Below are 72089 nucleotides of genomic sequence, written 5' to 3'. Positions count from 1 at the left end.
GTGGATGACAGATGTACAATTTATGACCTCACTTTCGATGAAATTTTTACATCGGGCATTTTATGCGTGGGATGTATAAGCTCTCTTTGTATGACAAGTATGGGTAGAATTTTTCAAATGAAGTTGTGGATTCAAAGGCTATTTAAGATGCAAAACATCGGCATGCATGCTTTGGGAATCTCAATTTTTTCCAGTTTGTCGTGTTTGCAAAAATCTAATATGGTTGCTTCTTTGCTACCTCTTGAAGCACCTTCACAGAATGTTTGTGAAGGTTGTATTTTGGGTAAGATGTAGCGTTTGAAGTTTAAAAGGATGGTTTAGTAAGGGCTACATGCATATTGCAACTTGTGCATAATGATGTTGTGTGGGCCTATGCAAACTCCATCCTTTGGCAATTACCTATATTTCATGACTTTCATTGATGATTACTCCAAGCATGCATGGATATTGTTGGAAATAGGGTTTTAGGGAAACACTTGGAGAAGATGAGAAGCTCAAGGCACACAACATACAATATATTGCTTAGTGCACAAATGAAAGATAAGTTAGTCTTAGAGCGATGAGCATATATAAAATGCACCTCCTAGTAAGGGAAAAAGTACATGGGCAGTCCTAAGTGTCTTCACACACATCACTACCACATATGTATGGTAAAAAATTCCGCCTAGGAGTGATGGGGTGAATGAGGACTGGCACCTAGTGTAAAGGAAAGTGTGATGCGCAAAGGACATTGTCATAAAACCTAATAGCTAACCAACCCAAATGATTTTCTCATATTACACTAAATCATTTAATGTGGGAGAATAAATGGGAACACGGGTTAGAATATAGACATGTTCTTGTGGGTCTATCTCAACATGGGGCCAAGGTTAAAGGGGTCCAAATGAGAGAGGGTCTGTCAAAGAGCAAGGCTACCTAATGGAGATTAAAGACCTTAGGGTTAGCTTCATTAAAGGCCTCCAAAGGTTAGTGTTAAAAGTCCTTTGACCTTAGGAAATCTAGGGTTGTTCTTGAGGTGGGAACCCGGCCCAAGCTTGAGGTGCTTGTTGTGCTTGCTGACTAAGGTGCTTTTCGTGATTGAGGTGCTAGGGCTTACCTTGAGGTGAGAACCTTCCCCAAGATTGAGGGGCTCAAGGTGTTCCAAAAAAGTCAACAAGATCCCTACTCAAGGGAGGCGGGCCCTCATTGTAGGAGCTAGAGAGAGAACACACGCACCCTCACACAAGTCAAGCCTCGCCTAATGAAGCTAGACGGACACATGTCAAGTTCCTCTCCATGTTGCCCTCATGAGGTGCCTAAAGCACCTAATGTGAAAACTACCCGGAAAGAGGTAAAAAAAAGTAGGGACAACACGTGCTATATAGCACAACCCAAAGAAGACTTCAAAGGACTAGTCTGTAAAAAAAATTGAAATGACAAAATTCATACAAAAGGACGAGATTGCCTATGTAGTACTACCTATAGGTACGGAGGCCGAAATGAGCTCGATTGGAATTTTAAGTAGACTAAGATCTACAAGCTGTCCTGAAGAATTTTTTGACGTGTTGACGCTTACCACAGCTCGCCCAAATTGGAGAAAATGAGCGGGCAGGTGCTGGCGATGTTGGCGATGCTGACCGAGAGGATGCAACCTGCTCTAATATCAATTTTTGGAAATAGGGTTGCAAGGAAACACACACAACTTGGAGAATATAGAGAAGCTCAAGGTACACAATAGAGAGTATATTGCTTAGGGCACAAATGAGAGATAAGTTAGCCCTAGAATGGTGAGTGTGTATATGTATGGGGAAAAACCTCGTAGTGAGAGAAAAAATTCATGGTGGTCCTAAGTGTGTTCACACACATCACTACCACAAATGTATAGAAGCATTATGTCCGGTTAAAGCTAAGTCCAAAGTGTTCATGTGCTTCAAACAATTTTTTACTATGGCTGAAAATGTCTCTAAATGTACTATGAGCACCCTCCAATGAGATCAAGGGGGGGAGTATATGTGTCATGAGTTTAATGCATTTCTGTCTAGTCGTGGGGTAAAACACCAATGTACAATGCCGTATACACCTCAAAAAAATGGTGTTGCTGAAAGGAAAAACAAGTCACTTATGGAGATGGCACTATGTATGGTAAAGAGTCAAGCTTTGCTAGATTCTTTTTGGCTTGAGGCCATCCTGTGTGCTACTTATGTACTTAACAAGTGTTCTACTAAAGCTTTGCAGTCTATGACTCCTTATAAAGCATGGCATGATAAGAAGCCATTTATTGATCATATGCACATTTTTGGTTGTTTAACTTATTCTTTGACTCCACAAACACAGTGTATAAAATTAGACTATAAGACTCTAAAATGCACATTCTTGGTTGTTTAGCTTATTCTTTTACTCCACAAATGCAGTGTAGAAAATTGGATGATAAAAATGTTAATTACAATACTGAAAGCAAAGGTTACAGGTTATACCATCCGCAAACAAAATGTATCTTCGTTTCATGAGATATTGTGTTTGTGGAAGATTTTGTTCAGCCTTGTTGTCATGCAGTACTAGAGACAATAATGTAAGCTCACATACCATCTATGACGGCTTTTTGCATTTTGTTGGTTATAGTACTGAAAGCAAAGGTTACAAGTTATACCATCCACATATCTTGGTTTCACAAGATCTTGTGTTTCTCGAAGATTATGTTCAGCCTTTGTTGTCATGTACTAGGGACCATAGTGTAAGCTCAAAGGACATTTATGACAATTTGTTACCTCTTTTTAATGGTGGAAACTTGAATGTAAATTCCAATGAGGCAAATGCATAGCCTTTTGGGGTTTTGAAAATTCTATTAGGTTTGGTGTAATGCCGCCAGAATACGACCTACAAATTTTGATATTGACCTTAAAGTTTTAAATTTGAAAGTGAGAAAACTTACAAAATTTAGAAAATTTTGATATAATTTAGTGTAAAAACCTTCAAATTTAATCAATTTACCTCTAAAATTTCTCATACGTAGGTTTGTCAAGTTTTTGAAAAAAAAAAATCGAGCAGTGTTGCATACTTTCTGTGTGGTCACGACATTCCTCTTACTACTGTAATGGATACCTCATTGGAGTGTTCGAGAAAGGTGTGCCTTAGGTTAGCCTTGAGCCGGTTGGAAAACCGAATTAGCCGGTGGAAGGGAGGGGGAGACGGGAAAATTTCGCTTGAAAACTTAAAGAAAATAGAACTAAATTGGAAAAAACACCGGCTATTTTGCATTACCACAAAGGGAATTTTGTATGTTTGTGAAATTGATCTTTCCATAAGACTGCTAAAGCAATCGAAGACGTATGAGAAGGTCGAAAATCAATCCACGTTGTGCTATGATAAGAGAGAGGAGAGATATGCATGGAGGGAAGTTGGCATCCGTAGCATGCACATTGCTTGCACCTGCTCTTTGTCGTCCACATCGTGCACCTGCTCTTTGTTCCTGGCCTTCTAGATATTTATGAAAAAACCATATCTGACAATTTGAGTATAGATTAGAAGTGCAAAACTTCGAAACTGTTTCCCATCAAGGCACAAACCCTTCTTGAAAAACCCTAACTTCCATGTTCTTTGTATCCATTTGCACACCTTTCCTACCAGGCCATTCCATGAAAAGCACGATTTTTAATTAGAGAGACACAAAATCATGCAACGACTGAAGAGGCTCGGGCATATTGTTTTTTCATAGATACAAAAATGGAGGATATGGTAGGGATAAATTTCAAGTGGCCAATATGCCTATCATAGGTACAATTACAAAAACCCTATAGATCCACACGAAGATTTAGAAATTTTCTCATCTAGGAAAACAGAGTCTTTTTCAGTGTTTTCCATACAATGCATAACATCATGAGCTTCTGCTCGAAAGGCACTGCATACCTAGCTAGGTACGATTGGGGGCAGGGGACCATCGGCTAACATCATGAGCTTTTGCGAGGGAGGCACCGCATACCTAGCTAGGTATGATTGGCGGCAGGGGATCATCGGCCCCCCATGGGGCCGGTGGTCCTCGCAAAAGCTCATGATGTTGAGGTAAGTCACAATGTGGAAATTATGTGAGAATTTGTTCAAAACTTCTTGTGAGAGGCGAGACAGTATGTCACACCATAGCCAGAAGCTCATCAAGCCTGAGGAAGATACTAGGGTAAAACCCCCAACTTAAGGCCACCTAAGGAGGGGCGCAATTTTCTGGAAATAACGTTCACCTATTTTAGCTTGGAAGAATGCGATCGGAAGCTTATTGCAAGGCGCACATGCAATAAAAAGATGAGGGTTGATGGGGATCCGAAGGCGACACAACAACGACAGAGATTTCTTGTGTAACAAAATCGGGGTTGAAAGGCAAGCCATAGGAGAGGGGTATAATGTGCCAATGCTGCCAGCAAAGATCGAGCGCAAATCGTGTGGCCCAGATTCCTTGAGAAGCTCACGTAACCAGTACAACATGCGTCATTTGACGTCCCAAGACTGGGTAAAATTAAGTTTAAGTTTGGGGGCTTTTAATTGGCCCCTTTACCCTACTACAGATGCCTTCACGGCGGATAGGCTTGTTCATTTTACCTCTTCTTTTTCCATCATCTCACATGGGCAAAAGGTACCTTAAAACTACTTGAAAAGAAAAGCCATGAATGAAGGACAAGTCTTTTTGCCGGCTGAAATTCCTTCCGTCCCCCTTTTGCTAGGCTCAATGTCTTGAATAAACACTTTTGTCTTTGTCACTTTTAAGTGCCACCCCTTTCGGAAAAGACTTAGTTTTAACATCCACACATGAATCTCCACGCTGCTAAAGTAAAAAAATGTACGAAAATTACTAAAGCAAGGGCCCTACAAAGTCTTCTTTAAAATCGAATCCTTGGCCAGAGCAAGAGTAGATTCACATGGGCGAGCGTAGAACCCTTGCCACTCATCAATTGATTTGTCGTTTGCTAAGAACTGTAGCGTGCATGAAATAGGTCATTCCTCAAAAAGGCAGGGTTAGAGAATTGATAATTGAGAATTGGAAGATTTTGCTTATGCATGTCGGATGGGGTTAAACCCTACTCGTGTGAATTTGCTCTTATTAAACGAAGAGCGAGGTCTAATTTGCAAGTTATGCTCAATAGATAAGGTGCCCCCCACAGGGAGGGGGGTATTTGTAAAAGAGCTCGATGTGATTGATTTGATTGTTCATGTCTCACACACATGTGCCATTCGGGTGGGGGTGGTATGCCCAAATTGCCAAGTGGGCCTCTTTGAGGTGCAGTTAGTGGAGGGGGGAGGAGGTGACAATTACCCCCCCTCCGTGTGTAGGTACCCTAAGAATGAATTCTTCAATCTAAACTTGCACCTCTCAAAGAGTTATGAAAACGTGAAGATAGGAGGGGGGAGGAGGTGACAATTAACCCCCCCCCCCCCCCCCCCCCCCTCTCCCCCGTGGAGGTACCCTAAGAATGAATTCTTCATTCTAAACTTGCACCTCTCAAAGAGTTATATCATTGAGAGATGATAAAATTATAAAATTTCACCAAGCAAGATTGCATTGTCCTTAAACTTGACCTAGACAATAACAAGTAATCCCTTAGGGAGTTGCGAAGCAGAGGACTGCGGGGTGCATAGGGAGGCGGTTGCCGGACAACTCTGTGTGCTTGCTCATGGGCTGGGGGGGGGGGGGGGGGGCTGGCTTTGGAGGAGGTTGCAAGGGTTTGGTTGCCTCCTTCCCTCTCTCCTCGTCACTTATCTACTCCCTCTATCTTTTTGGAGCTAGGGATGTGGTGCAATCTCCCACTGATTTGGTGGAAAAGTGGAGGCTCTGGGATGGTGTCTCAAGTGGGAGGAGGCTAGTGCATGATGCGGATCGGCCTGTTTCGAGTGCGACTTGATCTGTCTTTTGACGAGCTTTGGCGGAGTTGGAGGGTTTCCAGTCTACTGATCCTTGGTAGGGAGGTGCGATGGTTGTTGGAAGAGAGGTTGAGGACGGGCTCTCTTGTGTTCGTTACTACTGAGGATAGATTGGATGGGGATAGTTATGCAGTGTGGGATTACATAATGGCACATGTTCTTGTGTCAAAGGGCATATGGAATGTTGTGCAGGGCATTGATGTACATCTACCTTCTATGGATACAGGCTTTGTTGAGGATGTTGCAAGTTCTGGCACATCTTTTGCTACTAGAGTTGTTTTGCCTATGGGTGAGCAATCCCATTGGGATGTTAGAGATGTACATGCTCATGCATTGATTGCATTATCTATGAAGCACACTATTATTCCTTACATTCACTCAACAAAAACAGCAAATAGGCTTGGGATACTTTGGCTGATCTTTGTGCAAGTCACAATGAAGCTGAAATTGCATTGTTGCGTAAAGAGTTGGAGTCAAAGATTATGCAAGAGGAAGATGACATGGACACTTTTCTTCCTAGTATCAAGGATATTAATGAGAAAATCATTTTTTCAGGCGAATTCATTTCTGATAGTTCACTTGAGTAGACTGTCCTCAATGCATTGCTAGATTCTTACCAGACTTTGCTAGTACGAAATCATTTCTCACAGTTCACTTGTGTAGACTGTTCTTGATGCATTGACAGATTCTTACTAGACTTTTGCTAGCACTTGGAGACTTATGACCCAAGGAAACCCTCAAGCTATCAAGTTTGATGCGTTATGCACATTGCTATTGCAACAATTACTTTCAAGAAAGAATAGGGCTAAGCAGTGTGCAATTGAATACGCTTTTATTGCCACTGAAAGAAAGGGTGGTAATAGAAATTTAGCCACTTCTCATGGTTCTTCAATGAGTGGTAAATCACATGTTCCTAATGCTTTTATTGGTAGTACCTTGTGTGGGAATTCTGATGTAAAGGGGAAGAAGAAGATACATTGCCATTATTGCAAGGCTAATGATCACTTGATAAAGTAGTGTCCTAAGTTGAAGGCAAAGAGGGTAAGAAACAAGAGGCTAGATCCACTATACAAGTGCACTTATTGTAGAATTTTTTAGGAAAGGAGATTGTGATGGTGATGTAGATGCAAAGTGGGTATTTAGTTGCAGAGTGTACTTATGATCCTTTTGTGTAGATGCAAAGTGATGGTGATGTAGATGCAGGGTGGTTATTTAGTGCAGAGTTTACTTATGATCCTTTTGTCCATGATGCATGTATGTCAGCTGCTGTTGTATATTCACATGTGTGGTACTTTAAAAGTGGTGCTACAAAGCACATTACTTCACATCATGACTGGTTTACTTCTGTGAGTCTGTTCCTTATGGGAATACAATCACTTATTCCAACAATGTCTCTTATTTGGTCAAGGGAATTGGAAAAGATTTTTCTAACTACTGTGAATGGTAGTTCTTTCACACTTGTTCATGCACTCTATGTACTAGGGATAAAAAAGAACCTTTTGTCTATATGTGTACTTGCTAGACTTGGTCTTGTTGTTGTCAAATTTGTGGATGACAGATGTACAATTTATGATATCAATTTTGGTGAGATTAAATAGTTGCATTTGGAATTTTGTGATGTGGGTTGTATAAGGTCACTTTGTATGACAAGTGTGGAGAGGATTTTGCAAAATGCAGTTGTGGATTTAAAGGCTATTTATTTTAGATGCAAAACTTTGTTAATTTGCTACATTTTCAAAAATCTTATATGGTTGCTTCTTTGCCACATCTTGAAGCACCTTATAAGCATGTTTGTGAAGGTTGTATTTTGGATAAGATGCATTGTTTTAAGTTTATATAAAATATTCCAGTAAGGGCTACATGTATGATGTAGGTTGCAACTTTTGCATAGTGATGTTTGTGGACCTATGCAAACTCCATCCTTAGGCAATTACCTATACTTTGTGACTTTCATTGACTATCACTCCACCCATGCATGGGTGTATCCACTTAAAGCGAAGTCCAAAGTGTTCATGTCCTTCAAGCAATTATTGACTATGGCTGAAAATGTCTCTAAATGTACTATGGGCACCCTCCGTTCAAATTGAGGGGGGGAGTATATATCTCATGAATTTAATGAATTTTTAACATAATCATGGGATAAAACACCAATGTACAGTGCCATATACACCTCAAAAAAACGGTGTTGCTAAAAGAAAACATAGGTCTCTTATCAAGAGGGCACGATGTACGGTCAAGAGTCAAGCTTTGCCACATTTGTTTTGGCTTGAGGCTATCATCTGTGCTACTTATGAACCTAACAGGTGTTCTACCAAAGTCTTGCAGTCTATGAAACATGGCATGATAAAAAGCCATCTATTGATTACATGAGCGTTTTTGGTTGTTTAACTTATGCTTTGGTTCCACAAACACAACACAAAAGATATGAATGATAGGGCTGTAAAATGCATTTTTGTTGGTTACAATATTGAAGCAAAGGTTACATGTTTTACCATCCACAAAAGAAATGTATCTTGGTTTCATGAGATGTAGTGTTTGTGGAAGATTCTATTAAGCCTTTGTTATCATGTAAAAGAGACAATAATGTAAGTTCACAGGACATTTATGATTTTTTTTTGGCCTTTTTTTTAATGGTAAAAACTTGAACGTATATTCCAATGAGGCACATGTATAGCCTATAAAAATGTTACGGACTAGCCTATTATTGATGCATATGTATCTGATATACATGTTGTACTTGATGTGGAAAGGGTTGAGAATGAGGAGGCTAAAGGTATACCAAATGGATGGTGCATACTTTGCATGATAGTAAATTGGATGCACCTATGTCTAATCATACTCGTTCAAGTTCTTGCCATGCATCTTATGCATAACATTGTTATGCTTTGGTTGTTTCTAGTTTATGTGATGAGGAGGAACCTCTTTCTTTTGATGAAGCACAAAATTCAAAAAATTGGATGCTATCATGCAATTAAAATATGATGCACTTATGCAAAATGACACATGGACTTTATGTGATTTGCCTCTTGGGTAAAAGGCCATGGGTACTAAGTGGGTTACAAGTTGAAAAACGTAAGTCGGATGATGAGATTGATCGCTACAAATCTAGAATTGTTGCAAAAGGTTATGCACAAGCGAAAGGCATGGATTACGAAGAGACTTTTGCTCCCACTTTTTGTATTACTACTATTCATTTCTATGTACACTGGCAGCTCATTTTAAATGGAATGTACATCAATCAAACATTGTTATTTCTTTCTTGAATGGTGATATATTTTAGGAAGTTTTTGTAATGTAGCCTCATTGTTTTGTAAAGAAAGGGCAAGAAATTAAGTGTTTAAATGTAACAAAGCTTTGTATGGGTTGAAGTAGTCTCCTTGTGCTTGGTATGAGAGTTTTCGCACTCATTTGGCTAAACGAGGCTTCTATAACATCTCAACAGAAAGCACCTTTTTTTGTCAAGTGTGAGGGTGATGTACTTCTCATTATCGTTCTATATGTAGATGATTTTTTGATTACTCACCGGAATGAGACACACATTATTGAATTCAAGGCTAATACAAATGCTATTTTCAAGATGAAATACTTGGGGATTTTGCATCTTTACTTGGGGACATAGTTCAAGCAGTGTTATGGAGGTATTGCCTTGTGTCAAACAAGCTACATAGAGACATTATTATGTAAGTTTGGCCTTGAGGACTACAAACCTATCGCTACTTGAATGGAAACATGTTTGAAAGTAAGTGTTCATGACGCTAGTGATCCTGCCAATGTCACTCTTTATTAGAATGCTATTGGATGTCTTATTTATGTATGCAATACAAGGCCAAATATTCAGTTTGTGGTCTCATAGGTTAGCAAAATTATGATAGCCCATGTTCTAAGCATTGATAGGTTGTCAAGAGGATCTTTCACTATTTGAGTGGCACTTTACATCTTAGGTTGTTTTATCCCAAGGGGGGATCATTGCCGCCAGATTACCATATACATGTGGTAGTGATGTGTGTGAACACACTAGGTCCGCCGGGGCATTTTTTCCTCTTTAGGAGGTTTTCCCCCCGTGCATTCTATATACGCCCATCACTCTAGGGCTATCTATCTTTCTATTGCACACTAAGTAAAACACTCTCAATTGTGTGCCTTGATCTTCCTTCGTCTTCTCCAAGCTGTGTGTGTTTTTCTGCAACCCTAATTCCACCAATTGGTATCAAAGCAGGTTGCATCCTCCCCGGCTTAGTCGCCAACAGCTCCAGCACATGCTTGCTTTCTTTCTCCAATTTTAGTGAGCTTTGGTGAGTGTTCGTAGGCCGACAAATTTTTTGGGTAAGCTCGCAGAGCTTAGTCTGCTCAGATTTCTTATTTGGGGTCATTTCGGCCTTCGTTTCCACTATAGGCAGGACTGCACAGGCAATTTTGTCATTTAGTGCAAATTTTTTGTCAGTGCCGTTTTTTGCATAACAGGTCCTATACAGTCTATTGCGGGTTGTGCTATATAGCACGTGCTAGTCTCACTTAGTTTCTCCTCATATCGGGCAGTTTTCACATAAGGTACATATGCATGAGGAAGATGATATGGACACTTTCCTTGCTGGTCTCAAGGATATCAATGAGAAACTTATTTCTACAGATGAGGTCATTTTAAACAGTTCCCTTGTGCAGAGAGTTCTTGATACCTTGCCAGATTCTTACCAGACTTTTGCTAGTACTTGGAGACTTATGACCCAAGGAAATCCTGAAGTTGTCAAGTTTGATACATTGTGCACATTGCTGTTGCAAGAGTCACTTTCCAAAAAGAACAGGACTAGATAGCGTGCAATTGAACAGGATTTTATTGCTTCTCAAAGAAAGGGTGGTAAAAACAATGCAGTCACTTCTTATGATTCTACTTCGAGTGACAAAACGTTTGTTTCCAATGCTTCTACTGGTAGCACTTCGTCTGATAATTCTGGTGATAAGGGCAAAAAGAAGATGCGTTGCCATTATTGTAAAGCTAATGATCACTTGATCAAGCTGTGTCCTAAGTTGAAGGCCAAAGAGGCTAAGAAGAAAGAGGGTGGTTCCACTGCAAATGTTGGTTCCACTACAAATGTAGCCATTGTTGAGTCTTCTGTGAAATGAGAGTGTGATGCTGATGTTGATGCAGAATGGGCTTTTAGTGCAGAGTGCACTTACAATCCTGTAGTCCATGATGCATGTATGTCAGTTTCTGCAGATTCACATGTGTGGTATTTCGACAGTGGTGTTACAAAGCACATTACCTCACATCGTGAATTATTCATCTCTCTTGAGTCTACCCCTCATGGGAATTCAGTCACTTGTGCCAACAATGCCTCTTATCTTGTTTAGGGAGTTGGAAATATTGTGCTTACTACTGAAAATGGCAGTTCCTTCACACTTTTTGATGCACTTTATGTACCCAGGATCAAGAAGAATCTTTTGTCTATACCTGCACTTCCTAGACCTAGACTTGTAGTCAAATTTGTGGATGACAGATGTACAGTTCATGATCTCAGTTTTGGTGATGAAATTGTTGCATCTGGCCTTTTGTGCCATAGGCTGTATAAACTATTTTTGTATCACAAAATTTTGCAAATGTAGTTGCAGATTCAAGGGTTGTTTCAGATGCAAAACTGTGGCATGCATGTTTTGGGCATCTGCATTTCTCCAGTTTGCTGTGTTTGCAGAAATTTGATATGGTTGCTTCTTTGCCACCTCTTGAAGCACCTCTCAAACATGTTTGTGAAGGCTGTATTTTGGGTAAGATGCAGCGTTTGAAGTTTCCAAAGGATGGTTCAGTTAGGACCACATGCAGGTTGCAGCTTGTGCATAGTGATGTTTGTGGGCCCATGCAAACTCCGTCCTTGGGCAATTACCTTTACTTCATGACTTTCATTGATGATTACTCCAAGCATGCATGGGTATTTCCGCTTAAAGTGAAGTCCGAAGTTTTTATGTGCGTCAAACAATTTTTGGCTATGGCTGAAAATGTATCGAAATGTACTATGGGCACCCTCCGTTCCAATCGAGAGGGGACGTATATGTCTCATGAATTTAATGCATTTTTGGCTAGTCGTGCGATAAAACACCAATGTATAGTGTCTTATACACCTCAACAAAATGGTGTTGCTGAGAGAGAAAAAGGTCACTTATAGAAATGGCACGTTGTATGGTCAAAAGTCAAGATTTGTAAAGCATTTCTTTTTGTTTGAGGCCATCATGTGTGCCACTTATGTACTTAACAGGTGTCCTACAAAAGCTTTGTAATCTATTACTCCATATGAAGCATGGCATGATAGAAAGCCTTCTATTGAGCACATGCATGTTTTTGGCTATTTGGCATATGATTTGGTGCCACAAACACATCGCAAAAAATTGGACAATAAGGCTATCAAATGTATTTTTGTTGGTTATAGTGCCAAAAGCAAAGGTTACAAGTTGTATCATCCGCAAACAAAGTGTATTTTGGTTTCACGGGATGTAGTGTTTGTGGAAGATTCTGTTCGGCCCTTGCTATCATGTATTGAGACAATAATGTAAGCTCACATGACATTTATGACACTTTGTTGCCTCTTTTCAGTGGTGGAAGTTCGAATGTAAATTCCAATGAGGCAAATGTACAGCCTATGGGGGTTTTCAAAAATGATATAGATTAGCCTATCACTGATGCAGATGTACTTGACGAGGAAAGGACTGAAAATGAGCAAGCTAGAGGTATGCCAAAATGACTGGTGCATACATTGCGGGACAGTAAATTGGATGCACCTTTGTCTAATCGTACTCATTCAGGCTCTTGCCATGCATCTTATGCATCAGATTGTTTTGCTTTGGCTGTGTCTAGCTTACATGATGTTGAGGAGCCTCTCCCTTTTAATAAAGCACATAATTCAGAAAACTGGATGGCTGCCATGCAACCAGAATATGATGCACTTATGGAAAATGACACATGGACTTTATGTGATTTGCTCTTGGCAAAAATGCCATTGGTACAAAGTGGGTTTACAAGTTGAAACGCAAGCCGGGTAGTGAGGTTGATTGCCATAAGGCTCGACTTGTTGCAAAAGGCTATGCGCAACAAAAAGACATAGATTATGAAGAAACTTTTGCTCCCACTTATCATAGGACTATTATGCGTTTTCTATGTGCGTTGGCAGCTCATTTTGGCTGGGATGTACATCAATCAGACATTGTTAGTGCTTTCTTGAATGGTGACATATTTGAGGAAGTTTATGTAACACAGCCTCGCGGTTTTGTCAAGAAAGGACAAGAGGACAAAGTGCGCAGATGTAAGAAGGCTTTGTATGGGTTGAAGCAATCTCCTCATGCTTGGTATGAGAAATTTTACACTCATTTGGTCAAATGAGGCTTTCGTAATAGTCCATCAGAAAGCACAATGTATGTAAAGCTTGAGGGTAATGTACTTCTCATTGTGGTTCTTTATGTAGATGATATGATGATCACTGGACCACATGAGAGACATATTTCTGAATTTAAAGCTGATTTGAATGCTACTTTCAAGATGAAAGATTTGGGGTTGTTGCATCATTACTTGGGCATATAGTTTAAGTAGTGTGATAGTGCTATTCCCTTGTGTCAGAAAAGTTACATAGAGACATTGCTATGTAAGTTTGGACTTGAGGATTGCAAACCTATTGCCACTCCCATGGAAACAGGTTTAAAATTGAGTCTTCATGATGTTGGCGATCCTATATATGTCACTCTTTACAAAACTGCTGTTGGATGCCTTATTTATGTATGCAACTCGAGCCTAGATATTTAGTTTGCAATCTCATAGGTTAGCAGATTTATGCATAGCCCAGGGTCTAAGCATTGGCAGGCTGTCAAGAGGATTTTCTGCTACCTTAGTGGCACTTTACATCTTAGCTTGTTTTATCCCAAGCGGGGATCATTGCCGCTAGACTTACATTCTTTTTCGGACTAGGATTGGGCTGGTTGTTTTGACACGTGAGTGTCCAGAAGTGGTTTTTGTTTCATGCTTGGTAGTTATGTATATCATGGTTGAGCAAGAAGAAACCTACATTGGCCACTTCTAGTTGTGAGGCTGAGTACAGGCAGTCTTCACAACTACGGTTGAGTGTGTATGGCTCAAACGCCTTATGGCTGATTTGGATGTTGGACAGGACAGTGCCAACACTATCTACACTGACTGTCAGAGTGTATTGGCAGTTGCGAGGAACCTAGTTTATCATGCTCGCACAAAGCACATTAAGATGCATTACCACTATGTCAAGGAGAGGCTCTCAGGAGGAGAGATCAGCTTGGCTTATGTGCCAACACAGGACAACCTTGCAGATCTTTTCACAAAGGCATTGTCTCGTGAGAAGCTCGAAGCTTTCCTCAAAGATTTGGGCTTACTCCCCTTTGTGGATTGCTCATGTCCTCAAGGCATGACACTTCCCTTTACTCATGTGCCAACTCTCATTCACTGCATCACCCCAGGGGGGATTTGTTACCATATACATGTGGTAGTGATGCGTGTGAACACAAAAGGACTGCCAGAGCATTTTTTCTCTCTTTAGGAGGTTTTTTCCTCCGTGCATTGTATATACGCCCATCACTCTAGGGCTATCTATCTTTCCATTGCACACTAAGTAAAACACTCTCGATTGTGTGCCTTGAGCTTCCTTCATCTTCTCCAAGCTGTGTGTGTTTTCCTGCAATGCTAATTCCAACAAGATTTACATGCTTTTTTGGACTTAAATTGGGCTTGCTGTTATGACAAGTGAGTGTCCAGAATTGGTTGTGGTTTCATGCTTTCCAGTTCATGCATATCATGGTTGAACAAAAAGAAACATACTGTAGCCACTTTGAATTATGACGTCGAGTACATGGTAGTTTTCACTACTAAGGTTGAGTGTGTATGGGTCAAACGTCTTATGGCTAATTTGGGTGCTAGATAGGACATTGCCAACATCATCTACACTAACAATTAGAGCACAATGGCAATTGCAAGGAACCTAGTTTCTCATGCTTGCACAAAAGGTGCACTATCAGTATGTCAAAGAGAGACTCTCAGCAAGAGAGTCTCTCACCAACAGAGACAAGCTTGGCTTATGTGCTGACATAGGACAACCTTGCAAATCTGTCCACAAAGGCATTGCCTTCTTGTGAGAATTTCAAAGCTTTTCACAAAGCTTTGGGCATGCTTCCCTTTGTGGATTGATCATGGCATGGCACTTCCCTATACACTAATTGATATCTCTCATTCACCACATCACTCACAGGGGGGCATTTGTTACCATATATGTAGTAGTGATGTGCATGAACACACCTAGGACCGTCGAGGCATTTTTCCCCCTCACAAGGAGTTTTTTCCCCTCGTGCATTGTATATATGCCCATATTCTAGGAATTACTTATCTTTCTATTGTGCAATAAAAAAGACACTCTCTATTGTGTGCCTTGAGCTTCTTCATCTTCTCCAAGTTGTGTGTGCATCCTTAGAAACATAATTCCAACAATAATGAGATTTTGCTATCTGAAGCAGGTTTGGAAAGCCCAACCTTTGGTTCTTTGATAGAAGCTGTGAGGTAGCTCAATTCCAAGAGTAGGATCAACTAAGCAAGGCAAAAAATGAAAAGATGCACAAAGGTGTTACTCAAGTGACGTCTGCTAAGGGAAAAACAAAACACAAGTCACTGGCTCAATCTGTTGGACATAAAAGAAATAGGTCTCTTACTTATGAATTGTACAACTCTTTTTTCAAAAACTTGTCTCCTCAAGGTACATGTAGTGCTTGAGGTTCATTGTACATTCTTTGCTCAGTTAATATAACATCCTCACTCACAATTGTGAGTATGGCAAAAAAAAAAAATCACAACAAAAACTCATCCTTGACTTCTAAAACCCAAACTATGTGCATTATCCTTTGGTATGACTTTTACAAGGAGCCACAAACTTATACACATCTCGAAACATAAACAAGATTCACTAGCAACCTAATAAAGTTGTACAGAATTGAGGATAGGAAGAGTCAAGATTCCATCATCATCGTAGGTCTATCACCCCCGTCACCAATGTCCACATCACCTCCCAAATAGCGTCCAAGATGAATTAGTGAGCCAAGAAGCTATGACCTCCATTATGAGATGTTAGGAACTGATAGATGCTAATCTCCACACATATATACCATATATAGGCCTTTGGATTGCTAAATATAGCCCCAGACATTGCATGTGTGTCTTAGCCCTTGGCCTACTACCCAATCCTACCTTAGGTCTGACATTACTTCCTCCTTGGAGAAGCATTTTTGTGCTTGAAAATAAAAGTGATGATATCTTCATAAGAACACTAATATTTTCCACAGTGGCATCCTTCATGGATCCAATTGTCCATTTGATCAGAATACGGTTCAATATCCCTCTCAAAGCGTTTTGTGTAACCGGCCTATATCCAACATAGTGTGTGAACTCTAGTTATAACTCACTAGAGTACTTTAAATGAATTACCACAACTAAGAGGTGTCTAAAAGAATACCTCTTCTCACTTCCCATGAAAATAACATGCTAACATCCTTGACTTGTTATCATTTCCCATCAGTAAACACCATAACTAGTGACCGAGCTTGAAAATTTGACCTAAACATGAAGGGACTAAACCTAGTTGCGAAATGCTTTGCCTCATGGTAAGCAAACTTCAACTAGAGAGATAACCTTTCCAATTGGATTTTTTGGGATAACGTACATGCTTAGTGTATCCTTTTGCACAAGATTGACACTTGTAATCTTGCTATCCATCTCTGGATGACTGGTAGTATTGAGGTGTGTTTCCCAACCTTTTACATATAGTCCTTCAAAATGACTAGTAAAATGGGATCACCATTCCTTACAACATTGCTAAGTAATCAACAATGTTATGAACAACCAACTTACTTAACTTTAGAGATTGTAATGTAAGGGAGATTGAATAAACTTTACAAAGTTTAGTCAACTTATCTACAAGCACCCACACCAAGCCATGACTTCTGATGGTGATTGGTGGACCCACGATTAATTTCATAGAAATACTGCATATATAGTGTGAAATTATATAGAAGCTATCACTTTTATGAATTTTCATGCCACTCCAAATCAGCCTTTGCTAAACACAAGGGCCCATAATACCTAGTGCGCATGCATTTAGCAAAAAACAAATCCAAACTTGCATTTTCACGACTATAATTGCCAATGCGTATGGCGGATGTGATGCTCATAGCACACATAAAAGAGGAATGTAAATAGTTCAAAAAAGATACTAAATACTTTTGATTGCAATCACTTGTTGCAAGCCTTGCTAAAATGTTTGAACCATTAGGAAAGAAATGGACTCATTTTCGGGCCTTTCAACTTTAGTGAGAGAATGCTCCTTAGCCAATAAGAAGAAGCCTAACGTTACGTTGAAAAAACATTTTTCCTCATTTTGAAAATGTCCATGAACACCATTTTGGTGAAATTTCACTATCATCAGAAAAGTAAGGCGCTTGATAATGACATCTGGCACAAGCGCCGAACGCCTTTTTTTGACCCGTTGTTGCTATCCTATAAAGTGAAGTACTTGTACTTGTGCATCTCGCACAAGTATCAATCACCTTTTTATGAAGTACTCGCAATTTAAATGCGAACATATTGTACTTGATAGTGATTGATAGGTACTATTTAAGACTATGAAGGAGTCAAAACCAAGCAAATAGGGACGCTTGAGGGGTCTTTGGAACCTCTATTCGCTTGGTTCTGGCCTTATGAGACCCTATGATTAAGATATAGCACTTTTTAAGCCCACGGATGCGTCAGGAACGTCCAAAAACCATAGGATAGCTCTTTAAAACACTGAAATCTGACGTCTTTAGCTCAAGATATAGCATCTTTAAGCCTAGGGCCTCATGAGGTCAGTAAATAGAGGCCTCTATTCGCTTGGGATTCAAGGGCCTCTATTCGCTTCTGAGAGGCCCTTGAATCCCAAGCGAATAGAGGCCTCTCAGAAGCGAATAGAGGCCCTTGAATCCCAAGCGAATAGAGGCCTCTATTTACTGACCTCATGAGGCCCTAGGCTTAAAGATGCTATATCTTGAGCTAGAGACGTCAGATTTCAGTGTTTTAAAGAGCTATCCTATGGTTTTTGGACGTTTCGGACGCATCCATGGACTTAAAAAGTGCTATATCTTAATCCTAGGGCCTCATAAGGTCAGAACCAAGCAAATAGAGGTCCCAAAGACCCCTCAAGCGCCCCTATTCGCTTGGTTCTGACTCCTTCATAGTCTTAAATAGTACCTATCAATCACTATCAAGTACAATCTGTTCACATTTAAATTGCAAGTACTTCATAAAAAGGTGATTGATACTTGTGCCTCTATTCCGTGGCATTATTTTTGTATTTTGAAAACAACTCTTATGTGTTTTCTCTCATCGCACATCACATCACTCATTAAGATTCACAGACATGGAATTTTGTGTACACTTAATTTGGGCTCTCGAAAAGCATTTTATATGAGCATGCATTTAAGTGATTGAGCAAACTTTTACGTATGTATTATGAGAAATAGAATTCCAAAAAAAAACTTTTGCATTTTTCATAATTACCTCTCTCTATGCTGAGTTGGCGTTTCTTACAGGGCCCAAAATTGAGTCCAAGTTTCTCCTAATGCATAATAGAATTTGAAAAATAAAAAACATCTATGCATAAACAATGAAACATTTTCATTGACAATACATAGCCTTGCTATATGCATAAACAACCATCCGTTGATGTTGTTTAGCAACACTTGTAACCTTAACAAGTATTTTTAAGTACCCAATTTTTTTTTCCATTGAAATTGTTTTGTTAATTGTTTTGTTATTTAAGTGATTGAGCAAACTTTTACGTATGTATTATGAGAAATAGATTTCCAAAAAAAAACTTTTGCATTTTATAAATATCTCTCTATGCTGAGTTGGCGTTTCTTACAGGGCCAAAATTGAGTCCAAGTTTCTCCTAATGCATAATAGAATTTGAAAAATAAAAAACATCTATGCATAAACAATGAAACATTTTCATTGACAATACATAGCCTTGCTATATGCATAAACAACCATCCGTTGATGTTGTTTAGCAACACTTGTAACCTTAACAAGTATTTTTAAGTACCCAATTTTTTTTTCCATTGAAATTGTTTTGTTATTACGTGCTCAAAATGGTCTAATACATGGATGTGACCAGCACCTAAGGCCTTTGTCGCGACACATCATTAGAATAATAAGTGCTAGTGTCATTCTGAGAGACTCATATTCTCCACCTGTGGAATATGTCTCATATAAGGATGTCCGAAAAATGGCATCCTTCACAAGTACGAGATGTACTTGTCTAGAGAGGTAAGCGTAAACACTCAGCAATGAGAGGGACCCTAATAAACCTTGCTTCATAGGCTAAATCAAACTCATGAGTTCCTAGACTATGTTGCATCCTTGGGACTAACAACATGTACAAACAAAACCCTACCATGTAGGTCTATAAGTGCATGGTGAAAAAATGTATATGGTACATTACTGTCTAAATATATTGTGCTCCTACATGACCTTGTAATGTGAGAAAATTAGATGAAAGCATTCTAGCTTATACATCCTACTTGAATACTCAATCAAATATTAAAAATGAAGTGAAACCAAATCATATGCTTACCTAGAGGTTGAAAATAGCATCCACTTATCGGAAGTCAATTATACTATCCTAACTTGAAAGGTACATTACCAAAAATCTAGCCTCAAAAGACCTAGTACGTTCTTAATTTGTTAAATAGTAGATGAAAGATTAGTGAGAATCAAACAATATGAATTGGTAGCCCTAGATGTTTCCTTGGCAATCCAACCCCCTTGGTTAGATTTTGTATGGAAACTGCATAAAGTAGTAGTTTTCATTGTTAATTGCTTAAAGTAGAAACTGCATAAAGTAGTAGTTTTTATGTAGCAATTTTCATCGTTAACTGCTTAAAGTAGCAGTTGATGGTGACCAACACAATCTACCATGTCCACAAGTGATTGTTATCAACTTGTGAAGTTGAACCTATCTACTACCCCTTGGTAGATTGAGGACGTCTTTTCTTGAAAGTGCAACCACGTGATGAGGCCAATCAATGACCATCAACACTCATAGAGTGATTTGGCACTAGGTGGGTCATACCCCTAGACATACCACTCCTATAGGCACAATCAGTGTGATAAATTAAACAACAGATCCTCTCAAGTTGGAATTTCATTCACAACTAGATCTTGAAACAATCATATCTCCCCATGAGAAGAAGAGAAAAAATCCCAGCACTCAAAAGAATGTAGTCATACTAGTCTTTTTTGGGTGTTTTGAACAAGATATTACTTGTTGGGAGACTCTCTTAGTCTCTTCATGCCATCCCATGAATTAATTCCTTGATAGTGAGGCCGTGATTACTTGCTACCCACAGAAAGCATCATCAATAATTGGTTACACCTTGTGCATAGATTTGAAGAGTGCATGGTACATACAAAGTGTAGGGAAAAAGAAGATTGGGCACAGAGTATTGTTGGATCTCTCAATGAGGATTCCAATACCTCACTTTTCCTTATTGTTCTACAAGATCAAAAGAATAGATAAATAAGGTTAGTACAATAAATATGGTGGGTGTCCAACCAGTTGGCTTGAACCCTAACAATCTCCCACTTGAAGGCCAACATGGCCCAAGTGGCATGTGTATGTACATACGTACAATCACAAAGCAATCCTATGGCTTCACCCTACACCCATCATCTCCATGCAATGTGAAAATTGCTTGGAGGGTAAGATCTTCATGAGAGCATTTTTAGGGTTTCCATCTATATGAACTTTGACTAGCTCAATGCACTCGCTAGCCAATATGTCTCGTATCACATGATAACTAACATCTAAACCCACAATGGATCCATCACTGAGTCCCAAATCATAAGCACTTGTCTGCCATACCTTTCATATATCTAATAATGTGCTTCAATGCTTCCAGTGCTCTTTGCTAGGATTTTCCATAAATTTGGTAGCCATTTCCATTGCAAAAGCAATTCCTGGTCTCATGGCTACCATGGTGTAATGGAATATGGCTAAACATTGATTGTAGTAGAAATGAAATAACAATAGTGAGCATTTCCTTTAAGAGAATTTTGAAAGAGCATAAGAAGAGTAGTTGATTAAAGGTAGCAAAATAAACATTGCACCTAATTAGCTTGGCATGAACAATACTTGTAAAAGAGAGAGAGAAAGGATTAGAGAAATTGACAGCAGTTGAGGACCGAATTTATGTGGAGCCAGTCCCCCCTCCAAAAGGCTTTTGTATTATAGATTTCCCCATGAAGAGAGACTTGGTACAATACAAGCTTGTGCTCCTTGAGACCTCGTTGGTGCAAGGAAGATGGTAGACTTCATACACCAAAATTATGCCCTTCATTAACTTGCAAAAGCATTAACATATCCCCGGCCTCAGTCCCAAGACCTCAAACACCTTCAAAGGTGGAGAGAGCTAGCAGGGAGTGAGGGAAGGGAAGAGAAAGAAGAAGTAACATACGAGAAAGAAATAGTCTCGTCACTTGTTATTACTCTAGCTTAGCATAGCATAGTAGCATAGTAATGGAGACGAAGAAGATGGCAAGCTTGCACTTTGGAGCATGGCTCTTGGTTGGATTTGCAGTCCATAGCCAAGAGTTGTTGGTGTAAGCTCTCAAATTCTCTAGCTTGGAGAAGAGATGGTGTTCTTAACGCACAATGAGAATGAAAGTGTGTGTGAGTGTGTGAGAGGGAGTATATGCACAAGCTACCCCTCTCCTTGCTTGGGTAGACCCCTCCTTTGAGCTCTTGATGCAAGCTCATTGGATCCTCTCAAGCCTAGCCAATCACAAGCTTAGGTCATTTCAAGCAATAGAGGTAGCATTAGGACAAGTGTCCTCCTTTCCCCTGTGAGAGAGAGAGGGTTTGAATAATGCTTGAAAAATTAATTAATTGAACTAAATTCTCATTGAACCTCTTTAGAGGCCAACCAATAGGCTGTATGCACTACATGAGGGCAGCATGTGTAGGTGTGTGAGTATTCTCTCTCTTGATCCTACTTCTAGGGCTCGCCTCCCCTTGTGTAGGTGATGAGGTTGGAGTGCGCATGTGCGGAGTGTGCAAGAGAGGAAAAAAGAAGGGGGAAGGGGATGAAGGAGAAGCTACACAAGGAGTTAGGTTACCTTAGTATGCAGGGGGGGAAAAGTCACTGAGTACCCCAATGCAAGCATACTCCAAACGTAGCAAGGAATATTCTCCCAAAACAGCTGTTAAGAAAGAGGAAATGGTGAAAGTGTCATATTCTTTAGCAGTTGGCAGTTTGATGTACGCTATGGTAGCCACAAGACCAGACATTGCACATGCAGTGGGAGTGGTTAGTAGGTACATAGAAGACCGTGGAAAGAATCATTGGGAACTAGTGAAGAAAATCCTCATATATTTGAAAGGTACAGCTAACAATCGTTTATTCTTTGAAAACAGCGATGCATCTATTGTAGGTTACACATATGTGGATTATGAGGGTTGTGTGGATCGTAGAAGATCCACAACATGCTATGTGTTCATGTTTGCTGGAGCAGCTATCTCTTGGCTATCATGTCTCCAATATTGTACGTCTTCATCTACCACTGAGGCAAAATATGTTGTTGCGTCTGACGCAAGCCAGGAAGCCATATGGTTAGCTCGTCTAGTGGAAGATCTGGGCATTCATGAGGTTCCAGTACTACATTGTGATAGTCAAAGTGCCATTGCTTTGGCAAAGAATTCGGTGTTTCACTCAAAGTTAAAACACAAAGAGGTCAGATACCATGTCATACAAGATGCATTGGCTGGCAAGCACATCGAGCTTGTCAAGGTTCACACTGACAACAACCCCGCAGATGCTCTCACGAAGAGCCTAGACTCGGAGCAATTTACACATTTCATAGAACTTATAGGTGTAGGATGAAGCCTAACAATGCATCATCAACTTTGTATAGACTAACTATATTGATGCCACTATTGACCATCATGACTTTCAAGTGGGAGGTTGTTGGGGTGTAGGCCAGGTGGCCGTGGGAAACCACCCTTACTGACATTTTTCTTCCTAATGAATATATGGAGAAAAAGTGAGAGTGTTGAATTCACTCTCTTACATTCACCGTTGCAAGACTTTGTGGATGTACTTTTGTTGAGATAATTCAAGAATTCCACGGCGCCTGTCTCTCTTGATTTGCATACCAAGAAAGTGATTGGCATTTCCCAAATCTTTCATGGAAAACTAAGTGCTTAGCATCTTTTTCAACTGATTGATCTCATCAATTGATTTGCCTGTGATAAGCATATCATCTACATACAAGATCAAGATGATTAAAGAACCATCGTTCAACCTCTTTGTGTATAAGCAGTGATCCTCTTGACTTCTTATGTAACCCTGAGAGTGCATGAATTTGTCAAATTTTTGATACCACTACCTTGAACCTTGCTTGAGGCCATAAGTGACTTTTTAAGTCTACAAACCAATTCTGCCCTCGTTGGCTTTTGGGTTTTACATACGAAATCCTCTGGTTGTTTCATGTAGACATCTTCATTTAGATCCCCGTGAAGAAATGTTGTGTTTACGTCCATTTGGACAAGTTCCATGTCTTAGATATCAACCAAGCCAAGCACATTGCAAAGTGTAGTCATCTTGACTACTGAAGAGAAAATCTCATCGAAATCCACACATTTTTGCTGCTTGAAACCCTTGGCAACTAGACGAGCCTTGTACGTAGGATCCGGATCTTCCGTTGTATACTTCTTCTTGTATACCCACTTGCAAGATACATCGTTTTTTCCTTTTGGTAATTCAACCAAATCCCATGTCTCATTAGCCACAATCAAATCGTATTTCATTGCATAGCTTGCTCCCACTTAACACTATCGTCCATTTGTATAGCTTCTTTGTAGCAGGTTGGCTCTCCACTGTCAGTGACCAAAATGTGGTGTATACCCGGCTCAAACCGCTCGGACGCACGTGATACTCTTACAGAGAATCTCAGTGTCTGACCGCTGGACTCTGCTCTCTTCATAGCAATAGTAGCATCTTGCACTTGAGGAGTAGGTGCAACACTACTGAATTGAGTTGGTTCGGAGGATACATCCTCAAAATGAACGCGTCTGTACTCAACTTCTTTAATGGGCTTCTTGTGCATCTTTGATTCATTGAAAATCACGTGTGAGCTACGAAAAACTTTGTGGGATTTTGGGTGCCAAAGACGATAGCCCATCTCTCCATTTGCACCATAGCCGATAAAAATGCATTTGTGTGACCTGGAAACTAACTTGCGACGAAGTTCTTTGGTCACATGTGCATATGCCTCACATCCAAATACATGTAATTGCTCATATCTTGGCGTTTTCCTAGTCCATAATTCCTATGGAATTTTGAGATTCAAAGGAGAACTACGTGACCCATAATGTGCACTGCTGTCAAACCAGCTTCCCCCCAAAACTCTAGAGTAAACTTTTCCATAGACATCATAGAGATAACTCGCTCTTGAATCATGCAATTCATTCTTTCAGCTATCCCATTATGTGCAGGTGTGTATGGAGCAGTAAACTACAGATGAATGCCTCTTCAATTGTAAAAATCCTTGAACTCCACCGAGACATATTCTCCACCATTGTCTGTGCAAACATCTTTGAGCTTTTTTCTCGATTGGTTCTCAACCATGGCGAGGAATTTCTGGAGGTTGAAAAGACCTCTTCCTTACGCTTAAGGAGATACACCCACACCTTTCTGGTAGTATCATCTATGAACGTGAGAAAGTAGCTTGCCCTCACTAGAGTTTTATGTGGCATTGGACCACACAAATCATTGTGCATAAGTCTAGGGGTTTGCCCAGTTTCTTTTTCAATGGCAAAGATGTCAAACTAGTCTGTTTGCTGTATAGACAATGCTCACACAATGGAAAGTCTGTGTAATCTAACACAGGTAAGTAGCCAAAACTCTGAAGTGTTTTCATTCCCTTTTGGCTAGTATGCCCTAGCCGGCTATGCCACAACTCAGTAGATGGAAGCTTGGCAACATAGATAGAGTGTTCGTCGACCTCGAAACAAACATAGAGTACATGGATCCATTTTTATGACCTTTTATCATGACAAGATTGTTCTTGTGGATCGGCCAAGAACAATTACCAAAAACTGTAGTGTAGCCAAGATCATCCAATTGCCCTATAGAAAGCAAGCTCTTTGTAAGCTTGGGCACATGTCTAGCATTCTGCAACACAAAAGTAGTGTCATTATGTATCTGAAGTTTCACATCACCAATTTTCAAGCTCATAGGAATCACCAAGCTTGACTATGACATGCATGGATGCATAAGAGGAAAACCACTCTCTTGCCGTGTGACATGAAAACTTGCACTAGAATCAAGAATCCAATTCTGTGCATAGCTCTCATCGTGTGCAACCAAAGCATCTGGAGTGAGATCTAAAAGTGAAAATGAGAACATCTGAGAGATCTCTTGTCACCTCTACATGAATCTCTGTTTTCATAATATTCATCATTGGAGGAGGAGCATCCTCTAATGCAGTGATAGGTATGGAAGACTCAACCACATTGAGCTCCTCAATCTTTACCGTACTTTTGCCTTTGCCATAATTATCCTTTTGCATGTTTTTTTGATCTCTTAGGAAACTGCGGAAATCCTTTTTGTAATGGCCCTTCTTGTGGCAATAGTAACACTTGACATTTCTGGCACTACGGTCTCTACTTGAGTTCCTGTGTCTGCTAGGACTACGAGGATTTCGCTCTCTACTTTTGCCTTTGTATTTGTTCTTGTCATGGCCTCTTGCCTTTGTTGAACTTCCAACCATATATTCATCTCCATGACTAGCACCATCAAGAGATTTACGTCGAATTTCATCAGTGAGCAACACATCTATGACAACATTGAACACTAACTTGCCATTCGGAGCCGAATCGCTAATGGCTGTGCAAAAGATGTCCCATGAACTAGGTAGAGAGCATAACAAAAAATACAGACTTGAGTTCGTCCTGTCAAACTCCTTAAATCCCTAGTTGAATAAGGATTTGAACTCGTTTAAGTGACCACAAACTGTGCTACCTTCTTTCATGTTGAGATTCATAAGCTTTTTCATGAGAAAAAATTTGTTGGATGCACTTTTGCTCTCCCATGCTGAACATAAAGTATCCAAAGTTCCTTGGTTGTTGTCTTCCGTATGATAGTGAAGAACACTGCCTCGGCTAGAGATATAGGCGTATCGTAGTGATGGCTCTCGCATCCAAAAGCTGCCACTAAGCTTGCATATAGTCATCATCCTCTCTAGGCTCTTTCAACAATTTTGATAGGCCTTTGTTTGTCAAAATATATTTCATGCGCTCTTTCCACATGGTGAAGTTGCTACCATCAAATTTGTGAATGAAATACCTCCTCTTTTTTTGAAGAAGAAGCCATTGCTAACAAGAGGATTTGAGAGGTGCCAAACTATGGCGAGAAGCTGCAAAAATTTGGGCAGACTCTCCTTTGTATGAGGAGTCAAAACTCAACTCAAAATACGCATAAATGTGTCAACTGCACTAACTAGGCATCTACTGTACAAAACACTACTTTGTGACCGCCAACTCCGCGTCAAAAGCACAAAAATTGTCCAGATACATATCCTATGGCAAGGGTAACGAAAGTGGCGAAATCGAGCTACCTGTATCACCAAAGGTGTCTCAACACTCAAGCACACCCCATTGAAAGAAAACCTCATGCTATCGACCCTCCAAAGGCTAATGCACACACAAATGGACTATCCACAGTCTCAAAAAGGGCTTTTCCGATCCGAGTCTCAGAAACGGCCGGGAAAAACTACCGAAATAGCCAAAAATGGCTCCACACGTAGTATAGTGGATAGTGTTCGCAACTCAACCTACATCAAAAAAACCGCACTCAAATAGGTGCCAAGAACTCCTGCATGCAATAGAAGTGATCCCTGTGGGGATATCTGCTCTCAAAAGAGCTCAGTAGCACTAGGTGTGCTCACAACAAAATGCATCTGTCAACGCATCTGTCCATAGAGAATTTGCTATCAAAATGACTGTCAAATCACATGTGAAAGCGTTGTGTCTGGTAATCTAGAGGATCTATGTGTGAATAGGTTGAAAACCCCTATGTAACTTGTAACCTGCGTGTCAGTGTTGCTATGTGCCAATTTCTATCGTCGAGCAAAAATGCGCCAGTCGAATAGCCGCCAAAGGTGTCGTAGCCCAAAATTGTGTTGTACAACGCAATCGGTGCCCTCGATGCCGATGCCAAGTGTCACTCGTCTATGGTAGAGGCACGTCAACCATGCATGTGGCATGTACAGCTGTTGATCGTGGGAAAAAGTCATCCATGTGAAATAGATGTCAGGCATGAAACCTATTGCTTTTTTGAAAAAACTGAAGCCCAGAAGAAGGAGAAAATCATCGAGAGGGTTGACGAAGTTGGGCCGATGCCGAGTGATATCAGGGCTTACTTGCCCCCACCTGCACACGTCAGTGTGTGTGCTCGTGAGTGCATACCAAAGAACGCTCGGTCTCTAATTCTCTCTCTCTCTCTCTCTCTCTCTCTCTCTGTGTGTGTGTGTGTGTGTGTGTGTGTGTGTGTGTGTGTGTGTGTGTGTGTGTGTGTGTGTGTGTGTGTGTGTGTGTGTGTGTGTGTGTGTGTGTGTGTGTGTGTGTGTGTGTGTGTGAGTGTGTGTGTGTGTGTGTGTGTGTGTGTGTGTGTGTGCAGGCGAGGGGCTGCCCTATGGGGGGGTGTTAACAGCCCAGCCCTGCCCCAGCTGAGCTCCACGGCCCTATTCACTCACAAGCTCGAAGCCCGCCCTATTGCCTGGCCTGCAGGTCGAATGCCCTATTTTGCCTCGCTTGCAGGTCAAGTCTGCTGCCCACTGCCCTGCGAGCGAGAACTGGTTCGGCCCCTGGCAAGCCCGCGACCAGCCCACCACCTCTTGCCCTCATTGGTCTGCACCGCTGTTGGTCTGCCCCGACTCACGCTCTGCTTGCCTAAGCTTATTCAAACAAGTTTCTACCTAGGGTTTGTTCCCACGGTAGTCGACCTACTTCCAGAATGAACACTCCTAAGCCCTCCGCAAAGAGCCGACCAAGCTTCACAACAATCATAGCAGCCCTGAGCAAGCTCACTCAGATTGGACAACTCCAAGCAGCCCTCAACCGGGTAATGGAGGAGAATCGCGACCTCAAAGCTCGCCTTAGCAAGCTTGAGGCACGCTTTGACTCCATGGTTGAGCTTGCCACTAACAAAGCAAAAGAAGTCGAATCAAAGGTCACCCAAGCCCAATCAGCCACCTTTGCCAAAGTACAAACCTGCGTGACAACAGAGCTCCACAAACAAAGACTTCAAGAAGAAAATTCCCTCAAGGTTCGCATTGGTGGGCTCCCGTCGCCATGGTGCAACATTGAGGACACTCTCGAGGAAGCGATCACCAAGCTCAACGACATCCTTCAACCAATTAACATCAAATTTGAAAAGGTTTCTTGGATCAACGATACACACAGGCATTGAACACTGTCTTCTTACTTTCAAAGACAGAGAGGATAAGATGCAGTTACTACGACAAGCCCGACTCCTCAAAAGGACAAAGATTTGGATCAACAAGGAGCTGACAACAACTCAATTGAAGATAAAAAAGAGCGAGCTCAAGAAGATGCACAAAGCCCGCAAGCAAGGTAAATGGGCAGTCTATCGAGGTGGTAAATCCATCATTCAAGAATTTCGAGCCCCTAAAAAGGCTTTGCCCAACCCTCCCTAGATCTTGTTCCTTTTTTCTTTTTTTCCCCCTTATCCCCATGATTGGACCCTCAATCCTTAACTAATATGTATCTGATGACTTCACTTAGAAGCAACAAGTCGATGTAATGTCTTTTGTGATGGTCCCATGGGTCATATATGACCTACGTGGACGATAAATCAATCTCTCTCTCTCTCTCTCTCTCTCTCTCTCTCTCTCTCTCTCTCTCTCTCTCTCTCTCTCTCTCTCTCTCTCTCTCTCTCTCTCTCTCTCTCTCTCTCTCTCTCTCTAAGCTGCTATCTCTCAAAATGTGGTCTCTCACTCTCTACTCAAGCTCGGGACTCAGAGTTGGTGTCAAGAGAGTTGAGGTCGGTTGAGGATTTTGTGGTGGTGGGAGCAACCCTTGCACACAAAGGGTGTGTGAAGGAAAAATAAGAAAAAAAAAAATCAAATTCTGTTCTTTGACAAAAATTTGCAGACTGACGAGATGCTGCAGGTTCTAAGAGTTGTTGAAAACAAAGTGTGTGTGTGTGTGTGTGTGTGTGTGTGTGTGTGTGTGTGTGTGTGTGTGTGTGTGATGACACCTTGCTTACGGCACTTGATTCTCCATGCTAGCGTGTGTGTGTGTGTGTGTGTGTGTGTGTGTGTGTGTGTGTGTGTGTGTGTGTGTGTGTGTGTGTGTGTGTGTGTGTGTGTGTGTGTGTGTGTGTGTGTGTGTGTGTGTGTGTGTGTGTGTGTGTGTGTGTGTGTGTGTGTGTGTGTGTGTGTGTGTGTGTGTGTGTGTGTGTGTGTGTGGAATTACCCAACTCCAATATGCTGCAGAACTGCGCCCTCTTGCCCGGCTTTCCCTTTTGTTGGATCTGCTCAAGATTGCACTCGAATGCAATTGCTTCCCAGTGTGCTAATCAATTGCCTATCTTGCTGCTTGAGGTTGCAATTGACTGTGTGTGTGTGTGTGTGTGTGTGTGTGTGTGTGTGTGTGTACACACACAATTAAGCAAAAGAGCTCGGTTCTCTCCTGCCCGCTACAGCCCGATTTTGCTATTGTAGTGTAGCATTGTTGCTTTGCATCCCGGCTTGCTTCAATACTTTGATTTCTGCTCCCACTTAGCTCCTCACTTTCTCTCTCTATATTCATTAGGAAGACAAATGTAAGTAAGGGGGGTTTCCCACGGCCACCTGACCTACACCCCAACAATATGGATCATGTTGACTTTAGCACCGCAAACACCTTAGGCTTCAAGCATGACAAGCACCTTAATCATCAAGAATGACAAGCACCTTAGTCAACAATCACGACAAGCACCTCAAGCTTAGGCAAGGTTCCCACCTCAAGGTCAGTCCCAACTTGCTTAAGATCCTAGGTTTAAGACTTTTAACACTAACCTTTGGAGGTCTTTAATGAAGATAACCCTAAGGTCTTTTAAGCTCCATTATCTGGTCATTATTCTTTGATAGACCATCTCCATTTTGGACCCGTTGCCTTCTCTCCATTTGGTCCCGTGTTGAGATATATCTAAAAGCACATGTCTATATTCTAAGTCTTGTTTCCATTTATTTTCCCACATTAAATAATCAATTTAATATGAGAAAATCATTTGGGTTTGTTAGATATTAGATTTTATGACACATGGTATACATAAGACTACCAACTGCTAAAAATATGGCAACGTGACCATTTTTGTTTTCTCAGCTTGAGACTTGGGAGAATCATTCTAAGTTTTTCATATGCCTGCATTGGGGCACTCAATGTAACCTTCACCCCTTGCATATTAAAAAGTTGCAAGAAGACCTTGTGGATATATGTTTCCTTAGACAACTCCAATAATCCACTTTTTTTATCCCTCTTGATATGCATATCAAGAAAGTGGCTTGCGTCTCCCAAATCCTTCATAGCAAACTGCGTGCTAAGTGACTTCTTCAAGATGGTAATGTTATCTTTAGATTTCCCATCAATGAGCATATCATGAACATAGAGTATCAAGATGATAAGTGAATCATTGTTGAACTTGTTGGCATACTACCAATGATCTTCCTAGCTCCTTCAATAACCTTGCAATTGTATGTACTTGTCAAACTTCATGTACCATTGCCTTTAGCCTTGTTTTAGTCGGGGAAGGATAATAAGAGAGCCTGGTGAAGCCATCTTTGGAGCGATCTTTCTCTCCACCTCCACCCCTACCACTCACTACCACCAGATGCCGATGACAACTGAGACTTTTTTTGAGCCACCACAACCCCTCTTGCTCCTCAACATTACACCACCAACTTCCAACCCCCTCCTCTCTGAACCTCCAACCGCCCCTGCCCCCATATCTCTCTCTCTCTCTCTCTCTCTCTCTCTCTCTCTCTCTCTCTCTCTCTCTCTCTCTCTCTCTCACACACACACACACACACACACACACACACACACACAATTTCTTTTGATTTCTTTTTCCTCCCTCTCCCTTCTTTCTCAATCTCTCTCTCAAGCGGCCATATTTATTATGCCAAACCCTAAATTTTAAGGATCACCTTCATTCAAACCATATAATTATGCAGCTTCTATTGAAAAAACCAAAACCCAGTAGAGGGTCAGAGCTTTATATTAAAAAAAAGCATTCATCCTTATGTACTATCATGTAAAGAAAACCCATTTTGTGGGCCTTATCAGGCATTCAGTGAAGGTGATCAAGATACCATAGCCTGGTTATGTTTGCAATTTAAACAAGAAAGAAAACCAAGTTCAGTTAACAGTGACAAACCTGGGTTGGCTAAGCTACAAGCTCCATGTTTCGTGTAACAGTGAGTAACAAAAACCAACACACGGTCCTCTCTCAAGTAAGAATGCACCCAAAGCTAAGTGAGGGGCAGAAAGCGCCTTCACCTCTTTAAATAGAGGAGGGGAGACCACCATTACTCCTGATGTGTGCAAAATCCTCCCAACTGAGTATTGCATGCCCCTTCTAGGGAATCGACAATATGCAACCACCTAAGTTTTGATCCGGCTTAGTGGAGCAAATTTACCATAGCGCCTCACGGCAGGGTAGGTGAGGCTCAATAGAGAGACCCACGTTTTTTACTTGCGAGTTATTGCTTAAGAGACAATTATTAACCTATAAGGGTTCCATCCCATGGTAGATTTAGTGTAGCTTAAAAAAGTTGTAGGCGTTACAGTGTAGCTATCTACCCAGGGTGACAACATTAGGGTTTAGTAAAGTATTTTCTAATATGCTGAAAACTCAAAAGCAAGTAACAAAGTGTGTGTGTGTGTGTGTGTGTGCGCGCGCGCGCGCGCGCCCGCCATGTCCCAGGCACCAAACACAATGGGTTGATAGTAGGCCCATTGTGAATAGGCCTACTACCTTATTAAAGAGATGAGAATATTATGGTTGAAGTGTAACCCAGGCCAGTCATGTTGAGTAAGTGATAGTAGAATTTTATCAATTACGTCGCATCTATTGAAGCCATTAAGGTAGTACTTTTTTATGAGTAGCTTGATATCTTCCCAAGCAAGGAGGTAGTTGGAGGAGGAGTAGATAATTAAGTAAAGCAGGTTGATACAAGTGCTAAGAGCTGCTTTGTGGGGTCTATTACTATTCCTTTTTATGAACTCAAAGGGTGGAAGGTTTAGGAGATCCCTTTTCCATAGAAATTTTTTGTCATACTCTCTAGCACAAGGTATATGAAGCGAAATAAAAAAGTTAAGGAATTGTACTGAGGTGCAAAAAAACCCATTGGATGTAGTGAACCCTTGTATAGAAGTTGGTCTATTTTTAAGTAGTTAGGATATATCTGACTGATCTCTTTTGAGAAAGACTTATTGTTGATGCTCAGTATGTCATCCATATACCTGTAAGTGTGTCTGAATAGTGAAAGTTTATCACTTTTCTCTCCCATGGCTCTGAGAAACCATTTGTATTCAAAGAAGGCAAGGTATATGTTACACATAAGCGGGGAGCAGGAGAATCCCATGGGGATGCCAAGGCTTTGGTTAAAACAGTTTCCTCCAGAGAGTATGGTGCAGTTACAAAGTAACCATGATATATAAAGACATAGCTTCTCTTCATTAAAGTGTAATGGGTGGGAAGAGTGTGTCTTTTTTATCCATCTAGGTTTCTTGGAAAGAGAAATATAGAAGAAACTCTTCTTTCTAGCATTAATAAATGCAAGTTTAATAACTTGTGATAGAACATCTTTAAGCCTAAGATCTCCTTCTATGGGAATATTCTCATAACACTGCGTAATATCTACTAAAAAAAGATAAAAAATCTGTTTAGGGAGGTTAAGAGAAACCTCTGTAGAGTTTTTTGTTATCCAAAAGGGGTTGTATTGTATTCGTAGAAAGTTATAGAGAAAACTTTCACTACAACAAAATAAGGTGTCATCGACATAGATATTGACGCGGCGCATCACTATACGCGTCGCTGTGAAACCAATCGCTATTTGCGACGCAGGTATAGACGCGTATAGAGAAGAAGATTGCCATGCATATAGCGACGCAGATTGCCACGCACATAGCGACGACCATAACAGAAAAAAAATTTCTTGGGCAAAGGGTAGGTAGCCTGGCCTGTGCCCAATTAAAAGATGGACACAGCCACAGCCAGACTTCCTGCCCTCTGCCCAAGAAAGCGAGCAGCACCAAAATATCAACCATGCTCCCACGCGTAGAAATTTTGGCAGAGTTCCCTTTGTTTTTACATAAACTTTTCAAAAAAAACCATATCATGTATACGCCTCCTACATGCTATCCATGTAGGATCTCACATGAGATTTAAGGCCAATGAAAGACAACCATACCAACTGAAAAGCATAACCATAACTTAAAAGCATAACCATAATGAACCATAACCATAACTTAAAAGCATAACCATAACGAACCATAACCATAACTTAAAACCATAACCGGCTATAACCACTTTGATCAAAACCATAATGCAGATAACCATAACCATAAACAAAATTAACAATAACCATAAGCATAACCAAAAAGAGAAACAATAACTGTCTATACAATGACAATGACAATAATCATAACCATAAGGGAAACAATAAATGTCTGAACACTAACTGTTTGTACAAAAAAGAGACACAGAAGCATGTATGTGTCTCACAAAGCATATATATGAAATATGGTCCACTAATGACTAGGCGTCGCAACCTGCACATAGGACAACTCACAAAATTAGTATTGATATTACTTCACATATACTGACTTAATTAAATCAACTTACACATATTAACGTCTCACCTCAAGCGATCAGCGAGACTGTAAGGCCTCCCAGTCTACAGGCTCTCCTGAAGCTTCAAGATCATTCAGTACTTCATAGATACCTCTGCGATATCCATCTGACTCCTCCTCGCGTGTCGGAGCTCGATGCATCGCAAGATTCTGCGTTTATACAAAAATCAAAGTAATAAGAATACATGATTCATCGCGTTTTAAAAAACACCATAGTTAAGATTGGATTAGAAACTCACAAACTCATAGCGAAAGGTGTCGAAGCCTCCGCTGCCAAGATGAGATGTCCCCCTAGTCATTTGTCATACCTGCGCGGCCTCACGCTGCTGTCTGAATCGCGTGGCCGCTGTCTGCTCATCCTCCCTGATCTGCAGCCACTGATCTGCAGCCACGTCTCGTGTGGGATGCCCGAAGGCTTCGGCGAGCCGGTCCTGAAAGCCTTCCGAGCTGCATCTCGTCGATCTTTCAAGGTGTCCCGTGCAACACCCTTGATCCACCGCACCGGAACAACGGAAGAACCCGGAGCAGCTTGGTACTCTCTTAGGATGGTCTCCACTATGTAAGTGACTTTTTCCTTTTCTTGCTGATCCCAAGACGTCAGAATGCTGGTCGAAAACTGCAGCTCCACGAGCTGGCGAATCGGTTGTCGCATCTCAGTCCCGACTCTATCCATGTCAACAGAACCATCTCCTCGTAGAGTATAGAGCTTGGAGGCACTAGGATCGTGTGCCCCCCAAGGTGTTCGAGGTGTGCCAAGAGGTGTGTCGAGAGGTGTGCCTGGGTAGGATGGGGGTCGTGAGCGAGGAGGGGTCGAAGCATCTGTGGACCCTCCTCCACAACAACCACCACCTCCACCTGACGATCGCCGAGATCTGCAAGTGCACCTGTGCTGCGGAGATAAGAACGTACCCGCCTCTGCCCCACCCCTAGGTGTCGAAGCGACCGTGATGGGAGAAGAAGGCGTCGTACCCATAGGCGTCATGAACCCCGTAGGCGTCCCCCCCCTAAGCGTCGGATCCTCGGGTGTGAAGCCCGGAGACGTAGTACCCGTGCCTCTGGCTACCCAGTACTGAGAAGCCTCTGCCATCTGAGCAGGCGTCATCATTGTAACGAAGCCCATGAATGCATTTGCACTCATGGAAGCAGGATCTGGAATCTCGTCTGCCATACTAAAGTCCTGCACAAAGAAAGTAAAATAAAGCGTCAGAACACAGTTGTTTAAATTAACTTTAAGCTTAACTTTAAATCAAAGTCTTCACACAAACACTTACAGGCCTAGGCCTCGACGAGTGAGGCATCATCGATAAGATCTTGCACCGTATCATCGTGTATCTCTAATTGCAAACATAACTCTGCCCCAACTCGTTCTGGCAGATTGTCTTCATCCATTGCATCTTGATCTACAAGTGTCAATTCTGGCTCGTCTGCGTCATCCCTTGTATATCTGTCAGCTTCCTCTGCCATACCTTCGTCCAGTCACATCCAATAGCCAGCTCTTCCTCTTCTAGAGATATGGGTTCTTCGATCTGTTGCTTTGATGGAGAACTCATCGGGTAGAAAGCTTAAAGCTTTGCGCAGTGACAATGGAGGCAAGTACATCTCCTCTGAGTTCAAGGACTTTTGCACTAAGAGAGGCATTAGAAGATAGTTTACCACACCTTCTATGATGTCTACGGCCAACTTACCTTAAGAATTTTGGGGAGAAGTTATTACGACAGCTACTTCCTTGATCAATCGGTCACATAGAACACCACTAAAGTACAAGGTTCCGCAAGAGATGTGGACGGGCAAAGAGTCCAATTATGACAAGTTACGTGTGTTTGGATGTGAGGCATTCTCACATGTGCCAAAAATGCTTAGACAAAAGCTAGAGCCCAAATCACACAAGTGCATCTTCATTGGATATGGTGTAGACGGAGAGATGGGATATCGTCTCTGGCACCCAGAATCTAAGAAGGTTATATGTAGCTCACAAGTAATATTTAATGAGTCTAAGATGCATAAAAAGCCAGTAAAAGACATTGAGTATCGCACAGTACGGTTTGAGGATGTTTCCTCACCACCATTTACACAGAATGTTGGACGTGCTAGTGATGCACCTTCCACTAGTACACACACACACACACACATGTTTCTCCAGAGAGAGCGGAATCCATCAGTCATGTAATTTGAAGATCTACTCATACATCTCGTGCACGTGAGCATTTTGAGCCAGGATTAGCTACTTGCTAGTCACTGACTGACGGTGAACCCACTTGCTACAAAGAGACCATTCAAATGGACGATATCGTGAAGTGGGAAGAGGCTATGCAACCTAATTATAACTCGATCTTAGAAAATGAATCTTGGGAATTGACAGAGTTACCTATGGGTAATTAGGCATTGTCATGCAAATGGGTGTACAAGAAGAAGTACACAACAGATGATCTCGAGCCTAAGTATAAGGCAAGATTGGTTACAAAAGGGTTTAAGCAAACGAAAGGCGTGGATTTTGATGATATCTTTTCTCCACTAGTCAAGATGACTATATTGTGTCTTATGCTTGGTCTCAAGGACATGGAATTGGTCCAAATGGATGTGAACACAACGTTTCTTCATGGGGATCTTGAAGAGGATGTCTACACGAAACAACCAAAAGGTTTTGCGATAAAGCTTGAGAAGCTAACACGGGCAGAACTGGTCTGTAGACTCAAGAAAGCTTTGTTTGGAATAAAGCAAGACTCACGGCAACGCTACATCAAATTTGATAAGTACATTCAATCTGTGACGTATTCTTCGGCAGTTTCTAGTCTCATGTTCGCCATGGTTAGCACATGGCTAGACATTGCATATGCAGTGGGAGTGGTCAGCAAATTTATGGCAAATCTAGGCAGAAAGCATTGGAAAGCAGTGAATCATATCTTGAGATACATCAAGGGCTCAGCTAGCAAGTGCTTACACTTTGGGAACAGTGATGCATCCATAGTTGGATACACTGATTCGGATTATGCGGGTTGTGTGGACATTAGGCGATCCACATCTGTTTATGTTTTCTTGTTCACTAGAGCGGCAATTTCTTGGAGATCATGTGTCCAGAATTGCACTTCGTCTTCCACCATTGAGGCAGAGTATGTTGTAGTTTCTAATCCCAGTAAGGAAGTTGTGTGGCTATCTTGTTTAGTGGGAGACCTTGGTATACACAAAACTACAGTGCTACATTGTGACAGTCGGAGTGCGATTGTGTTAGCAAAGAACCCCAAGTGTCACTCCAAGTCAAAACACATAGAGGTTAGGTATCATGTGGTACGGGAGATTTTTGCTAGCAAACGCATTGAGTTGGTCAAAGTTCACAAGGATGAAAACCCAGTGGATGCTCTAACTAAGAGCTTAGCCTCAGAGCGGTTTGCACATTGCATAGAGATGATGGGCATAGGGTGAAGCTACAGTCATGCTTCACGTTTGTACAATTGAAAATATATTGTTCTTTCCTTATAATGAAAATAAGGAGATAGAGAGTATTCACCCTCTAGAGATCCACCCACAAGACTGTGTGTTCTCTTCATCCCCTTCCCCTTCTCTCCTTCCCTCTCTTGCACTCCACATCCGCATCTACAGTAGAGGGGGGAGAGCCCAAACACAATATTTGGCCTCGCAGTTGTAGGGCAATTTTCTCTCGTCTTGGGTGAGGAGGCTACAGAGGGTGCTTATGCGGAAGAGAGGTGGGGTGGGGGACATTGTCCTGGAGAACAATGGAGGCAGATTAGGGTAGAGTGGAGGATTGTGTGCGCACAAGGACTAGGGAGAGGCCCTGCTCATTTCCTTTGAAATTGCATGATTCGCTCGACATCTTCCTAGGAATCAATTCAACTTTTTGAAAGTGGACCAAGTAGGTCTCTTTAATTTTGCAAAGTGGTTTATTAGAGTGTTTTTTAGTTTAAAATGTACAGGTCCAATGGACCCCAACTTTAGTGAGTGGATTATGAAGCCAATAAGTCTTTATGCATGGAAAATGACTTTCTTAGGGCTTTGTATTAATGTGTCTGTGTCTCCAACTATTCTACATGGCTAGCATAAATAACTCCATATATGTGTGCTTCTCTTTACTATAAAAAGGAGGCTAGCTTGAAAATCACAATAATAGTTACCTAAACTAGGGTCATTAAGTTTAGTATGAACAACTTAACAAACTAGCTTAAATACTATTTTTATGAAGCTAGAAACACAATTTGCATGTCTTGGTCATAGTAAAGTTATGAGTTGAAAAAAAAAAGACTTTATTTTTGTGTCAAAATACATAATCTATTAAGGTATTGATGAGAAGTTCTAAGTTCAAAATTTGAAGTTGTATTGTCAAGAATCGCATACATTGTTTATAGTTTCTTATTTTGTTTGTATTGTTAGTTTCAAAAGATGATATAGCCATATAAGTGTGAAGCTATTTAAAAGAAACTCATAATTTTGAAAATGCAGAGAAAGAGGCAAATTTTTGGGTTTCTATAGATTTTTTCAAGAAAATTATTTTGTGTTAGTCAAAATCTATAGTTTAAAGTCACTCTATAGGTAAAAACCCAACAAAGTGCATATTTTTGGGGGTTCCAATCTCCCACAAATTTCAAACATTTATGCTTGTCTTGAAATCTTTTCTATGCAAAATTTCTCCTCAAGCATTACACAAGAAGATTTAGAAATATTCTCATGTAGGAAAACGGAGTCTTTTTCTGTGTTTTTCATACCATGCATAACATCATGAGCTTCTGCTCGAGAGGCACCACATACCTAGCTAGGTACGATTGGGGGTAGGGGACCGGCGCGATTGGGGGTAGGGGACCAGCGGCCCCCCACCGGGCCGGCGGTCCGCTACCCCCAATCGTACCTAGCTAGGTATGCGGTGCCTCCCTCACAAAAGCTCATGATGTTGAGGTAAGTCACAATGTGGGAATTATTGTGAGAATTTGTCTAGACATTCTTGTGTTATACATGTCCCAATCATGCCCATTCCACATGGTTGGATATACTTGTAGGTATTTGTAAGACTTTTTGAACCTAACCCCAAATCTATAGGCAATAGCTATTCTTACGTGAATTAAGAAACAGGATTCTATGGTGTGCAGTACTGAAAATGCAACACAATTTACAATTTCTAGCTCATATAAACATCAATAATTGTTCTCGTATACATTAGTCGTAATAGAGTGAGTATGTATGCAACCATTACACTCTGCCTACATGTGAATACGACAGAATGGCTTATTAGACCTACACAACTTTATGTTCTCAAAGAATTTTTTTAGTACGTGTATTAGTACATCTATAAACATTCATTTTTAAATTATATATCAAATCTGATCGTTTTTCTTTTTACCTATGCCCCCAATTTTTATAAACCATCAATTGCATTTTCGTGTGAGTACTCTTTATGAGTGTGCTTCCACATCATATTGCACTAAAAACAAGGATACATTTTCTAGGAATGCTGCATAACATATACAAAGCTCTTGAATGGATTTCTTGAGCTAATTTTTCATTGCATATAGAACTTTATTGAAAATCATAAAAAGAGGAAAATGAAGTGTCCTATTTTGGTATCAAACTAGTGTTTAAGATCCCAATGCTTGCTCGTCTCTTGATAGATTTTATCTCAACAAAGACTAATGCGTTCTGATTGTGTACTATCTGGTGTGGCACTAGTCCATTTTGTAAATATTGCTTTAGGTGATACATTACGCAACTAGTGATAGGGTCGGTCAGGTCGGTGTTGTGTGTATCTATTGCATAAATCCTTTTGGGTAAAGTAACACGAGAGTTCATCCCTCAAAAATTGGTGGGCATTGGTGAAATATAATTAGCCAAAAATTAAAGAATTGTGGTAAATTAACAACAATTGTTACTAGAAGGGGTGGCCATAAGCATTAAGGTGGTGCTATCAGTGTTATGTGGATAGAGAAAGTCCTACAATTCATTGAATTCTTGTAAGAAAAGCAACTTCTATAAGGGTCCACCTAGTATAATGGTAGGCTATATGGGACAATGAACTTGTAAGGAGATCACAGCCTTTCAAAAGGAGTGAGGGATGAGGCCATGTGCGTGCCCACAATCAAAACACCCCAAAAGCCCTTCAAAAGGAATCCCTTTGCAAGCCGAAAGTAGAACAAAAGTGAGCAATGCCTGTCATTCAATTGATCCTTTTCTTTTATAATCCTCTTACAATACTCCCTTTTTCTCATCCTCATATTTCCAAAATGACCTCACTACCAAGAGATCTTTTATAAAAGGAATATACTATTAACGAAAAAGACATAAAATACAGGTGTTTTTAGAATTTCTTTTAAGGGATGAAGATTGATGGTTTATTATTGTTTAATTGATATCAGTATTTGTTTTCTTTTTTTTGAAGTATTATTGAAATTTGGAAGATGCTACTGGAAATCGAACCTTGGTCTTTAGCACACGCACGTCCACCTTAACCACTAGGTTACGATCCTGTTGACGTAATATTTGTTTTCAATCCAGTATTTCTAATTGGGGAATATAGTGATTGACTAAATGAAATAGCTTAAACATTTTGCCTTCGAGTGCGGCCAGGCTTATGCACTCATAAGGACATTCGCTTTGACTCGCACGAGAATGTGTGACTGGGGGAAAAAATTTGCCTTTGAGGCACAATATTTGGCATAAATGTGTAGACTAAACAAGTATCATAATTTATTTATTTTAACATTTTGCCTTGGAGTGCGGCCAGGCAACCTTGTGCGCTCATAAGGACATTTGCTTCGACGAGCATGAGATTTGTGCAATTGGAAAACCCCCCCCCCCCCCCCCCCCAACCCCCCACCCAAAAAAAAAAAAAGCGTTTGGGGCACAACATTTGGCATAATGTGCATACTAAACAAGTATCATAATTAACAATGGAAGCAGTTTTTTGGTTTTATTAATCTAATCTTTCCACCCACCTATTGTGGGTTTTGCTTTATAAAAAAACAATGGAAACAGTTTTTAAAGTACGAAGATAATAAGTTGAAATAGAACATATCCTAATTTCTTTAACTTTAAGCGTTATTTTGATAATGTATTTCAACAAAATTGACAAGGATAGTGCATCATCATATACAATCACTTTCACTTTACGTTGATTATATTGACATAATAGAAATAACAATTATCATTTAAATACTAAAAAAGAGGACTTTCATAAATTATATTGTGTTGTTTTGGACTTTTTTTTGGCAAATTCATGCATTCATCGGAAAAATGACTAAATTAAGGGATCTTCCATTGAGGAAAAAGCAAGGAGGGAAGCTACGAAAGAACATGAAGGCAACAGGTACATTATAGCAAGATGTTAATCGGGGCTGTGTCAAGGTACTAAAGATGAAGATTCCTCTTTGAAAAGAAAAAAGAATGTAGAAAGTGGGGGCATGCGGCCAATACATAAGCCCATTTTCTACACAGATGCGCTCACTCACACATACTCTCTCTCTCTCTCTCTCTCTCTCTCTCTCTCTCTCTCTCTCATACAAGCGATCTACTGTGGCCAACTCCATAGCTCTCTCTCTCTCTCTCTCTCTCTCTCTCTCTCTCTCTCTCTGTGGAACCTGTATTGTACATTTTGCCTCCTCTGAAGAGCAAGAATGCTTGCTGATTAGCTTGTGTTTTAATTGAGCTGATCAGCTTCTATTGCACATCAGCTTACTAAGGTTTCCGGATTAAGGTTTTGATTGAACTAGATTTTGCATTATATAGATCAAGAAGCTCTATCTCAAGTTTTTGCATCATAGTAGGCCAGGTACCCAATTCATTAAAGCTTTCCTTCATCTCAATTTTGCACACTAGAGTGTACCAATAGCACTAAGGTCTCCTTTGTCTCAATTAATTTTTCAAATTCGAGTGTACTCAAGTGTAGTCAGAACTATTTCATCTCAATTTTGCACCCCTAAAGTGATTAAGGCTGTACCAAGAGTATTAAGGTCTACTTTGTCTCAATTTTGCACCCCTAGAGTGATCAGCATTGCATTCAAGCAACCAAGAGACTTAGCACTCTGAAATAAGGAGTGCGACAACTAAATAGCTAGATTGTTTTTCACACTAGTGTACTTGTATTGCTAAGGTTAACTTCCCTTTGTGAAAGCTGGAGAGCTTTTTGCAGAGGATCATGGGGAGAAATTCGAAGAAAAACAAGGGGAGAAAGCCCGCCGCTGAGCAAGGCCTTAAAGAAGCTGCCTCCTTAGCATCTTCTTCAGCTAACGTTGCAACTGCACCAGCACACCCCGCCCGAACTGCCAAACACAAAATCAGAAAGTTCCCATCACCACCGACCACCACCACCACCACATCCACTCAGGTATGCATCCATCCACCATATGAAAGAGAGAGATGAGAAGGTGCTCGGGGAGGTCATCTACAACCTGGGTTCAATATAAGGATACTTCTAACTCCAAAGAATTGACACATTTTTTTTCACAAATGGGTATAATTTAAGAAACTTTGATACATATTGAACAGGAAAAGGGTGTTACAATCATTGGAAATCCACACATAAGGGATTCTCATAATACCCCTTGAATGCAAGTAATAAAATACTTCTACATAGAGTGAATGCCTTGAGGGAAGATGCCACGCCTTAATGAACCACAGATTCTGATTGCAAGGATTCTCTCCTAAACTAATTTAAGAGCTCGTCTACAGGAGCATTCGCGATGGGTATCCATGTTTGCTATTGTGATTTAAAGAGAATGCACACAATTTTGCTAACATTGGACAACAAGGAAAAGCCACCACTGCCCAAGATTGTTTTAGAACTTCCATAAAGTTTCAACCTTCTAGATGATTCATTCCACTAGCATGACTAAGACTACTCTATGGGAAACAAAATTCTCTGTGGGCCATGATTACTTTTGGTTGCCTAGATGCTTGAGGCCTTAGTCTCGCACCAGTGTGACTTGGAGAGAGCCCAACAGCCCTTGTTTTGTGTGCTTTTGGGCGTTTGATTGGAACTTTGCCTTTCCAAACAGCATCTAGGCTTAAGGAAATATCGACAGGAACCACTCACTTGGAATTATGTTTTTTAGCCATCCTTTGACATCTCTTTATTGTCTCAGGTTGCCAGAATTCATGCGAGGGCCTTGTAAATGTATTTGCTGAAGATGTCAAGCTTTAATACTTTCATCAGAAATAATGTCTCAACTTCATATAGTTGCATGGATGATTAAACAGAAGTTAAACAAGAAGCCCTATTGACCAAGTTTTTTGGTGCCTACCAAAAAGAACAAAACTCGCAGTCTGGCTCAAAAAAATCTTGCATTCATAAGTCAAAATCCTGCCACACTAAGCCATGTTCAATAATATAAGACATCTGCCGAGTAGTACACTCCTCAAACAATGGATAGGCATCCATATCCATTGTACTTCGTGAATTAAGATTCAAGGTTTCCGGGTCCACAAGAAAATACCCCATAGGTAAAATGATTCTTAAGCAAACTCAAACTTGTTTGAAATATCCCTCTATAGGTAAGTAGAGAGCTATGAAACTTCTACAATCACTAGAAAACGACGGACAAGATTTAATACTTCCAAGTTGAGCACTAAATTGCACTTAATATAGAAAAAAATGCTATTCTCAAAAAATAAATTTTTTAAGTTTTTTTACTTTTGAGATTGAAGATAACTCTCAAGGTCTTATTTACATCTTAAAATGTCAGAATAATTGGAATTGGAAATACCAAAGTAGTCTAAATGTTCAGACAAGTTTGATAAATCTTGTTGACTACCACGGGGTGTCCAGCAGACATTAATAATGGTGCCGACAACATTGTCAAGGGAAGTAGTTGATGTTAGGAAAATTTGAGGCATCAGACAGGAAACTTACATGCTCCAAATGTCTAACTGAATCCAGCAATGTAAAATTCTTGTCTGCAAAGCTTTGCATTAGAACAGTCTTAAAATTTCTCACAAGAATGCATCTCAATAATTGAAGCTTCCCTGGTGATAAATACAAAACAATGAAAGCTAAGAGCTAGAGGGTTATTTAGCAAAGACTTTCATAACTATTTTTCACAGTTTTTTTAGATCCACAGGAGGCCCTGAAATGTATATGAGCTGAATTTGAAAGAAACAGCATGTCTATTCAATGTGGGCCTTCCTCAAAACACCCAGGTTATGGCAGGCAAACAAGGAAGGTTGCACTTTGTAGAGCCTATGTTACCAAGACTTCACAAGGAGCATAGTAGAATAAAATTTATCCCGTATAACCAATTTACCCCTTCCCAAATCATTGCCTCATTTTGGAAAGCTTACAAACGTATCACCCCCTCCCCAAACAAAAAAAGACCTGCCCGTCACAAAAAATGTGAGGTTGAGCAAGTTAAAGGTCTATGAAGAAAGAAATCCTCAGCGTTGCCAGCTCGTACATCTGCATAAAACAACCCCTGCCAGGACCTTGGTCTTACACATGACGGGAGGGAGGATGCGAAGATGTCTGTATCTGACCAATGGCACATCGTAACCCATGAGATAGATGTGTATCCATATAGCTAAGTCGAATCACAAATCCATCCCCTCTGAGTTTGAGGAGATGCTCTCTATAGAAAGCCATCTTCGTACCCAACTCCTGTGCTGGCTCTATCCATGTCCTCCTGGTGTCCAACTGCGTCAGGTCCTAGCGAATGAGTCTAGTAATCTCCATCCGAGTAAGAGGTAGTGATGGTGCATCAAGGGAGTACTGAAAGGGAGGCAAGCTGTCCATGCTGAAGCCATGTATATGGGACCACGCTGACATCTGTGCATACCAGCATGATGTATCCCCTGTGATGCTAACTGTCTCGAAGACTCAAGGGCCAATGTGGCATATCTGTCTCTAAGAGTATCCCATCCATGAAGGAGACTGATCTGGTAAGCGCCTCTATCTCCATGGGAGGGGCTGCTAGCTTCGCTCTAATGATCTCGTGTGGCACGGATACCTTGGCTCTAGCCTCCAATCAATCAAGAAATCATAGATACCAAGGGCCTCTCCATAACTCCACCCATCTTCACCCACAAAGGGTCCCCAAACCTGAACCCCGTAGAGCATAGTTGAAGCTACCAAGGTATCAAAGAGCCAAAGTTTTGTTCAGGGTTCCTAGAGCTGAACCTGTGAACAAATCCTCTCCAATCCTCTCAAGGCCGCATACGCTCTGGTCAATCTAGCCTCTGCTGCTCTCTTCAAAGAAAACCTTGGCCTAGTGAAGACTACCCCCAAGATAGGTGTATGCATCTGTGTACTACTCTTCTAGTGTCAAGTTAATGATGGTGGGGGTTGTCTCCTTGCCTTTTCCTTTCTTTGGGATCTCGATCCATTTCTCCGCCTCACCCGCTTTCTACTGGGTCTTTGAAATAACATCCACCCATGAAGTCGTCATTGCTTTGTGTTGCTTCTCCCCATCTTTGATGGCTTGCATTTGTTCTTTAATTGTGTTGAGTTCGTCAACTATTGAGGGTTGAAGCTCGCCTTCTTCAAGTGTGTGTCATGATCGCATCTCTACAAGCTCCTTCTTGAGTAACACTATATTGGACCGACACGCATTCTTTGAGTATCTTTATGGTGCCTAGAAGGTTGCGATTAATTTTATTGATGGTCTCATTTCTTCTTTGCATTTTTGAATGGCATCTTCCAGAGGGTTGTCTTTGCCATTTTGCTTCTTCATGTTTGAGAGGGAGAGGGAGAGAGTTCATGAGAAAGGGAAATGCACACTACGTAAGCATGTGTTTCCACATTATGCATCCATGGCATTTGTTTACACTTCCACATCATCCATACATGTGCACTTTGTAGCTATCCACAATCTCTGCACTTTCTAAAGTGAATTTCTGAGAATTCCTACCTGCAACATGTCTTTAGCTGCTGCCTCGAAAACCCCACACCTGCTGCTCTCGGGAACTTGCTATGGCAATCTGTGGCGAACCCTAAAGTGGTGACCTGCGATCTGCAGGCGAGCAGGCAGGGCAGCGTGCAGGCTTTAGGGTGGGGGGCGCAGGCAGGCCCACGCACAAGCTACACAGAAGGAGAGAGTGACGACCTGCGCATCACCTGCTCGCAGACCGCATGCGCAGAGAGAAATGAAATGAAATGAAATGTTATATTAACGTCTTCAAAAGGCCAAAGTGACCTATGAGACCAGAAAGTTACAATGTGGTGGATCTGATACAAAGTCAGAGTAACAAGATGCCAAAATGACAAAATGACAAAATAAAATATTATGGAATCCTAGACTGCTGGGTGTGGACTAAGCAGCTAAAACAGCTAGCTGGGATAGGTAGATCATAGGAGATCCAGCATCGGTCGCTGGCGGATCTCATCAATCTCCTCCATGGTCAGTAGTCTGACCGGGCGTTGTGCATGTCGAGCCAATGTGACCTGGATCCTCTGATGCAGTCTCTGTCGATGTTGTGTAGTCCTCCGCAGTCGTGGGCGTCTTAATCTCCCCAGCTCAGTCGCTCGTTCGATTAGTATGCCTTTGGTGTAAAGCGACGAGCTCTGCTGTGGTAGTAACTCCTCCGGGTGTCCAGTGGCAGCTCTAAAGAAGTCTGTGATCTGTCGCTGAGACTGGCTAATCTTTCCTCTCATCAAGCTCTCTCTGTGTCTGCGCAGCTCGAGCAAAAACAAACCCAGGCATCTTTGATCCTCGTACCGCATGACTCTAGAGAATGGTCCAAAGCCCTCTCTGAACAAGCAATGGAAGCGGCCTCGTATCTCGTAGTAGACGGGGCAGTGGCATGTGTAGTGCAACTCTGTCTCAGGCTCGATGTCACACAGGGGGCATGTCCTGGCCTCTACTAGTACTCCGCTGTATCTCCCAGTCTCGATCCGCAGCTGGTGTGAAGATGTGCGTATCTTGCCAATAGCACATCGTACCCCATGAGACAGGTGAGTGTCCATGTATCTGGGCCTCGTCACAAAACCATCCTCCGTAAGCTGGAGGAGAGAGAGAGTAGTGAATGAGGGCTAATATCACACACACACACACACACACACACAAAGAAATGAAATGAAATATTCTATTAACATCTTCAAAAGGCCAAAGTGACCTATAAGACCAGAGAGTTACAATGTGGTGGATCTAATACAAAGTCTAAGTAACAAAATAAAAATACTATAGAATTCTAAGCTTCTAGATGTGAGCTAAGCAGCTAGTTGGGCTTGTGTAGGATATGAGTAGGGGGTAGGGGGTGAAGTGAATGGGGGGCTAAGACAACACAATATGGGTGTATCCTCAGAAAGAGCTAAATCACAGGAGATCCAGAAGAGAGAGAGAGAGAAATGAAATGGAATGAAATGAAATGTTATATTAACGTCTTCAAAAGGCCAAAGTGACCTATGAGACCAGAGCGTTACAATGTGGTGGATCTGATACAAAGTCAGAGTAACAAAATGACAAATGACAAAATAAAAATACTACGGAATCCTAAACTGGTAGGTGTGAACTAAGCAACTAGCTGGGATAGCTAAATCACAAGTCACAAGAGATCCAACATCGGTCGCTGGCAGGTCTCATCAATCTCCTCCATGGTCAGCAGTCTAATCGGGCGTCGTGCATGTCGGGCCAAAGTGACCCGAATCCTCTATTGATGTAGTCTCCGTCGATGCTGTGTAGTCCTCCGCAGTCGTGGGCATCTGCATCTCCCCAGCTAAAGTCACTCGATCGATCAATGTGCCTCTGGTGTGAGGCGACAAGCTCTGCTCTGGTAGTAGCTCCTCCGGGTGTCCAGTGTTTGCTCTAAAGAAGTTTGTGATGTGTCTCTGAGACTAGATGGCCTCTCCTCTCATCAGGCTCTCTCTGTGTCTGCGTAGCTCGAGCAGAAACAAACCCAGGCATCTCTGATCCTCGTACCTCATGACTTTGGAGAGTGGTCCAAAGCCCTCTCTGAACATGGTCAGAACTCTGGTTGGGCGTCTTGCATGTCGAGCTAGAGTGATCTGTATCTTCTGTTGCAGCCTTCGTTGGTAGTGGGGGACCCCCCGAGGTCTTGGACGTCTGGATCTGCCAAGTTCAGTGGCTCAGTCAAGCAGTGTACCTCTAGTATGAGTAGGCTCTGAGATCTGCTGTAATGACTACTCCGTTGGCTCTCCTCTATCTGGTGTAAAGAAATCTATGATTCGTCTCTAAGACTGTCTTTCCCCTGATGTCCTCAACAAGCTCTCCCTAAGTCTACGCAGCTCTAGCAGGAACAATCCGAGACACCTCTGATCTTTGTATCTCATGACCCTAGAAAAAGGTCTGAACCCTTCTCTAAATAGACAGTGGAAGTGGCCGCGTATCTCATAGTATGCCAGGCAGTGACATGTGTAGTGCAGCTCTGTCTCTGGCTCTAAGTTACATAGGTGACATATCCTGGCTCCTGCCTGCACCCCTCAAAATCGGCCAGTCTCGATCTGGAGCTGATGTGAGGATGTGCGTATCTGTCCAATAGCGCATCTTATTCCATGAGATAAATGTGTATCCATGTATGCAGGCCTAGTCACAAAGTCGTCCTCCGGGAGTTGGAGAAGATGCTCTCTGTAGAAGGCCATCTTCGTGTCCAACTCTTGTGCCCGTTGTATCCATGTGCTCCTCGTCTTTAGCTGAATCAGATCCTGACGTATGAGTCTGGTGATCTCTATCCGTGTGAGAGATAGGGAGGGTGCATCCAGGGAGTATTGAAGCGGAGGTAATCTATCCATGTTGAGACCATGCGACTGAAACCATGATGTCATCTGTCCATACCAACATGCTGTATCGCCTTGTAGAGCTAGTTGTCGAGATGACTCCAAGGCAAGCCGCGCGTATCTGTCCCTGGGGAGATCCCATAGACCGTGCATAAAGGAAACCGATCTCGTCAATGCCTCCACCACGAGGGGGGGGGGGGGGGGGGGGGGGGGGGGGGGACGGCTAGCTCGGCTCGGATAATCTCATGTGGTACTGAGGCCTTAGCCCAAATCATCCGAGCGATCATAGAGACCAGAGGCCTCTCCATACATCTCCATCCATTTGTGTTGCCAGATCTCCCATGGTGGTCTACTGAGGGTCCCCATACCTGAACTCCATAGAGCATAGCTCGAGTCACTAGAGTGTCAAAAAACCAAGCTTTGTTTGCAGTTCCTGAAACTGAACCTGCGAACACATCCTCTCCAGTCCTCCCAAAGCTGCATATGCTCTCGTCGGTCTAGTCTCTGATGCTCTCCTTAGTGAAAACACCGGTCCACCAAAGACTACCCCAAGATAGGTATATGCATTTGTGTACTCCACAGTCTCGCGGCTATACATAAATGTGGGTGCCGACCTCCTGACCCACTGTGGTGTAGTGTTGAACACCATAACCTTGGTTTTCTCCAGATTGACAAACAATCCACTATCACGAGCAAATGTATGCAGAGCATCCAAATGACGCTGCATCCCCTCTGGGGAGTTAGAAATCCGCACAATATCATCAGCATATAGTAACAGCGGAATCCATGTCCCTGCTAGCTGAGCCCCCCTGTCCCCCTGACGCTCTACATAGTCCGAAAACTCATCCACATACATCCCAAAAAGAGTCGGGGATAAGGGGCATCCCTGCTTTACTCCAATAGTGGAGTGGACCATGTCAGACATTCCCTCAGTGGTGCATACCCGCCCCATCACTGTCCTATATAGAGCCAGAATACCCCATATCAGCTCTGTAGGCTCACCAATGTCCTGTAGTCTGTGTATAAGTCTGGCTCTCGACACTGTCAAAAGCTTTGCGGAAGTCCACAAAGCTACAATAGATCCTCTTGCCATGGTGTCTACCCTCCTCAATAATAGCTCTGAGTATCAGAATCTGGTCAAGAGTGGAGAAACCTCTCCTGAAACCTGCTTGCCCTGGTGCTCTTATTCCCTCTCGCTCTGCCCATCTACTCAGCTCCTGCTCAAGAACGGAAGCATACAACCTAGCTAATGTGTGACCAACCATGATGGTGCGATAATTCGCGGGAATCATGGGATCTCCTAACTTGAAAATAGGCACAATCGTAGACATACTCCAAGTCTCCAAGAAGCCTTCATACATGGCTCATTAAACATCATAGCCAGGAGCTCTGCAAGCATATCTTTGGCATGGATGAAGTGCTCTACTACCAGACCATCATGATCATGTGCAAAGAAAGAACATGTCTCCGGACATGTTCTTACCCTCTCGGCAGCAAAGAAAGAACATGTCTCCGGACATGTCTCTAGTGGGTCCGGCACAGGTGGTTGCCCTGATGCTGTGTAGAGAGATGTGGCATATTCCTCCCATGTCTCAGTGGAGGTGACCGCTGGCGATGGTGAATGCTAGTGGAATAGCCTCCATGCTTCGCCTGAGTCCTGACTTATAAATAGCTGATATAGATCCCGCTCTAGCTGAGATAGGTAGGCCCTTTTCTTTCGTCGCACTAGGCGGCGAAAGATAATCCGTGACTGTCTATGTGTGGTAATACCTGTGAGCATTTCCCTCTATAATTTGATCCTCGTCTCTTTGCACTCCTCATCATACCAACTGTTCTGGGGCATGTTCCCAGATCGTCTCCGTGTGGGCTGGCTGTGGGGGTATGCCTCTGATGCTACATCATGGAGCGTCACTGTCAGTATCTGAGTGAGTTCATCTAGTGGCCGTCCCGGCTCCTGGGTGCATAGCTGCCTGTATATCTCATCCATATACACAAAATCTGTCTCCCTCATGAAGGTATACCGAGTGTGTGTGGAGAGAGAGATTTGAAATGAAATGATATATTAACGCCTTCAAAAGGCCAAAATGACCTATGAGACCAATCCGTTACAAACTAGTGAATCTGATACCATGTCTCAGTACAAAAAAGAGATGCTAAAATGAATCTAGAAGTGCTACTAGCTGGAACTGTGTGGAGTATGTGTGATCACTGATACAATGGGTGCCCAATACAAGAGGGTGATTGCTGTCACTTATTTTATATTCACATTTTGCAGGTTAATGACAATCGGACTGTGAAAGGATTGAAAGAAACCCAGCCTGTACTGGCACCTCATAACACTGTCAAACAAGACACCCACCCGTTGGTGGGCCCTTCCACAACCCCCACTCCTGAAAGCCTACGCACACGTACAGCTATCGTAACTGAGTCAGCAGTAACGGTTAGCTCTTCACATGAGAAAGAAATCGCCCTTCACCAACCTATCACAACAAATCTCAGTGACTCCTATGACAGTTCCTCTGCTTCTAGCTCTGAAACAGAGATGTGCGTGCAAGACGATGATCACATCCCCACGTACAGTGACAATGTAGCAGAAATGCAGAAGATAGAACAAATAGGTACAACGGAACAAGCACAAAGAACGAATATATTGCAACAAATCAACGAGAAGCCCAAAGATCTGGTTGCAGAAGAATACACGAACAAATTACTTGTGGCCATGGAGAGGAACGAAGACCCACAAAGAACTGACAGCCGTGGGCATACTTCAGGTATGGTAGCAATTCCTGATGTGGCAGGACCCTTTACAACCCCTTCACCTTCTTTACATCAAAAGCTAGAAGCAGAGGTTACAGAATACTTGATAGGGAACGCTTCTAGAGCCCAAGCTGATGAGGCAAATATCAGTTTTGGAGGAGGTGCCGAACAAATGAGCGATTCACCACTGCCGGCATTCCACCCTGATAAAGACAATGAAGTTCCCGAAGTTTTGGGCTCATGCATCAAAATGGAAACAACAAAGCAGACAGCTGGCAAGGATAGAAGCTCAGCTCCAGCAGTTGTGGGGAGAAAAGAGGATACAAACCTAGTGAATGCAGAACCGGATGTGAGAGAACAGAGCAATTGTGAAAGCGAGACAATTCTGTTTGATGCATTGATAACCTCTTCCACACCACCAAACAATCTGAAACAAAAACATGATAAGGTACGCTTACGAATTAAAAAATGCTACTTTATTAGTTAGAGAGGTGCTGCAATTACAAGGCCACAAAACAAGATCACTCTCTGTACTACTACTAGTCTTCTTTTTACACAAAACCGAATACAACAGGTTATTGAAAGCATTCATGCAGCTGAACAAGTATTGACATGATGCTTGATTGCAGGTGCAGGAACTTGAGATTGTGCTAGATTCTTTTGATAAAGAACTAGAGGAGGACAAAGCCCACACACCTGCGGAGAAATATAATGAGCCAGCAAAGTTAGACAAAGAAATAGAAAGTACCAGAGACATATCAGCTCATCAGAGACAACCATCAGGGGCCACACACAACGTGGTGCAGGAACCATTGGAAAAATATGCTTTGCCAAAGGACACAAACGAAGAAACCAGGCAAGTAAATGTATGTTGCGGCGAGGAACCCCCCCAATGCTCCATTCAGGAGTCAGCCTCAAGTAATGTTGATAAACAGCTGATGGAAAGAAAGGCTCAAGAGGTTATAATAGACACTTCGCAGGTACAAGAAAGGGAAATGTCTGAACTGGGCCCTCTGAATGAGATGCTAATCCAACCCTTCCAACCAACAGATTCACATCCGAGTCTAGAAAGTGAACAAGGTCAAACGCCCATTGTTCAAGAGCAACATATACACAGTGAGGTCGAACAAGGGTATGCGCCCAAGGATGTAAAGAGAGAAAATAGTGGCACTGTCGGCATAGACAAGGAATTACAACCACTAACAGACGACAAAGAAAGCACCACCAGTATCCACAGTACAACTCCTGTTAGCCCAGAAGATATAATCACTGATGCTCAACAGAATATTCAGGAAAGCCATGCAGAAAACCTATCCATTTCAGAGAATGTAGCTGATGAAGCACATGAGACAAAAGAGGAAAACTCCTTGGTCAGCCAAATATTGGAGCAGCAAGAGGATGTAGATGTTAGGCTAGAAGCTCGGAGTGTTGTAGCAGCAACATGTGAAATGCACACTTTGCTGAGCACTGAGCAGTACACACACCTGGTAGAACCTGAGGTGAAGACTGCTACAATTCACCCTACAAGTGACTGCCAAGAAACGCCTGACCAGATCTATATTGACTCTACATGTGAAGAGCACAGCATAAGTTCTGTGGACAATGATGTGGAGAAGGTTGAGATGGCTGAGACAGAGGTAAAAGATCTAGAGCTACAAGGACAGAAAAACTGTCAAGATGAACAACCTGATGACCTTGACAGGGGCACTGTTTTTGAAGGGCATGCAACAGAATCAGTGGGAAACGAAATGGAGAAGCTTGAGTGCATAGAGGTACAGGACAACAGTATCTCGGTCGACCAAGAGGGACACCTCGAAGAAAAACCTGGAGGGCAGAAAACAACAGACACTTCGGAAAACGACATGAAGAAGCCCGATGAGGGAGTATCGCAGGCAGTGGGCGTCACTCTTGACAAAAACTGGGACTCTCAAGAAGAAAAACCAGACCAAGTTTACAATGACTCTGTATGCACAGAGCACCAAAGATCTTTGGAAAATGCAGGAGAGGAGATTGAGGCAGGCCAGTCAGAGGAAACTATTGTGGTTGAAGAAGAGAAAGCATTCGAAGAAAAACTGAGCCAGCTTGATGACATCAGAAAATGTGCCCAAGAGAAGCCTGAGGTGGAAGCACTAGAGTTAGCAAGTGCCACACCTGACGGCAGCTATGTTTGCAAAGAGGAGACACATCTGGTGGAAAACCAGCAGGAGAGAGAACTAGAGGTTGGAGATGTTGCACTTCATGAACATGAGCAAAGTCCCGAAGAGGAGCATAACCAGCCGGATAGAGGCATTGCATGTGAAGGCCATACAACAAACTCTGCTGACAGAGAAAAGGATAATTTTCCTGTAGGAGAGCCAGAGGTGAAAGATAGGAGCCTCGACATAGAGGATTACCTGCAAGGAAAACCTGACGATGCTCATGCGGCCTCGGTCTGCCAGGAGCATGACTCTCCAGAGAATGTGGCAGAGACGGTTGCTATGGGAGAGCCACCGGTAGGAGGTATCACACTTCCTGAGCACCAGAAGTGCAAAGAAAATGAACCTCACCAACAGCTTGATAGAGCCATAGAAGTTAAATCCATGGAAACTGACATGGAGGAGTCTGACATGGGACAGCTAGACGAAGACGAATGCCTGCAAGAAAAAACTGACCATGCTCATTGTGGATTGGTCTGCTTGGAGGACAGACATACAGAATCTTTAGAAAAGGAGATGAACAAGTCTGATGTGATAATACCAGCAGCAGCAGGAGGTGATAAAGACCTAGAGAGCCCAGAAGAAAACTTTGCCCAACAGCTTGATAGGGGTACTATATGTGAAGAGCATGCCACAAACTTCACCAAAAACGAAAGGGAGAAACAGCGAGAGTCAGAGGCAGATCTCAACAAGCAGGAGTGCCAGGAAGAAAACTCTGACCAGGCCCATAGTGGCTCTGTCTGTGAAGAGCCCAAAGCAAAAGTCCCTCTGGAAAATGTGAAGAAACTTAATTCAGAGGGAGAAGATGTCACGCTTCACCAAGCGTATCAAGAGGAAAAGCCTGACCAAGTTGACAGGGAGACTGTATGTCAAGAGCACAACATAATTTCTGAGAAAGAAATAGAGAAGCTTGATGTAGAAGAGTTGGGAATTGCTACTGTGACAGAAGAAGCGAGTGTGCGCCAAGAAAGGCAATATATGAGCTCTGCAGAAGAAGAAATGGAGCAGACGATCCAAGAGGTAGAAATCGATGCCCTCAAGGAGAAGACAGCCGGTTCAGAAGAAATAACTGGGCAGGTTGGTGATGGCTATGTGGGCGAAGAGAATGATAGACTCTCAACACAAAAGATAGAGGAAAAACCTGAGGTAGGAGAGCCAGACATTAAAGATGTTGCAATTCAAGAGGAAACAGAGAGCCAAGAAGACCAGCTTGAGAGGCTCATTGCCAGTGAAGAGCATGCAGAACCCTCTCTCGACATGGAGAAAGCTGAAGTCGAAAAACCCGAAGTAGCAGTGAACAAAGAGAAGTGCCAGGAAGAAGAAGATCACGAGGCTGATGTGGGCTCTGTCCGTGAGGAGCACCAACAAACACATTTTCTGGAAGATGCACTGGAGATGCCTGATGTGGGAGAGTCACAGGTGAGTGAACACCGGGAGCTGCAAGCAGAAACACCTGTTCAGGTTGACACTGACTCTGCATGTCAAGAGCACTCAACAAGCTCTATGGAAAATGAAATAGAGAAGCTTGAGATAGAAAGTGTCACCCTTGAGGAGATTAAAGAGAGCCCAGAAGAAATAAGTGAATGTGTGCTCAAAGAGCAAGAGGTTACAAAAGAGCTGGAGAAAACGGAGGTGGCAGAGCCAGAGGTTGAAGGTGTTTCACTTCCGCGGGAAAAAGAGATAAGGGAAGACGAACTTGACCAGCTTACCAGAATTAAAGAAGATGCAAAAACCTGTATTGATAGCGACAAGGAGAAGCTCGAGGGAGCAAAGCCTGGGGTAGCACTGGACAAAGATGAGTGCAAGGAAGAAAAACACGGCCAGGCTGATGATGGCTCTCTGTATGAAGAGCACCAGCAAACAGACCAGGACAAAGATGACTGCAAGGAAGAAAAACACTACCCGGCTGATGAGGGCTCTCTTTGTGAGGAGCACCAACAAACAGACCTGGAACAAGCAATGGAAGGAGTCAAGCTTGACAAAGAGCTGGAACCGCCAGAACAAAAATCAGATCACATTAGCAGTGACTCTGAAGAGCACCCCCCAACAAGCCACTCTACAGGTAATGAAAATGAGGTCGGAGAGCTGGAGACAGCCATTGCACTTGAAGTGGAGAAAGAGGTTCCAAAAGAGTATACCACAAAATCTGTGGAAGATGAAACAGAACAGCCTAAGCTACAGGTAGAAAGTGTCATCCTAGAGGAGAAGAAGGAGAGTCCAAATGAAATGCAAGATCAGATCAATAGTGACTGTGAGGGCGAAGAGAATGGGTTGCACTCAGTGGACAATGAATTGGAGAAACTTGCGGTGGGAGAGGCAGAGATGGAAGGTGTGGCACTTCACAAGGAAACAGACAGCCAAGAAGAGGAAGCAGGCATGCTTGAGGTATGCAATTTATCGAAAGAGGATGCAAAAGACTCCATTGAAATTGCCGGAAATCCCGACCTAAAGAGCACTGTTCTTGACAAAGAGGACCTAGAGGGAGAAAAACATTGCCAAGCTCTTGATGAGGATCACCAAGTAGCAGAATTTCAGGAAAATGCATTGGAAAATCCTACTGTAGAAGAGCCACATGTGGGTGTACAAGGCAAACAGGCAGGTGAGGAAGAAAAAGATCAGCAGGCTGACGATGGCTCAGTTTCTGAGCAGCATCAAGCGAGAGACTTATGTGAGGATGCATTGGAAACGCCTAATGTGGAAAATCCTACTGTAGAAGAGCCACATGTGGCTGTACAAGACAAACAGGCAGGCGAGGAAGAAAAAGATCAGCAGGCTGACGATGGCTCAGTTTCTGAGCAGCATCAAGCGAGAGACTTATGTGAGGGTGCATTGGAAACGCCTAATGTGGAAAATCCTACTGTAGAAGAGCCACATGTGGCTGTACAAGACAAACAGGCAGGCGAGGAAGAAAAAGATCAGCAGGCTGACGATGGCTCAGTTTCTGAGCAGCATCAAGCGAGAGACTTATGTGAGGGTGCATTGGAAACGCCTAATGTGGAAAATCCTACTGTAGAAGAGCCACATGTGGCTGTACAAGACAAACAGGCAGGCGAGGAAGAAAAAGATCAGCAGGCTGACGATGGCTCAGTTTCTGAGCAGCATCAAGCGAGAGACTTATGTGAGGATGCATTGGAAACGCCTCATGTGGAAAATCCTACTGTAGAAGAGCCACATGTGGGTGTACAAGACAAACAGGCAGGCGAGGAAGAAAAAGATCAGCAGGCTGACGATGGCTCAGTTTCTGAGCAGCATCAAGCGAGAAACTTATGTGAGGATGCATTGGAAACACCTAATGTGGAAAATCCTACTGTAGAAGAGCCACATGTGGCTGTACAATACAAACAGGCAGGCGAGGAAGAAAAAGATCAGCAGGCTGACGATGGCTCAGTTTCTGAGCAGCATCAAGCGAGAGACTTATGTGAGGATGCATTGGAAACGCCTAATGTGGAAAATCCTACTGTAGAAGAGCCACATGTGGGTGTACAAGACAAACAGCCAGGAGAGGAAGAAAAAGATCAGCAGGCTGACGATGGCTCAGTTTCTGAGCAGCATCAAGCGAGAGACTTATGTGAGGATGCATTGGAAACGCCTAATGTGGGAGAGCACCAAGTGAAAGGTATAATCCTTGACAAAGACCAGGAATACCAAGAAGATATACCTGATCAAGTTAGCAGTGACTCTGTATCTCAAGAGGAACCAACAAGCTCTATGAAAAATGAAATTCAAAAGCTTGAGGTGGAGTCGTCCAACAAAGCTCTCACTATCAAAAAAGAAAAAGGCTGCCAGGAAGACCACACCACAAAATCTGTGGACAATGCAATGGATCAGCCAAGTGAAGGTAAGCTTCACTCAGTGGAAAATGAACCAGAGGAAATTGAGGTAGGAGAACTAGAGGTTGCAGGTGATGCAGTTCATGGGAAGAAAGAGGGGCAAGAGCAAGACATTAACCACCTAGAAAGGGGCCATGCGTGTGAAGGGGATGCACAAAAAGCTCTTGAAAGTGAAACGGAGATGCCTGAGGCCGGGAAGCCTGAGGTAAACAGCACTACAGCCCTTGAAGAAGAAGAAATACATGACCAAGCTGACAGTGACTCTGTCTGTGAGGAGCACCAAGTAACAGAGCACGCAGTGGAGAAGCCTGATGTGGGAGAGCCACAGGTGGAAAGTGTGGGGCTTGATGAAGACCAGGAACCACCAGAAGGAAAATCTGATCAAGTTGACAGAGAAACAGTATGTCAAGAGCACCCAACAAACTCTGTGGAAGGAAAGCTCGAGGTAGGAGAGTGCCAAATAGCTATTGGGGTCCAAGAAGACAAAGAGTGCCAAGAAGAGCGTGCCATGGAGAGCGGAATGCAGCAGCCCACACCCGAGATAGAAAGTACCACCCTCGAAGAGAAGAAAGAGAGTTCAGAACAAATGCTTGACCAGGTTGATGGCAGTAATAAGTGTCAAGATAATGAGATTTCCTCAGTGGTACATGAGCTTGCGAACGCCAAGATGGGAGAAGCAGAGGTTGAAAGTGTTCGACTTCACAAGAAGCAAGAGAGTCAAGAAGACCAACTTGAAGAGCTTGATAAGGGTGCTAAGTGTGAAGTTCACACAGAAACCTCTGTTGAAAATGCCATTGGAAAGCCTGAGATTAACGACACTACACTTGACAGAGAGGGAAAAAATGATCAGGCTGATAGTCACTCTGCCTGTGAAAAGCACCAGATGACAGACTTTCCACAAATTGCAATGGAGAACCCTGCACAGGCTGAAGGTGCCAACCTTGACAAAGAACAGGAATTACCAGAAGAAATAATGGATCAAGTTTGCAATGAGTCTGCATGTATAGATGCCACAAAAAGAGAGAACACTGAGGTTGTAGAGTCAGAGGCTGCTATACCCCTTCATAAAGAGGAAGAATACCAAGAACACCTGTGCCAGCTTAATGTGTGTGACGAGCAAAGCATGAGTCCTCCTGACATTCCAAAGGAGAAGCCTGAAGTGAAAGAGCCCAAGGTGGAAATAGCCCTTCTTGAGAAAACAGAAGAGTATCAAGAAGAAACAAGTGACCAAGTTGAAAGTGACTGTGTGCATGATGAGCATGAGACAAAATCTATGGAAGTTTCTCAAATGGAAGAACCAGAGCTTGAAGATGTTGCACTCTACCAAAGGAATGAAAGCAAAGGAGAAGCTGACGAGGTCAGCAGTTCCTCCCCAAATGAGGAGCTCATCACGAATTCTGTAGATAAGGACTTGGAGAGGCTCGAGGTGGATGAGACACAAGTAGGTCTAGCACCTAAGAAAAAAGAGGATTGCCAACCTAACCAGGCTGATCACAACAGCTCTGTATGTGAGGAACAGGCACCAACGTCTGCGGCTAGGGAACTGGAGCTAGCTCAGCTGGAAGAGCCAGAGGCAGGAGTCAAGATAAGCGACAAAACAGAATGCCAAGGTATTGCAATTCACCAAAAGAATGAAAACGAAGAAAGTGAAGCTGACAAGGATGGTGCCCCAATCATCACAGATTCTGGAGAAACAGAAGTGGAGAGATTTGAGGTGGGTAGGGCACAGGTGGGTATAGCCCTCCAGGAAATGGAGAATTGCCAAGCTGATAAAGCCAACTCTGCCTGTGAGGAACAGGCACAAAAATCTGTGGCAAGTGAACTGAGACCAGTTGAGCTGGAAGAGCCAGAGGTAGACACAATCATACTCGACATTATGGAACAACGAGAAGAAGAACCTGGCCAGGTCCATAGCCACTCAATATGTGAAGAGCAAACCACAAACCTCATAAAAAATCGATTGGAAAGCCCCGAAATGGAAGAGCCAAAGGTAGATTGTGTCGAGCTTGACAAAGAGATGCTGTGTCAAGAAGAAAATCCTGCTGATCTTGAGAACTGCTCTCAGAATACAAGAAGCTGTTTGGAAGGCGAAGCAAAGAAGATAAACTTGGGAGAGCCAGATGGATCAGCGGCCGATCTTGAAAAAGTGGATTGCGGAAAAGAACCTTACCAGCTGCAAACAGAGCCCGTAACTGAGGAGAAGGTGGAGACACTTGAGCTGAGAGAGCTTGTCAAGCTTGAGGGAAAGAATGAGTGTCAAGAAGAAGACCATACTGACGTCAGAAATGCCCCTCAAGGCCAAGAGCAAACAACAAGGACTCTAGAAATTGACATGGTGAAGCTTCAGGTAGAAGACCAAGAGGTTACATTTGAACAAGATAACAAACCTAGTCAATTTGATGGTGAGTCTGCATGTGAAGACCTGAGTGAGCAAGATGTAGAAAGTTCTGGACTCCAGGAAAAGAAAGAATGTCAAGAAGAAAGTATTGACCAGGTGGAGAGAGAACCAGAGGCAGGTCCTGTCATGCTCGCTGAAGTCAAAGGGTGTCATGAAGACAAATCCAACCAGATGGAACAGTGTCCAGGAAAGGAAGAGTGCCAGGAAGAAGATTCTGACAGGCTCAGTACTGACATTGTATGTGAAGACACTGAGAAAGAAAAGCTTGAGATGGGAGACCCAGATGCCGGAGATGTCTTGCTCGACAATGAGGAGTTGCAAGAGGAAGAAACTGACAGGGTTTGTGATAGTTCAGAAGGTGATCGCTATACAGCCAGATCTGTGGAAAAGACTGAAAAGCTCAAAGTGGAAAACTCAGTATTTGAAGAGGAAAAACCTAGCAAAGAAGAGAGACCAGACTTTGCAGAAAATGAAGCAGAGAAATCTGAGGAAGGAATACCAGAGGTAGAGATTGTCAAGCTAGATAACAAGGAGAGCCAAAATGAAAAACCAGACCAACGAATGGGTGGCTCTGTCTCTGAAGAGCATTCAGCTGATATCGAAGAACATGACATAGATAAACTTCAAGCAAGCCAGCCAGAACTAGAAGGCACTGTAGCACTGGATGAAAGGAATGAGTGCTTAGAGGAAATACCTGATGCCATTGACCATAAGTCTGCAGGTGAAATAGAGATACTAGGGGAAGAACCAATAGCACTCGAAGGAAAGGAAGAGTGCTACAGCGAAAGCAAGCATAGACATGCTGTCGATAATACTGGTGTGAGTGAAGCACAAATGGTAGAAAGTGCAGAGAATGAAAACGAGAAGCCTGAGATAAGAATTCCAAAGGTAGAAGATTTGCTGGACAAAATGGAGCATCAAAATGAAGAGCATGGAACCAGCTTTACAGAAGATGTGCAGAATGAAACAGAGAACGCTGAGGTGAGAGAGCCAGAGGTAAAAGAAACTATACCTGCTGAAGCAAGAAATACCTCTGTATGTAAAGAGCATGCAACTGACTCTAAAGAAGATGACATAGATAAGTTTGAAGTGAACCAACCAGAGGTCGGCATGCCTGATCAGCTCATCAGTAGTACATCTGTCAGCACAGCACACGTAGCAGACTTTGTGGAGAATGAAACAGAGAAGCCTGAGATGGAGGTGCCCGCAGTAGAAGATAATGTGCGAGACAAAGGGGAATGCCATAGTGACATATCCAACCCAGACGAATCTAGCTCTGTATGTGAAGAGTCCATGACCGACTCTAGGGATGAGTTTGAGCTGAGCCAGCCCAAGGTAGAAAAGCTTGATGAGGTAATTGTCGGTACTACATCTATGAGTGAAGCGCACACACTGGACCTTCTAAAGAATGAAACAGAGAAGTCTGAGGTGGGCATGCTTGAAGTGGAAAACAATAAGGAGAGCCATAGCGAAAAACCTGACCAAGATCGAAGTAGTACTGTATGTGAAGAGAATGCAATTGACTTGCAAGAACATGAGGTGGATAAGTTTGAGATGAACCAGCCCGACATCGTCGCAAATAGTTTATCTGTGCATGAAACATGCATGCTAGAACCTCTTGAGAATGGAACAGAGAAGGCTGAGAAGGGAGCACCACAGGTAGAAGGTACTGCGGTGGAGCAAAAAGAGTGTGTCCATGACAAACCTTACCAAGATGGAAGTAGCTCTGTAGATGAAGTGCATGTAACTGAATCTAAAGAAGATGGCATGGATAAACTGGAGGTGAACCTGCCAGCAGTAGCAAAGCCTGAGGAGGGAGCACCACAGGGAGAAGGTATTGCGGAGGAGCAAAAAGAGTGCATCTGTGACAAACCTTACCAAGATGAAAGTAGCTCTGTAGATGAAGTGCATGTAACTGAATTTAAAGAAGACGACGTGGATAAACTGGAGGTGAACCTGCCAGCAGTAGGAAAGCCTGATCAGGTCATTCCTGGTAGTATATCTACTGTTGAAGCGCACACAGTGCCAGAGGAGGCTAATGTGCCCGAGCAAAAGAAGTGCCTTGATCCAAAAACTGACCGAGATGAAGGTGGCTCTGTACATGAAGAGCATTCAACAGAAAAAGATGACGTAAGCAAGCCTGAGGTGAACCAGCCAGGGGTGGAAGAGCCTGATGAGGTCATCACCCTAAGATCTGTGAGTGAAACAGATACACTTGACTCTCCGGGGAATGGAACAGAGAAGCCTGAGGAAGAAACACAAGAGGTGGAAGATGATATGCTGGAGCAAAAGGAGTGCCTTGGTGAAAAACCTGACCAAGCAACAGAGCCTAAGGAAGACAAAATGGAAAAACCTGAGGAAAAAGTGGCAGAGGAAGGAATGCCAGATGTGGAATATAATATGCTGCCACGGAAGGAGCACCTCGGTGAAACATCTGACCAAGCCACAGACTCCAAGGAAGATGAGATGAAAAAGCTTGAGGGAGCAGAAGATATTGTGCTGGAGCAAAAGGAGTGCTTGGGTGAAAAACCTGACCAACGTGACAGCAGCTCTGTATTTCAAGCGCATGAAACAGAATATAAAGCAGATGGCAAGGATAAGCTTGAGGTGGAACAGCCACCGGTAGACGCGTCCAATCAGATAACCGCCGGCGGCACATCTGTGGGTGAAACACAGGGAGTAGACTCTCTCATGGGTGAAACAAAGAAGCCTGAGGGAGTGCTAGAGGTAGATGTTCATTTGCTGGTGCCTGAGGAGTGCCTTGAGCAGACAACTGAGCAAGATGAAAACACCTCTCTAAGCGAAGAGTATGTAGCTGAATCAATAGGAGATGACATAAATAAGCTTGAGATGAACCAGCTTGAAGTCAAAGAATCTCATCAGGCCATTGTCAGTAGTACACCAGTGAGTGAAACATGCAAAGCAGACTCTCAGGAGACCAGACCAGAGAAGAATGAGGAATTGCCAGAGATAGAAGACAATGTGCTGGAGGAAAAAGTCGGTGAAAAACCATACCAAGATGAAACCAGTTCTGTGTTTGAAGAGAATGCAACAGACTCTAAAGAAGAAGACATGGACAAACTTAAGGTGGGCCTGCCACAGCCTGATCAGGATATGTTACTAGAGGAAGGGGAGTGCCTTGGTGAAAAACCTGACCAAGAAGAAAGTAGCTCTGTATGTGAAGGGCATGCAATTGACTCTAAAGAAGATGTTGGGGATAATCTTGAGGCGAAGCTGCCAGAGTCTGATCAGGTCATCACCAGTGGTGCATCTGTATGTGAACACACACCCCAAAACGCGAGAGACGAGCCTAAGGTGGGAGTGCCAGCGGTCAAAGGTGATGGATTAGCATCAGTACAAGACTTTAGCACTAACGAAAATGTGCAAGCAGTAGAGTCAGACCTTTTATCAATAACTCAGGATGGGGAGCAAACATCAATACATGACTTTAGCACTGATGAAGATGTGCAAGCAGCAGAACTGTCAGACCTGCCTACTGAAGACAAACAGGAGAAAGAGTTTGAGCAGGAGCCTGGACATAGCCAAAACGCCAATACACAGCTTCATGATCCATCATCTCCGCGTGCCATGACAAAGAGCAACACAGAAGAGAATGACTTCACGCAAAATGCTGAAATAAGTGACGCACCCAAACCTCCAGAAGGCACAGAAGAAATCCTGGAGGACCAGGAAGTTCATCAGATGGAAGAATCTGACTTGAGCCAAGGAACCCAAAAGCATGAATCTGAGAAAGTTGACACTGCAATGCCACTGACGAGTATTTCTGCTACTCAAGAAGAGGACAATCTGAACCTCACAACAGGTGACCGGGAGGCCGAGGCAAAGGAGATACAAACTCTCATGGACAAGCAAACGAGTCAATGCCAAGGTATCAGCCTCCCTACCTTAGCTCTAGCTGTGCCTCAGGCCCCACAAGAAGCAATCCCTGCAGATGGAGGAGTTGAGACGCCTACAATGCAGTCGAGCTCTGCAGATATCAAAGATACGCTAGTGGGCATTAAAGAGCTTAAGGATGAAACACACGAGCAACAAAGCCCACAACCAGTACTAGACCAGCAGGAATCACCAACTGAGAAGGAAAAGGCTTACAGCGTCCAAGAAGTTGCAGCAACACAGTATCAATTAGACAATGCAGAGCTATCAAGTGAAAGAGAAGTAGATACAACAACACTAGAAACTGATCAAATTAATTCCAAGGAGACCCAGTTAGAACAAAGAGAGGCACGCAAAGAAGTCGCTGCTCTAGTTTTGGATGAGGAACAGCCAAACTTCAAAGTTGAAAGCCAGGAATCATGCACAGAATGTGATATGAATACATTAAATGTGCTATGCAAGGAGCTTGCACCAACGGAAACCGATTACAATCCAAAGGAGATGAAGATGATACCAGAAACCTCTGGTGATTCAAACCAAATGGACTGTGAGGCCAGAAACATCACAGAGGTGAGTAAAAGCCAAACAACTGCCGAGATAGATGCTTCCATGAATGAGCAAATTAATGCAGTTGGGATGCCTAATGAAAATATTGAACTTAAGCCACAGTCAAGTAATGAACAAAACAGCACGGAACCTGTCAACCTCCATCAACAAGAAATTCACACGCAAGAAGCCCCAATACTATCACTCACCCACCAAATGAAGTTAGCTGGCATCAATGACGTAAAAGGTGCACTCCAGACAGTAAAAGAGACATCTGCTGCACCTGAAGAGCATGAAGGTAAGTTTGACCTTGAGCAAATTGTCCCTATTTACATTCCACTGCACAGCAATGTGACAATTTATGAAACTACAACAGAACCTGCAAAAAACAATTTTGTGAAGCAACAACCTGAAGAACAGAAGCCTGAAAATTTGGGTGTGAAGGCAGAAGATGCTACAGATAAGGAGTTAGCATACAATCAAATTATTCCCATCCTCTCATCAGAGGAAGTATGGAAACCAGAGGACGGGAAACATATACAATTCAATGAGGCATTTCAATCTCTGCCTACTCCAGTAATGGCCTGTTCCACTCCAAGCAATCTGTTACCTCTGCCTCTGTAAATGAGAGGCCATAAACAGAACAGAGGGACTGAAGATAGGGTGATAGATTCACCATGGCTAACGACAAGCATGGGAAAGAAATACTGTTAAGAGGCAATAACAACAATAGAACACGGCGAGCCACTATACGACTAACATTATTTTAACTCAAAGCATGGAAAGGCAAAGCTCCCTAGAGGTTTGTAACTCAAAAGTACAGGCAATTTCTTGGGTGGCAATATAACTCGCTTTATGGAAAAGTATCTACTGCATAAGATTCCCAGCAGTGCCTGCATCGTATGCAGTAGACAGACATGGAATAATCTGACATCCACAAACCAAGCTACCAAATGTGCAAGCAAGACCACCTTCATTCAGGTAATATCAGACCTCAGAGAATATCAATCAAATCATGAAAGGTTATTATGAAAATAACATATGTTGTCCTCGTGTTGTTCTGCAGCTTGCAGTGTGCCAAAAAAATCCAAGCACATTCAGTATACATTTTCTCGTTGTTCAGTACACAGGTGTGAAGCTTGCTAGTGATAATATAGACGATGCAATAGGTCTATCCTAGATGTCACGAAAGGGGTTTTGAGGTGCTTTTCTTCGTGTGATCTTGACAGGTACAAAGCCCTTACCAATACCTGTCGAGGGATCTTTGCTGTTTGAATTATGAGGATGACAAACTAAAAAGGTAACAAGATATCTAAATCGGTTAAGAAACTGAATGAACTTTGTACTGTTCTTCTAACGTATGTATGTACTCTCTGTAAGCAGGAATAACACAATATTGTAAAGATACAGCAAGTCCCAAGACCCAAATAAACAATGTATGGAAGTGCTAGAGCAGACATGCCAACAGACCTTCCTATATGGTGGTGCAAGCAGCTGTCTGTATGAGGTGCAAAGTCAACTTCAAAGGACTAGAACGGTGGATAAGAAGTAGCCAGAGCCCTGAGGAATGGAGGGTAGGAAAGCCTATACGAGGAATAAGAAACATGTCAGAACGATGGCCCTTGAAGCATATTGAATTGCACAAATTTCACACACTTTGACAAGGCTCGATGCTCAGCCTGCATTGAAGAGAAATCAAAGCCAGCCACTGAAAGAGAGTTAAATCTACCAACTGCTGCAATGCACCAAAAGCATAAAATGCATGCCTTGATCGAGGATGAAAACATGATGGCAAAAATTCCAACCTTGCACAGAAAGCTCCACATGTAAAGAAGAGGGAAATCTCTCCGTTCTGAATGTCTGACGGTTGCTTGCCAAACTAGTGCACGCTAATTCAACTATTTTTGACAAGCTTTCGGTGGAAAAGGCTGTCACGAGAAAAAAGGTTACCGTATAGCTGCGAGTTGAGTGTCTGTCTATGTCCTCCATTTCAGCGACCCCGGGGGGGAGGTAAACGGTTGCTATGGTAATTAACACTAATAAGGCCACAGGCCAAAAAAAAGAAGTGTCACACGGAACGTGCAAGTAAAAGTAGAACGTGATGCTAGAAAATAGGAAAAGGGTGTTTTGAGCTTGAATTTTGATTGGTTATTCACCAAGGGACTCTCATAATGCTTTAAAAATGGGAATATTAGGGGTACTACTATTTTCAAGGGAGTTGTCTCCTTCATCCTCTTAAATTCACCCTCAGATTGTGTGACCACGATTTTGTACACGCTGAGTGAATACCAGTAATGTTGTGTGGGACTCCGGTTTGAGACCACTTGGTGTGTTTCCTTTTCCCTGCTCGCGAGGGTTGGGCGAGGGGGTCAAGCCTAGGCACCTTGTGTTCTAATGGACATCACAACCATCCAACGGTTTTTTGGCATCTCGATTCTCAACTATGCACATGTCTAGCGGATGTGTTAGACATAGGTTAACCCCCTACCTATGCTCATTAAACCAACAACCAAGGACAAGGTCTCCATAATGTTGCCCTTTTAAATTTTCCTTATGAGCCCATAGGGTGGGTTGAGACAAGCTAGGAGGTTGGTGCTCACAAAGCACCGAGGTAATGGCTCTATGTGGTCTTCAACAGCCAATGAGGGTTGAGCACTTGACATGAAGGATGGAAACCCTACACAGTCCAGTGTAGAGTTTTACACTGGAGGTCACCCAATGCAGGGTGGGCCACTATCTCTACTATCAGTTTTTGCCCACTCAATGCCACTTTGGAGTCTCTTTTTATGTCGCCGACTACCCAACCTAGCCTCAAAACAACTTTCCAGTCCCACTACATAACACAAGTTAGAGCACATATTACATGTAGGTCATGAGTGAAGCTATTCATACCATATGTTGTGGGGTTGTGTTATTTGATTGTCAAGCTAGTCGAATACATATTGGCTCCTTGCAAATGTTGTAGCTCCTTGTAGGGAGCTCCAAATGCTTTAGGGCTTTGGACAGAGATAAATCCACTTGAGATGAGCTTGAAAATGAAAGTTTTTGAAGAGATACATCTTTGGGTGGGAGATATCCTTTCAGTGCTGGCTAAAAGACGTTCCATGCACCCACTTGGAAACTCCAATTGCCTTGAGATTTGAATCAGAGGAGGAACTAAAGTTGTCTGCTTGAATACCAAAGGGCTACTTGATATGTGCCTTTGGGTGGAAGTTAGGCCCAAGATGTTGCACTCTAAAAATTTACAGATTCTCGTTAGTGCCTTAGAGATGGTGAGTTAATCAGGTTATTATTCTATTAAATAATACCCTAGTAGGGATTGATCACACTCATTATGGCATAAAGAGACATCCCTGATCTTGCATAGATTAGCCTCATGACTAAGGTGGATTCGTGACCTAGTCAAACGGCATGTGAGCCAAATGTAGTCAATAACAGCTATGAAAGCATCCTTGTTCTCAGTCACACAACTGGAACTGGCCATTGTAGGCTACTTCTTTGTGAGGACAAGGTTCCCGACAAGGCTTGGCAAGGGGGCTATAAGCTGACATGGCTTGGGAAAGGGGTCTTGTATAACACATGGCCAATATCCCTCTTCCTCTCAATGAAGAAGCCAATATCATTCATCTTGATTGAAGAAGCCAATATCCCTCGTCCTCTCATCGGTATCAAGAACCAGTGAGTTTTTGGGGGAGGAGGAGAAAAAAGCGTCCATGCAAAGTAAGGAATGAGGGGAGGAAAGGGCATGTCGAGGATTCAAGACTATTGCAATGTCGTTAAAGGCTCGTGTGAGGCAAGCCTTGCGCACACAAAAGAGGAGGTGGACCAACTCAAAACATCTTCTATTTGATCATTCAAAGTGAGCTTCATAAGCTTCGCTGTATAAATGAGTGGTGAGGAAGGCATGTCTCTTTTTCCCAAAAACAACACGTGCATACCATCGGATTCAAACATAAGACTGTTATCCTCATAGCTATGATGTAATGATGGTCCTAACCCCTGCAACCACTCCTAGCTTAACACAACATCTACTCTATACATAATCATTACTTGAAAATCTAAGGCTGTATGATACCCTTGGATCTCAAGATGTACACCTTTAACTTGTGTATCCCACACTTTAGCATCATGGCCATTTATCATAGCTACCTTGTAGCAATGGGAACTAAGTGTTTGAGACAGATTGATACGTTTCACTAACTTATGTTAATGAAGTTGGGAGATGCTCCATTATCTACCAAGATTCTCACCTTGTGACCTTGGATATAGCCATACATTCTCACAAGTTCATGTGGACCAGATGTCAACTGCCACATAGAGGCTGTAATACAGGACTCGTGAACCGCTACAGTATGTGTTACTTCCACATTGGAATAATGAGAAGAGGATTCTAAGGGAAGCAAGTGCACCATGTGCATAGCTTTTTCCTTACATTGGGTAATAGATTTTTTCTTAAGGAAATCCTTTTTGCCATGCCCACTTCCCATAAGTACAACATAACATCTTTCTTTTCTTTTTCAAATTCATGAGTTAAACTATGGTGTCTAGGCCCCTTGGGCTTTTTGGATGCATTAGATTAGGCTACCACAAATTTTCTTTTATTATGTGCTTGATGATTATCATGAAAAGCATGTGCATGTGAGTTATCAGATATATGCGTGTCATGCAATGATTTTTCATCTCAAGATAGTCATGAATATGTGCTTTCACTATAGCTTCCTCAAGTGTTTGGGATCTTGGGTTTTAACATGTTTCTTATGCTCGAAAGCTAGCCCACAACTGAACCCATGTACCTACTAGAAGTTATATATACCCTCTAGCTTGAGGATAACATCTCTATAATGTGAAATATATTTAACCAGTGTCTTATGCAAACACATAGAACACTTATCCCATGCAATTTAATTTCTATGAGCTTACATTACTGTCTCTAGTACATGACAACAAGGGCTGAACAGAATCTTCCACAAACACAACAACTCGTGAGACCAAGATACGCTTTGTTTGTAGATGATACAACCTATAACCTTTGCTTTCAACACTATAGCCAACAAAAATACATTCGACAGTCTTATCATCTAATTTTCTACGCTGCATTTGTGGCACTAAAGCATATGCCAAATAGCCAAAAACACACATGCGCTCAATAGAAGACTTTCTATTATGCCATGCTTCATATGGAGTCATAGGCTAGACACATAATAGAGTCAAGCCAAAACGAATGTAGTAAATCTTGACTTTTGACCATACATCGTGCCATTTTTGAAAGAGACCTCTTTTTTCTCTTAGCAACACCATTTTGATGAGGTGTATATGGCACTGTACATTGGTGTTTTATCCCATGACTAGCCAAAAATGCTTTAAATTTATGAGACATGTACACCCCCCCTTGATCGGAATGGAGGGTTCCCATAGTACAATCTGAGACATTTTCAGCCACAGCCAGAAATTGCTTGAAGCACAAAAACACTTCGGACTTCTCCTTAAGCAGATACACCCATGCATGCCTGGAGTAATTATAAATGAAAGTCACGAAGTAAAGGTAATTGCCCAAGGACGGAGTTTGCATGGGCCCACAAACATCACTATGCACAAGCTGCAACCTGCGTGTGGCCCTAACTGAACCATCCTTTGGAAACTTTGAACGTTGCATCTTACCCAAAATATAGCCTTTACAAACATGTTTGACAGGTGCTTCAAGAGGCGTCAAAGAAGCAATCATATCATATTTCTACAAATGCAGCAAAGTGGTAAAATTCATATGCCCAAAATGTGCATGCCAAAGTTTTGTATCTGAAATAGAATCCACAACTGCATTTGCAAAATTATGCCCACACTTGTTATACAAAGTGAGCTTATACAACCCCCCAGACATAAAATGACTAATGCAACAATCTCATCACCAAAATGGAGATTGTGAACCGTACATCTTTCATCCATAAATTTCACAACAAGACCAAGTCTAGCAAGTGCAGATATAGACAAAGGGTTCTTCTTGATCCTAGGTACATAAAGTGCATCAACAAGTATGAAAGAACTACCATTCATAGTAGTCATCACAATCTTTCCAACTCCCTTGACAAGATAAGAGGCATTTTGGCACAAGTGAATGTATTCCCATGAGGGACATCCTCGAGAGAGGTAAACAAGTCATGATGAGAGGTAATGTGCTTTGTAGCACCATTTTCAAAGTACCAAACATAAGCATTTGCAGCAACATGCATCATGGGCAGAAGGATCATAAGTGCACTTTGCACTAAAAGCCCAATTTGCATCAACATCAACATCACATTCTCCTTTCACAGAAGACTCAACAATAGCTGCATTTGTAGTGGAACCAAGATTTGTAGTGGAACCAGCCTCTTTCTTCTTAGCCTCTTTTGCCTTCAATTTTGGACACTGCTTGATCAAGTGATCATTAGCTTTACAATAATGGCAACACATCTTCTTTTTTCCCTTTTCACCAGAATTTCCAAACGAATTGCTACTAGCAGAAGCATTAGGAACAGGTGATTTACCACTCAGAAGAAGAACCATGAGAAGTGGCTACATTGTTGTTACCACCTTTTCTTTGAGCACCAATAAAGGCATGTTCAACTACACGCCGTCTAGTCCTATTTTTCCTGGAAAGTGACTCTTGCAATAGCAATGTGCATAATGCATCAAAATTGACAACTTCAGGATTTCCTTGGGTCATAAGTCTCCAAGTACTAGCAAAAGTCTAGTAAGAATTTGGCAAAGCATCAAGAACAGTCTGCACAAGGGAATTGTAAGAAGTGATTTCACCTACAAAAATAAGTTTCTCATTGATATCCTTCACACTAGCAAGGAAAGTATCCATATCATCTTCCTCATGCATAACCTTCGACTCCAGCTCTTTACGCAGCAATGCAATTTTTGCCTCATTGTGACTTGCATAAAGACAAGCCAGAATATCCCAAGCTTGTTTTGTAGATTTTACTAAACGAATGTGAGGAGTAATAGTGTGCTTCACAGAAAACGCAATCAATGCATGAGCATGCGCATCTTTTACATCCCAACAAGCTTACTCAACTGTAGGAAAAACAACTCTCGCAGCAGCAACCCTGCTGTTGGAATTAGGGTTGCAGAGAAACGCACACAGCTTGGAGAGGACGAAGGAAGATTAAGGCACACAATAGAGAGTGTATTACTTAGTGTGCAATGGAAAGATAGATAGCCCTAGAGTGATGGGCGTATATACAATGCACGGGGGAAAAAACCTCCTAAAGAGGGAAAAAATGCCCCGACGGTCCTAGTGTGTTCACACACATCACTACCACATGTAAATGGTATCAAATCCCCCCTGGAGTGATGCGGTGAACGAGAGCTGGCACATGAGTAAAGGGAAGTGCCATGCCCTGAGGACATGATCAGTCCACAAAGGGGAGTAAGCCCAAAGCTTTGCGGAAAGCTTCAAGCTTCTCACGAGACAATGCCTTTGTGAAAAGGTCTGCAAGGTTGTCCTGTGTTGGCACATAAGCTAAGCTGATCTCTCCTGCTGAGAGCCTCACCCTAACATAGTGGTAATGCACCTCAATGTGCTTTGTGCGAGCATGAAAAACTGGGTTCCTCGCAACTTCCAATGCGCTCTGACTGTCAGTGTAGATAGTGTTGGCAGTGTCCTATCCAACACCCAAATCATCCATAAGGCGTCTGAGCCATACACACTCAACCGTAGCTGTGAAGACTGCCCTGTACTCAGCCTCACAACTCGAAGTGGCCACAATACATTGCTTCTTGCCCAACCATGATATACATGAACTACCAAGCATGAAACAAAAACCACTTGTGGACACTCGCCTGTCAAAACAACCAGCCCAATCCGAGTCCGAAAAAGCATGTAAGTCTGGCGGCAATGATCCCCCCTTGGGATAAAACAAGCCAAGATGTAAAGTGCCACTAAGGTAGCGGAAAATCCTCTTG

The 72089-nt window shown here is 42.4% G+C and overlaps 2 protein-coding genes and 1 long non-coding RNA gene across 7 annotated transcripts; 1 reads left to right on the top strand and 2 right to left on the bottom strand.

Moving 5' to 3' along the window:
• Positions 1-33674: 33674 nt before the first annotated feature.
• Positions 33675-37293, bottom strand: LOC147436205 (uncharacterized). Its single transcript, XM_086488115.1, has 4 exons — positions 35144-37293; positions 34112-35049; positions 33882-34022; positions 33675-33791 (listed from the first exon to the last, which is right to left on the bottom strand). Exons 1-2 carry the CDS (start codon positions 35195-35197, stop codon positions 34168-34170), a joined length of 936 nt encoding a protein of 311 aa, XP_086344241.1. The 5' UTR covers positions 35198-37293; the 3' UTR covers positions 33675-33791; positions 33882-34022; positions 34112-34167.
• Positions 37294-41337: 4044 nt separating this feature from the next.
• Positions 41338-66099, top strand: LOC147436204 (uncharacterized). Of its 5 annotated transcripts, none has more exons than XM_086489098.1 (7): positions 41338-42189; positions 50801-51730; positions 51912-64443; positions 64522-65126; positions 65212-65275; positions 65375-65445; positions 65529-66099. In XM_086489098.1, the coding sequence occupies exons 1-4, from the start codon at positions 42001-42003 to the stop codon at positions 64767-64769; spliced, it is 13899 nt and encodes a 4632-aa protein (XP_086345224.1). In that variant the 5' UTR covers positions 41338-42000; the 3' UTR covers positions 64770-65126; positions 65212-65275; positions 65375-65445; positions 65529-66099. The 5 variants fall into 5 exon arrangements, with proteins under 5 accessions (XP_086345224.1, XP_086345223.1, XP_086345222.1 ...); XM_086489097.1 differs by having other exon boundaries at positions 41339-41545; positions 41995-42189; positions 51912-65126; XM_086489096.1 differs by having other exon boundaries at positions 41339-41559; positions 41995-42189; positions 51912-65126.
• LOC147436203 (uncharacterized) lies at positions 51349-68600 on the bottom strand. The gene is made up of 3 exons (XR_015185163.1): positions 66096-68600; positions 51611-51709; positions 51349-51485 (listed from the first exon to the last, which is right to left on the bottom strand). It is a non-coding gene; the product is annotated as an uncharacterized LOC147436203 (long non-coding RNA).
• Positions 68601-72089: the final 3489 nt, after the last annotated feature.

The sequence above is a fragment of the Adiantum capillus-veneris genome, chromosome 18 (assembly GCF_014529385.1).
Source record: "Adiantum capillus-veneris isolate H3 chromosome 18, ASM1452938v2, whole genome shotgun sequence".
Taxonomy (NCBI): Eukaryota; Viridiplantae; Streptophyta; class Polypodiopsida; order Polypodiales; family Pteridaceae; genus Adiantum; species Adiantum capillus-veneris.
Note: the sequence above shows the minus strand (reverse complement) of the source record. Positions and strands in the feature narration are given on the sequence as shown.

What these genes read in the sequence shown, in the direction of transcription:
- LOC147436204 (XM_086489097.1), top strand. Translation starts at nt 42,001, where the DNA reads ATGGGGAGAAATTCGAAGAAAAACAAGGGGAGAAAGCCCGCCGCTGAG. An exon ending in CCACCACCACATCCACTCAG is followed by an intron (nt 42,190 to 50,800) that starts GTATGCATCCAT and finishes CACATTTTGCAG; the next exon opens with GTTAATGACAATCGGACTGT. An exon ending in TGAAACAAAAACATGATAAG is followed by an intron (nt 51,731 to 51,911) that starts GTACGCTTACGA and finishes GCTTGATTGCAG; the next exon opens with GTGCAGGAACTTGAGATTGT.
- LOC147436205 (XM_086488115.1), bottom strand. Translation starts at nt 35,197, where the DNA reads ATGATACGGTGCAAGATCTTATCGATGATGCCTCACTCGTCGAGGCCT. An exon ending in ACTCGTCGAGGCCTAGGCCT is followed by an intron (nt 35,050 to 35,143) that starts GTAAGTGTTTGT and finishes TTCTTTGTGCAG; the next exon opens with GACTTTAGTATGGCAGACGA.